The sequence below is a fragment of the Athene noctua genome, chromosome 2 (genome assembly GCF_965140245.1).
Source record: "Athene noctua chromosome 2, bAthNoc1.hap1.1, whole genome shotgun sequence".
Lineage (NCBI taxonomy): Eukaryota > Metazoa > Chordata > Aves > Strigiformes > Strigidae > Athene > Athene noctua.
Window position 1 is genome coordinate 91,780,294 of NC_134038.1, and position 70,597 is coordinate 91,850,890.

General features: G+C 40.8%; 5 protein-coding genes across 6 annotated transcripts in view; all 5 read left to right on the forward strand.

Moving 5' to 3' along the window:
• Positions 1 to 2,838: 2,838 nt before the first annotated feature.
• LOC141957676 (leukocyte elastase inhibitor-like) lies at positions 2,839 to 11,255 on the forward strand. 2 transcript variants are annotated; one of them, XM_074899580.1, is made up of 9 exons: positions 2,839 to 2,881; positions 4,659 to 4,791; positions 5,661 to 5,845; positions 6,103 to 6,165; positions 6,595 to 6,723; positions 7,777 to 7,894; positions 8,198 to 8,340; positions 8,862 to 9,029; positions 9,573 to 11,255. In XM_074899580.1, the coding sequence occupies exons 2-9, from the start codon at positions 4,734 to 4,736 to the stop codon at positions 9,975 to 9,977; spliced, it is 1,269 nt and encodes a 422-aa protein (XP_074755681.1). In that variant the 5' UTR covers positions 2,839 to 2,881; positions 4,659 to 4,733; the 3' UTR covers positions 9,978 to 11,255. The 2 variants fall into 2 exon arrangements, with proteins under 2 accessions (XP_074755681.1, XP_074755680.1); XM_074899579.1 differs by having other exon boundaries at positions 2,846 to 3,243.
• Positions 11,256 to 22,348: 11,093 nt separating this feature from the next.
• LOC141957677 (serpin B11-like) lies at positions 22,349 to 27,143 on the forward strand. The gene is made up of 7 exons (XM_074899581.1): positions 22,349 to 22,516; positions 23,020 to 23,082; positions 23,689 to 23,817; positions 25,063 to 25,180; positions 25,513 to 25,655; positions 26,404 to 26,571; positions 26,739 to 27,143. The coding sequence occupies exons 1-7, from the start codon at positions 22,349 to 22,351 to the stop codon at positions 27,141 to 27,143; spliced, it is 1,194 nt and encodes a 397-aa protein (XP_074755682.1).
• Positions 27,144 to 35,202: 8,059 nt separating this feature from the next.
• Positions 35,203 to 41,815, forward strand: LOC141957679 (ovalbumin-related protein X-like). Its single transcript, XM_074899582.1, has 7 exons — positions 35,203 to 35,370; positions 36,020 to 36,070; positions 37,342 to 37,470; positions 38,322 to 38,439; positions 39,199 to 39,338; positions 39,658 to 39,813; positions 41,414 to 41,815. Exons 1-7 carry the CDS (start codon positions 35,203 to 35,205, stop codon positions 41,813 to 41,815), a joined length of 1,164 nt encoding a protein of 387 aa, XP_074755683.1.
• A 9,862-nt stretch (positions 41,816 to 51,677) lies between these two features.
• LOC141957680 (ovalbumin-related protein Y-like) lies at positions 51,678 to 56,192 on the forward strand. Its single transcript, XM_074899583.1, has 7 exons — positions 51,678 to 51,845; positions 52,497 to 52,547; positions 53,152 to 53,280; positions 54,046 to 54,163; positions 54,399 to 54,541; positions 54,873 to 55,028; positions 55,791 to 56,192. The coding sequence occupies exons 1-7, from the start codon at positions 51,678 to 51,680 to the stop codon at positions 56,190 to 56,192; spliced, it is 1,167 nt and encodes a 388-aa protein (XP_074755684.1).
• Positions 56,193 to 66,802: 10,610 nt separating this feature from the next.
• LOC141957681 (ovalbumin-like) overlaps positions 66,803 to 70,597 on the forward strand; it is a 7,941-nt gene continuing 4,146 nt past the window's right edge. The window contains exons 1-4 of the mRNA XM_074899584.1: positions 66,803 to 66,984; positions 68,648 to 68,832; positions 69,441 to 69,491; positions 70,082 to 70,210. Coding sequence (XP_074755685.1) covers positions 68,665 to 68,832; positions 69,441 to 69,491; positions 70,082 to 70,210 — 348 coding nt within the window. The 5' untranslated portion in view covers positions 66,803 to 66,984; positions 68,648 to 68,664. The remainder of the gene's footprint in view (positions 66,985 to 68,647; positions 68,833 to 69,440; positions 69,492 to 70,081; positions 70,211 to 70,597) is intronic.

A 70,597-nucleotide genomic window follows, 5' to 3' on the forward strand; every position in this document is an offset into this window, starting at 1 on the left:
AGGTTTTGTGATTCCCTTGGGTTAAAATGAAACAACATCAAATGGCTGGTTAAAAAGTTTTACTGGCATAGAAACAACTTAAACTTGGAAAAGGATAGTAAAGGATGTTGCCTCTTATTGATGAATCTATAAAAAAGAAATTAAAAGAAGTTAAAGAAAAGGAAAGGAAAAAAAGAAAATCAAAGAATCTGGATCACCACCCTAGGTTCCAGCATTGTCTCAGGTCTGGTAATCTTGAGGGGTGGGTCTGCACCCAGCAACATTTTCTGTCACCTTTTAAGTTCGTCTTATCAGCTGATTTGCATACTAGATGAAGAGAGGTGGGTTTTCCACGAACTCATTAGCATGAGACATGAGAAAATGTGGAGCATGGGTTCTGCGCATGCACTGGGGTGGGATGGGGTGCATCAGCCTTTTCATCCGGTTGAGTTGGTGGTCGTGATCTTCCCCTGCTGCCTTTACCTTTTGCTCAGTTAACACCAGTTTTCGCTGCCTTCAGGCTTCTTGGGCAATCATCCAGCCTTTGGCTCCTTCTGGGGCAGGTGTTTCCCTCTTATCAGTCTTTTAGCTCTTCTTCAAGGGTTTAGTCACTAGCAAGGCCTTGTTTGTCAAAGTATCGAACTTACACAATAGAACCAATGTTTAGCGTCCTCCTTAGAAGATCTTCCCGGTTGGCTCAGTGGGATTTCTGGTGCAGTCAGGATCACTGCTGGGGGCGGGCTGTGTGCCAGTCAGTGAGCCACTGCACTATATATTACCCGTTTGGACTTACTATTGTTACTGTTGTTTTATTACTGTTACTATTTTTTTTTTTTTATTCAAGCTATGAATTTCAGGTTTTTTGTCCCTCCCCTATTTCACCGGGGAAGAGGGGCAGAAGTAAATGACTGGCCACGTCGTGACTGGCTACCAGCCGAGTTCAAACCACAACAGGTGGAAATCCTGGGGGAACATCTAGTGAATGCATTCAAAGCAGACGTTGTGCAAGCTATTCAAATAGTGCTCCCTGAAAATGCCATTAGAGTGACTTCATTTTTTTAAGTGAAAATGATACATAGCTTCTGCAGTGGAGGAATTCATGTGGCTCAGAAGGTGAAGGGCCTGTCTTCAGTGTATCTTATACCCTTGATGGGTTTCAAGCCTGTGTCTCCCAGGTGAATGCACCAAGCACGATAAGGCAGTAGGTTTTAGTATAGGCTGAGTGGGAAAAATGCCCACCCTCCTTTTGAAGCCCTTACTTGAATGAATGCAGCCAATGACACAAGAAGGGAACTCAAGGACTGATAACTTAGCAGTTCAATAACTGCACTGTAGATGACTTCTGTATAAGAGCACCGCCACGTACACAGCTCTAAGATTTTTTCGCATTACTCCCTCACTTGATTGCTACAGTTTGGAAATAGGGTCCGGCTTCTCCATACACTTACTGACAGTTTTAAACACACTGGAAAAGCACTACTGAAGGACCTCTATTGCATACCCTGATGGGTGTCTTTTCTTGTGCAACGCCTTGTGATGCAGCTAGCTTTTGGCACGGCACTTGTTGCAGCCTGCAACCTTGCAGCACCAGCCGTGCTTCTACCCCCACTCACAGGCCTGACAGCGCCTTTCCCAAGAGACCCCCACTGCAGCCTGCTCTACTACCCATCACTTCTCTCCCCCGAAATCTATCAGCACAAAGCAGCCCCAAACACAGGCCAGCAATGACCAGTCCTGACTTTTCCACAGCCTCAGCCTGCTGAGTGAGAAATTATCTTACTAAATGGTAGAGTGGTGACTACTGAGGGGAAAGGCTTTCTCAATCCAAAGTTTCATATGGGGCAAAGTCTTCCAAATAATATTTTCAGATTAATGCAATTATCATGGGATATCTATATGGGGGCTTAGCTGCATTTTGCTCAATGGGTTCAGCTGCTGGTCTTCTGTGAGAAATGCGATATACTGCCTGGAGCACTGCCAAGCACAGTGCCTGTTGGCCTAAAATAAACACAGTACTCAGACCACAACCAGGTTCAAGACCCCAGGGGGAAACATTGTGAAAAAGCTGGCTGCTGCTTGTCAGAACAGCTTCCAGGCTCAAAAGACGAGTAAGTGCATGCTTTGGCAAGGTGTTGCCCATTTCCTTGTTCATGAATGGTGATGAATATGAAGGATCTTGAAAGACATATCCAGGGGCATTTGGTGTATCTCCTGTGCCCCCAGATAGGAGCAATTCCACCTTGCTGCCTTTTTTGCTTGTTGTTTTGTGCAAGCCATCCAGAGATGCAGATTGACAGTGACTGTGGAGCTCAACAAAAGCCTCATGAGCCCCACATACATTTCAAGCCAAAACCATTGATGGCTCAAGTTCCCCAAACAGTTCTGCTGAAACATGTGGGCTAGACCTAGGGGATAGGAAACCAGGTCCATAGCTGGACTACAGAAATTTATATTCACAGCTGAGCATCTCAGCTGAAAGTGCCCTCATTGCAGTGTCTAACTCTCTGTGGTGGCGTGGGGAAAATCCATGTCCAGCCTTGCAGGGGCAAGAAGCACCAGTCTGAGTGAAGGAACTGCTCCAGCTCAATGGTCTTCCCTGCACATGACCAGCAGTGATGGCGGTACTCCTAAGTGGGGCCGATGGTGTTTTCACTTCACCTCCTCTTGCCTTTTTCCTGCGTAAGATCAATAGAAAACATCTTGTTCCCTAAAATTCTTGCCTGTCCTGGTTCAGCTAGGATAGGGTCAAGTTTTCCCCAGCAGAGAGAGAGGGGGAAGGGATCTCCAGCCGGGTTATTCATACCATGCTGACGTCAGGTCCAGGGGCGGAGCCTTTTTACTTTCGCTTTTGGCTTTGGGGGTTGCGACACACGCGGCGGGCTTGTTCACTGACCATTTTGCGGTATTTCTCTGTATATCTTTTGTCTTCTTCACTGTTATTGCTGTTTATTGTTGTTATCATTGCCACTGCTGCTGTTCAGATTGTTTTATCACCCCGTTGTATTAAATTTCTTCTTATTTTAGCCCGGGGTCTGTGCTTAACTTCCAGCCCGACCGGCTGCGGGTGGAGGAGGGGCAACAGCAACGTGCTCTCCGTTCCCGGCAGGGCTTAAACCTGCACATTGCCATATGGGAGAATCTTGGTGCGAGGATCTGTTTCCAAAGCTGTTTAACTGGGACTCCTGCCCTCTGGACCAGGTCCTGTAGCACGTGGTTAGGCCTGCCACCTCCTGATCCACAGGCTGGGAGATGCTCAAAACTCAGGTTGGGATGTGCTGCTGACGGCCACCGTGTGCTCCTTCCACTCTTTGGCTTTTGTTGTCACAGGAAGAAAAAACTTGCTGAGATCCCTGAGACAGACAAAGTGCCTGTGCTGAGACAGCCCCAGCTAAGCGTAGCCCTGTTCTGCTGATTAAGGATACCAATTAAACTCAGACACCAGAGTGAAAAGAGTAAACATATTTTACTAGTGATAACAGTGTAATACAAAAAACATGCAGTAAGAAAAAGCAGAATAGTGCACTTAAAGCAGCAAACAGCAAAAAAACAGGGTAATGCATTAAATCATTACTACACGAGAGAGAGAATGGAGATTAAGAAAAATACATCACCACTTGCATATATTATCATCATCCAGACCCGCAGTGGCTGGGGAGCCCCGGTTACAGCGAGGGCTTGGAGAGCCTGTCCTGGCAAGGGGGAAATCCTACGCGGTGCGTCCACCCACAGGTGGGGCACCCAAAGTCACTGTGAGCGGGTCCAGCCTTATACACCAGAGATCAACAAGCCAGAATAGCTGGCACCTTTGTTTTGAGCAGAAAATTTCTGGTTCCGTTCTCCTGTTGAATTCCACCCAAAGCCTGGCCAGGGCTCAGGGGGGGAAACCAAGGGAGTTTCTAACAAGGCCAGATACTTGGGTTCTCAGCCTTGAACAAGGCTAAACAAGGGAAGCTGGATACATTCTCTCCTCTCTACTGATTATATTTTGTCTAAGCTGCATCTTTCACTAGCGAGTTTACATACTTTGTTAATGATTACATAACAAGCTAGCAGCTTCGGCTTGGGGCCTGTTGTATAACTTAGTACAATACCTACTAGCACAATGGTTATCAGTTATAAAATATACAGGATTCATCTATAGGTCAACTCTGGCTTGGGCCAGTTGTCCAAGCCTTAGCTCTTCAAGCCCTCAGGCAGAGAAACTGCTGGGGCACAGTCTGGATCATTGCACCTTTCTGGAAAGGTGTGGGTTAAAGACAAAATAACATGTCATGTTTATGGGCTTAGCTCTATCATCTGCTGCAGGACTGTCAGGGCTCCCCACAAGACAGAGGTTATGAGATGCACATAAGTACTTCAGGGAGAGGGAGGGGTACCTCTCTGAACGCTGTGTATCAGACTCTTATTTCCTGATTTGGTTCTGTTTCACTCTTGCTGTTCCTGTATGTTTTCTGCAGCTGTTTATCACATCTGAGATGATTCACCAGAGCGAGCCAGTGAGATGCAGCATCATCATCAGGGTGCCTCCTCTCTGGGAGGGGAAAAAGATATTTCCTTCTGTCCCTACTTGTTTCAGAGAGTGAAAACCAGAAGAAACAGGACTTGTGTCTCCCACTTTACTGTGGGACCTTAAAAGCCATTTTCCTGGTACTCTCTCTGTTTCACTTTTATTTCCCCAGGCACGCTTCATCTTCAGAAATAAACTGGACAGGCAGCCAGAAAACACAGTGGTTGGTTTCCGTTTAAGACAAGGGATGACACTGCACTCCATCAGCAAAGAAGCTTGTCAGAGTCAGCTCTTCCCAGGAGAAGGTAACTTGCTCAGCTTTAGCTTTTCTCAGGGTAGTGATAGCACTGGAAACAGAAGCTAGGTGAGGGTAATGTGTGTTGCAGCCATACACAAAGGCAGGCTGCGGTGTTTCTGCTTACAGGGCTGACTTCTACATTTGATGGATGTGAAAGTCCCCGGATGGAGGAAGTATGTAGCCAAATTCTTTGCTCAAGTGAACAAGCTCGCTCAACAGCAGGAGGGAATTTTGTAATTCCCTTAAAAGGCAAAGGAGATAAATGGCAAGTCAGTTATCTTAGAAGTGCTACAACATGTATGAACTCGCCACCTCAAATTCAGGAGGCAGAGGAAGGCCTTTCCGTGTTGTTGTTTGGCTATGTCTTGGCAATCCAATTTGCTGGTCTCTCTGTTGGTTGTTTTCATGCAATGATGTTCTTCATATTTTACACAATATACAAACAAACAAAAAAAAGGTTTCATACAATATACTTCAGTGAAACACAGTGTCTGAAGGTTGGCCAGTTCTTCTGAACCATGTCGCAGTTCTTGCACAAAATATGATGTTGACCGTGTGACCGTATTTACACAGTGTACAGCCTTTAGAAAAAAAAATTGAGGGCATGAATGTGAGTGTGGAGCTAGCTGGAGCAGACCAGGGAAGAGCAAGAGTATGACTAAAGGGGTGATTGCCCGGAGGTGATTGTTTGGGTCAGGATATGGGGTGCACTTCACTATGAAGTGCTAAGCATGGTCTGAAACCTGCTTCTGGGCGTGAGTCAGTGCTTGTGGCGCTGTTTCCTGAGAAAGGGCCTGCATTTCCAACTCTCTCCACACTGTGTCCTCTGACCATGGCAATGTTTGTGAGATGGATTATGCAGTTGTCCTGTTGTAGGCATTGGCCACACCACGATGGGCTCCCTCAGTGCAGCAAATGCCAAGTTCTGCCTGGACTTCTTCAAAGAGCTGAGAAAAGTGAAAATAAATGAAAATATCTTCTTCTCCCCACTGAGCATCTCAGCTGCCCTGAGCATGGTCCAGCTGGGTGCCAGAGGCAACACAGCTGAAGAGATGGAAAAGGTGAGTTTCTTTCCTTTTCCTGGGAACTGCTATTAGAGGCTTATGTTTGGAAATGGAAAAGAGGCCTTCTGGCAGTCCGGGCCATGTTCTTCACAAGCAGCAAACTGAAAGAAGTGGCAGCTACAGGTCTCAAAGCTGTCCTTTCCAAACATGCTCATCTGACTTGCAGTGCCTGTGAGGATCTAGTGCAGCCTCAATGTGTTCTTTATATCTCAATTAATCTATTTACATAGATTTATATTGCATTTATATCGCAGGTGCTTCATATTCATGAGGTGCTGAGCATGACAAGTTTAGGAACCAAGAGCACCCCTGAAAAGGTGAGATAGTCTCTGAACTGTGTGATAACATTGAACTGTAGCATGAAGAAAAGCAGGGCAAGACAAACTTACCTGCTAAATGGCAGCACTCCATCCAAAAACCTGGTGAGAGCAGAGATCTGCCCTGTTCTCATCAAAGTCTGAAACCTATGTGCACATGCAGAAGAGACTCTGTTGCTTTGCTGTGTAAAGTGTTGCTAGATTTAAACAGGACGATCCTTTTTCAAAGTGGAAATTACAGGAGGGGAGGTAGGTAAGTGTGTGACTTTGGATGGTCAGGAAGCCCAGACATGTTTGTGGGTCTTTGCATGCCCCTTGGCCCCACAAATGTATGTGGGGAGAGTGACCACTGTTTGAGCCTGAGGGTATATGGATGGAGCTCCAGGGGAGAATGACTTCCTAAAGAAAACTTTCCCCTGCTGCCTGCAGTATGGAGAAGCCGGAGGAGCCCATTCTCAGTTCCAGGAGCTTCTGGTTGCCCTTGGCAAAGCTGGTGCTACATGTTCCCTCAGCATTGCCAATAGACTCTTTGGAGAAGCAACTTTTCAGTTCTTTCAGGTAAGTGAAAACTGTTTACAGGCTTTTTAATTTTGAAAAACTTCTGTACTACATTTGGAACTCTGCTAAGGACATTAGGTTGCATGTTTCTACATTGCTGCTGTTGTCACAGAAAAGCAAGTTCTCACGAAGGGATGAAACATAGAGTGAGCAGAGTATAAAGAAAGCAATTTATGAGATTTAATAGGCTTTGTACAAAGTCGAGGTCTTCATTTCCTGAGGAGGAGATAATAATTTTGAAAGGCATGGGTAGCAGTTTCCACCAAAATTATGTTTCTTCATGCTTTGATATAGATGGAATTGGCACCCTTCATCTACACTTTTTAAAATGCTGCAGCACATTTGCATCTTTGAGAAGCAGTGTAGTGCAGAGCATTTCCACAGCAATTATCATTCCATACAAGGGAAATACAAGGTCTGCCTGGGCTGCACACTGGGATCACAGGGAAAGAGTTTATGTTGTTTTTCTCTGCACGCACAGCTATATATGAGACCTGACTTCAATCGCTGGATCCCAGACCATTCTTTCTGCTCATTTGTGCTGTACAAAATGTGGGAGATGAAGTCCTTGCATGTTATTTTTCATTTGCTGGCACTTTGAAGTGAACGGGGCTCCACACACAGTGAGAGGGAGGGAGCAGTGCCAAGGAGCAGCAGTGGGGAGGCTGCTCTGCAAGGACAGGGGAGGAGAGACCATTGGTGATGACCAGGATGGCAGGGTTGAGCCCTGCCCTCCCCTACATCTATCTTGCTGAAATGGTTGTCGTGGTGAAAAAGCAAAACACTTTCTCACAAAGAACAGCAAGAGTAAAAGACAGTAGAGCTGGGACTCTCTTACATGAAAGATGTCCTAGGAAATAGTTGCTTGACCCCTCTCTGTGCCCAGAAAATCCCTCCTGAAGAGTCACAGGACATTAATGCTGTAATAAGTAGTTCCACACAGAGCTTTTGGCCTACAGGTTGGCAACATTTTCTTGGACTCCTGGTTTTCCCTCTGGTCAAGTATCTCTCCGATCATGATCATGAGAGCCAGCTCTCTTCCCTATTTTGCAGCAATACTTAGATTCCGCAAGGGATTTGTACCGTGCAGAGCTGGAAGCCATGGACTTTATTAATGCTGCTGAAGAGTCCAGAGGGAAGATGAATTCTTGGGTGGAAAAGCAAACTGGTGGTAAGGTCAAGGCCTGCAACAGGACCATGTGAGAAGTCAATACATGGTGTATGAGTTTATTCCTTTTCCTGAGTCTAGCAACATTGAGAAATGCTATGGAGTGATTCATTTTTGCTTGTGGCTGCTGTAAAAGCAGCTTGTGACATAAGATGGCCCGGAGCTCCTGGGAGTTTTGACTCTGCTAAACCTGTGGATCAGTTCTTGCCATGAAAGGACATTTCTTCCAAGTGAGGAAGCAATGGGATCATCCTTAGTCAATGGTCAAAATAAAAGCATAATTCACCTTTGTTTGTTGTTTTAAAGGGAAAATTAAAGATCTGTTCCCTCCTGGCTCTATTGATAGCACAACAGTGCTAGCTCTGGTCAACGCTATACACTTCAAAGGGCAATGGGCTATAAAATTTGAGGACAAAAACACCAGGAAAATGCCTTTCAGACTGAACAAGGTACAGTTGGGGCAAGAGCTGTGGGGAGCAGGGGAAAGCGGGGAAAGTCTGGGTAGCCTGTGCTTTGCTGTCTGCAGAGTAATTCTCTGCTTGGCTCAGGTGTGGGAGCCCAGTTTATCCAAGCCAAGAGCCTTCATCCTGAGAAATGGGAAAGCAACATCCTATTCCCAAGTGCCTCTGTGAAAGAGGTCATGTGAGGGCAAGCTTTGGTAGCTCCTTGGAGAGGCTGAGTTATAGAGGAGACTTTGCTGAGGACACATCAGCCTTTCCTGGGGGTTATAGTGGAAGTGGCATTAGAGGAGCAGTACAAACTACAGCGCAGAGGACAAGAATCCCTTAGAGCAACTGTTATGGCTTTCACTAAGCTTGAGCCTCTGCCAATGCCCTCAGCAAAAATATACAGTGGTTTGAGGAGTGTTCATGGAAAATCAGCAAGAAATTTCAAGCAGGATGATCCCGTGGTGTTTATCGCTTGCTTTATTTTGCCTGTTTTTTTCTGGCTATTGTTTTCTGTATTTTAGAGAGAGCACAGGAATGTACCAATGATGTGTCGGACAGGAAAATATAAATTAGCCAGGAGACAAGAAGAGCATGTGACAGTGCTGGAGCTCCCGTACAATGGAGAAGAGCTCAGCATGTTCATTCTTCTGCCAGAAAACATCTGTGATGAGTCTACTGGCCTTGAACAGGTAACACTCCTACCTCTGTTCCTGGGCAGAAAAACTATCTGTCCATCCAGTACATAAACAAGATGCTTCCCAGCCATGCAGGCCAAGCTTGTATGTTCTATTGTTAGGGGGTTTATCTTGCTTTCCATAGATGGAATGCTGTTGCCTGCATAAAAATTAGACAGATTCATGGTTATATAGATTGCTTCAGGAGAGCAGAGAAAGACTGAGAAAACTTACTCAAAAGCAACACTTTGTAGCCTTTCCAAGGAAGCTAATGCCTGTTTCAGTGAACAAAATGTAACACTAGCAAAGAGAACTTCTTCCTTGCAAAAGTATCAAGACATGATGCTGCATTGGTGTCTGGTAAAAATCTGAACAAGTGAGAATGATCCCTCTGAGAAGGCTGGATCTGAATTTGCCTGGTTTCACACTTGGCAGCTGTAGGGCACAGGTTCTGTCTTTATCACAAAAATCACAGGCTTTTCCTTAAAGGAAAGTGTTGCTGTGAGCATTTTGATCTAGTTTCTCATGACCTTGATACCCTGTGTTTTCTCCTTGCAGCTAGAGAGTGCTATCACCTATGAGAAATTAGCAGAATGGACCAACATGGAGAATGTGTACCTGCAAGAAATTACAGTATACTTGCCTCGGTTCAGAATGAAGGAGAGCTGTGAGCTCACACCAGTACTGAAGGCTCTGGGGATGAGGGATGCCTTCATCCTTGAACAAGCTGATTTCTCTGGGATTTCAACAGACCCTGGGCTGTTCCTCTCCAGGGTCATTCACAAGTCCTTTGTGGAAGTTAACGAAGAAGGCACTGAGGCAGCTGCTGCTACAGGGATGATTATATTTGGGTCGTCCTTCCACATTCCTTATGAGTTCAGAACTGACCACCCATTCCTCTTCTTAATCAAACACAATCCAAGCAAGAACATTCTCTTTTTTGGGCGATGTTGCTCCCCCTAAGGGTAGAGCAGGTTCTACTTCTTGTTTTCCCAAAGAGAGCACAATACTGTGTTAGAAAGGAGTAAGGCATAAACAACATATTGCAAGTATCACTGGCATTTCCTGATATCCATAATCTTGATCCCAAGAAAAAACACTAAGCTGCTTTGGCAAGACTACTGGCAAAAATTATAATGGGCCTTTCCTGTTTAGAACTCTTTCTCAAATGAGAGGACAACTCTAATGAAGCTTACTTCATTTTTATTTCATTCTTAACCATAAAAACTCTCATTGGAGTTGGGTTGTCTAAACAGTTGGGTGAAGTGCTATATAAATAAGAAGTCCAGAATGATGCTTCCCCTCTTTAGCTGTATGGCAAAGCTAGTGTTGGGGCCAGCCTTCAGAAGGTGTTGCAGACCTTCCTCCCCAGCTGCCAGGTCCCAAGCCAGAGATAGTTCTGTGCTGAACTCCCCACTTTCCTCCCACATATCTCCAGCAACCCCACCTCCAGCATCTTAACACAATCATGAGGGGAGGATCTTGGCTGCCACGATGGTAGTGAAACCCACAGGTCATGTTCATCTCCTGAAGCTCCACACAGATGTTGGGCATGGAGATATGTAGCTGCATTTGTCCCTCACTCTTCTCCTCAGGTACTCTCTCTAGCCCTTCCCTTTGGGAAGGACCTCTGAAGTGACAAGAGCCCTTCCCACAGGGATAGAGACACAAAAGCTATCCCTGGGCAGAGGTAAGCTGGTCTTCCTGTTCAGCACAGGGGATAGAAGTCCTCCTCTGGTGGGCTCTGGGGGGTTATGGTCTTTGCCTGACTGTGATCCAGCAGCAAGCTTTTGCAGTGTGATGCAGCAACTCCTGAGGGAGTGCAGGGTCATCAGTGCTGTGCCGTAAGGGGTCCCTAAGGCACCCTAAGGTCATCAGAGCAGTCCCATTTCTCTGCAGTGCAAATCCAAGCCACAAACACCTTCACAATGATGCTAGCCATCTGTCTGATAAAGCCTGGGCAGGTTTCAGGGGGAACCCAAAAGCCTTGCAGTGACGTGTTGTCTGACCACAAAAGTGGACTGCACCTCCTTTGACCTCAGCTGTGCCATGCCGGTGTGTTGTTTCTGGCAAAAGCTGAATATTGATTTCTTCCCTTTTTTCTCTCCTGCTGCAAGCATCATATGTATTGCATGCCATGAGTGCATGTGATTTTTCCAAAGCTTAGGACATTTACAACAATGAACTATAACTTAGAAGTAATTTTAACTATAGTAATCTGGTTAAACTGGTAGCAGTTTCCTGAACCATATAGTGTGGCAGCAATAAAGGTATTCAAAGCATTTAATTGGTTTGACTTTTTGAACCCTGATTTGAAAGATGCCTTAGGTACTCAATGCTTTTGAGCATCTTGCCCCGTCTCTTGTCTCTTGCTGGTTGTATTTTATCCATGAACTAAAAGCATAATGAGGTGTAATTTACCACCACCAGGAACTCAAATGTCCTCCACCTGTATTTGATTTGCCATTCTGAAAATAACAATGGATGCTAAAGGTGGTTTGTTGGGGTTCTTTTAGTATCACTGGGAAATGTTTCAAAGAAAACTCTTGCCCGAAACTCTGGTGTTTATCATGTGCCTGAAAAACCACACTCCTTCAAGACCATAAGATGTTTGTCCTTGGAGGAAAAGTGTTCTAAGTCTGTGATCTCTCATCCTGCCAGTACTACAGCCTTCTGTCTGATGAGTGTGAAGTTATCTTACTAAATGATAGAGGGGAGACCACTGAGGGGAAAAGCTGTCTCAGTCCAGAATTTCATAGTGGATGAAAATCCCTCTAAAGTACCTTATCCTTCAAATCATATTTTGAGAATATATCAATGCAATTGTCTCATATCTGTACTGGGGTGCACTGAGTGTGACTGGGATGGAGTTAACTTTCTTCATAGCAGCCTGTATGGTGGTCTCGGATTTTTGGCTGAAAGTGTTGGTAACACTAATATTTTGGCTGTTGCTGAACAATGCCTGCACAGCATTGAGGATTTCTCATTTTCCCACTCTGTCCCTGCCCCCAGCAAGTTGGGGGTGGACAAGAAGCTGAGAGGGAACACAGACAGGACAGTTGACCTGAACTGGCCAAAGTGGTATTCCGTAGCATTTAACATCATGTCAGCAATAAAAACTGGGATAGAGGAAGAAGGGGTGGTGGGATTTCTTTTTGCTTCCATGTTGTCTGTTGTTCAGAGATTGGTTGGACACCGGCCTGCTTGTGAGATGGTGAGTGACTGCTTTTGCATTGTTTATTTTTTTCCTCTTTCTTTTGTCTATTAAACTGCCTTTATCTCCACTCACATTTTTTTCCCCTTTTGTTCTTCCTATCCTCTCCCCACCCCTTTGGGGACAGAGGGGAGTAAACAAGTGGCTGTGTGGGCCTTTGACTGCTGGCTGGGGTCAGCCCACAACACAGGCTGAGTTGCAGTTTGCCAAATATGATAATATAAAGGGAAGTATTTTAAAACAGCAAATACATGGCAATCTCCTTTGTTTTATTTTTCTTACATGGTATTATTATTATTTAGTATCTATTTTATAATTGTCATGATTTGAACTCAGCCAGCAGCCAAACACCATGCAGCCACTCATCCACACTCCCTCTGCCCAGGGGATGGCGTAAACGGTTGGAGGGATAAAGGGAGGCTCATAGGTTGAGATAAAACCAGTTTAGTAATTGTGATAAAATAAAACCATAACAATAATAGAAAGTACAAATGAGTAATGCGCAATGCAATCGCTCACCACCCACCGACTGATACCCAGACTGTTCCCAGCTAGTGATCCTGAAAAAAACAAGATCCCACAGTTGCCATCCCAGAAGCAAGAAAGAACATCCATCCTTCCCAGCTGCCCCTCCTTTATATACTGAGCATGATGTTACATGATATGGAATATGCCACTGGCTAATTTGGGTCTGGTGCTCTGTGCCCCCTCCCAGCTTCTTGTACACTTGTGCATGGACAGGACATGGGGAGTTGGAGAGACCTTGATCTCTTAGCAACAACTGTAAACATCATTGTGTATTATCAGCACTCTTCTCACACCAAATCCCATACCGAATCCAAAATATATCACTCTTCTAGTTACTAAGAAGAAAAATTAACTGTCCCAACTGAAACCAGGACAATAATGTAGCATGAAATAGTGAGCTGAGTGTTGTTCTATGCCAAAACCCACTTCAGGTAAGACCTTGAATCATTAAATTTGTCCTTACTGATTTTCAGTTATAAGAATTGTTATCTAAGTGTATTTGTACAGTTTACTCAGTTTGCTTCTGCATAGCAAAGCTCATTTTATATCTGTACAAGAGTGAGTGAAGTACTGCAATACATGTAGGTTTTAGTGAATGTTAGTAACTCTAAAGTTTACAAACCTGCAGTCCTGATTGTTGAGATTCATGATGGCGACAGAGATAATTCAGGTGTACCATAAAATTAAATTGTGTCTAATTCTGGTCTCTTCTGTCTATACAATTTTCTGCACATACACGTATGCACTTATAGGCTATTAAAATATCAGTGAGCTGATATCAGGGGAGTTATGGTCTACTTTCACCCATGCCTGAGAACAGGATTCAGCTCCAAGTCTCCATCTGAGTTGCTCAGACATCTGTGCATACAAGGAAGAAAGAAGGGCCATCATGAAGTCCCATTTTACAAATGATCCCATGCTGTTGTGTCTCTCCATGTAGCACAAAGACTGACAAAGAATATATTTATGAGTACATCTGGTGGCTGGTTTCTAAATACAGGGGGAAAAAAATAAACCCCATCTTGACTACACAGTAAACTGCAGCTCTGTGAATGAAGATATGTAGTTGCACGTTTTCCTCACTCTCAAGTGAGAAAGTTTGCTGGCGGGATCAAAGCTTTGAAGTTACCCCAGAAGTATCTGATGGTGCTCCAGCTCCTGTTCACCTCCTGTGGCTCAGTGGTAAAGTTTAATTTGTACAAGATGAAGGCTTAGGAAAAGGGTCAAATGGTACTTTTCACCACCAGCAGCAGTGGTTGTATGTGTTGCTGTAGCACAGAGACACTGTTCCACTGGTCCAAAAATAGATATCTGTGTGGGAAACATTGTGCCATGATTTCCCAAACACCTTTAATGTCCTTTCATCAGTATTTTGTGTTTAGATACCTGCCTTCATCTGGAACAGTGTGAGACACTTCTGTGAGTTAATAGATTTTGCATGGGTGTCCCAGGTCAAATATCATAGCTCTTTGGCATCACGTTCTGTCAAGTCATTCTTGTTCACATCTAAAAGCATGCAAGACCAAAATAGCAGGGACTACTTTGAGTATACTGCATGAAATAATTGTTCGTGGAAATGTATTGCTTTAAAATCAGCTTTTCTCTAATATCTTTTTCTGTGTAGTAAAAGTATTTTGTTTTTTGAAGGTAGTTGGTAAGTGATACTGGTCACAAGTTCTGCATTAGATTATACATAAGTGTTTACAACCAGCTGGGATACAAGCATCTGTTTTTCACAAAGTGATGTATCTAAGTTACAGACAGGCCAGAAATGAAGAGTTTATTAAATGTTATCCAGGATAATATGAGAGCAACAACATTATTGTTGTTGACAAGGATTGTCACAGGAATGAGGAAGAACAATTACTTTTAACATCCAGTCTGATGGTCAAAAACAATACCTTTCTCCTCAGAACTGTGAAAATTATGTAATGCTCTACAGGGCTGAGCAGCTCTGAAGGGCGTTTCAGGTTTCCAAGTCCATAATTTGTTGAAGTAGCTCAGTAGATAACAATAACCACAGTGTTTTGGGTAGTGTGATTAGTGTAGTAATAAGTTCTTGGTCATGAAAACATCTACAATAATTACATTTTATGACCAGGGAGGCACTCCCAAATACTATGTCTTGTGCAAAGAATAAATTGACTAATAAATATTTGCATCACTTGGCCAGTAGCATATATCAAAGTTGAAAGATGCCTGGATGTAACTGCTCTAATTTACAGTCAGGACGATTTAGAACAGAGAGGAGTTAAAACTCCAGGGGTAAGGGAGCACTGAAGCAACAGTGGTTTGGAAACTCTTTGTCCAGAAGCTTCTAAAAGTCAATTCAACACCTATCAACTGTAATCTAGACACTTTTGATCCTGCCTTAGGGAAGCAGATGCACTAGGCAATCTCAAGGCTCCTTCCAGCCACACATTTCTGTCATTTCCAATCAAAGCTAATGAATGGCTACATGGAGTTGCAAAAGAACGACAGAGATTTGCTCAATGTATCTGTTCACAGCTATTACATGATCTGTTGGTGGGAATAGATTTTTCATTCCTTTTTCATACATGTTACTCTTGGAAACCTCATTTGCCCTATGGACAATAGATTTTATCATCAGCTTCATCTGTACTAAAACCATCACCCATCCATTGTATTTTCCATGGTTGGGCACCAGAGCCCCAGAGGAAGGAGTCTGCACACCATGTAGATTGTGGGCAATGGCTGAATGCAGATTTTGCAGTAAGTCTCTCCCATTTCTTCAGGTACAAAATATTTCCGAGCAGTCCTTTGTTCTTTACAACTCAGCTCCAGGAACAATGTGAAAATGAACACTGATCTGTGTTGAATGTGTTGTGTTCTTCAAAACGTTTAGGAATTCCTCACCAAATTTCATTTAAATTAGCACTGTATAAATTCTTGCAGTAATCCCCAATTCTCTGAAGATATACCTTGTCCTATGATATTACTTAAGCCTCTATAAGAGATGAAACAACAGATATTTGTGATGCGAGTTTATGGGTCACCATCTTCCTCAGTAACATTGTAAAAACTTTGAGGATTCTGAGGAGAAATGCTTAAGTGATAAAAGATGATGAATTTCCTTTTCACAAGTGCATAGACATGCCTAACTCCTCCTATCACTTGAAGCTCCCCAAAGTCCACCAGAATTATGGTAGGCAAGTTTCACTTTGAATTTGTGCTCTGAGTTTTCATCATCTTCTGGACTGCAGAATGACAGGTTTGGAGGATTATCAGGGCCTCAGCAATGAAATAATAAGAACTGATGCCCAGAGAGACCACTGCAATATCATCTATTGACTGTTGACTAGATCGAAATGACAAAATCCTGATGTTTCGCCTCAGCAGGATTTTCATTCATGTGTACATTTCATTGCTAAAAAAAATGTAATCAGTCATGACCTTTGTAGGAATGAACTTCAAAATGCAAATCAATATCTTTTGCACTTTCAAAAACCCCAAACAACAGCTCCATTGCATGAAGATATCTATTATCTTTTTCATGGTTAATTGATATAGAAAAGCAGCCCTTTTTTAAAAATGCAAAGGAAGTTTTCTACTAACTCCATCACTGCATCCCAGTGCTGGCTGACTAGAAGGGCCATGCATTGAGATGGATGGAAGTTTAACTACTTGAGGTAGAGCTAAGAGAGGAATGTTTATGGACATTCTGTATCTCTCAGCTTTAAAAAATGCTGCCTTTGTTAATTAGGTAAAAAGACCTGGCTTATAAACGATTTAAGTTGCCACAAAGAAATAATATCTTGAGATATTGGTAAATGACACCAAATGACACCAAAACCTGGATCATCTGGCATTATCAAATAGGCTCATCATGCAGAAATATTTATCTGTCTAGCCATAACCACTTACTCTGTGGAAGCCAGTTAAGAACACACATGCAGATGTCCTTGTTTACAAATGTAATTTTCTGTTGTTAGTCATGGCTTTTGATCAGGTGAGAAAGGGTGTGAGCAGAGAAGGTACAACAGGCAGAACTGGCTGCATTGCTAGAACTTTTTTTGGATGTCGATAAGGTAAGTGAATCAAAGATGAAGAATTTTTGGATGCTGTTTTTGTCATGTCTAAATTTTCCTGGAGAGTAAAGGGGTCCGTTGCAATCTTGGAAAGACATCTGGTGCAGAAAGAAGTTCAGGTGGAAGAAAACAGTGCTGGGCTTACCCAGAAAGTTGAATGACCAATATGAGGTGGCTCAAGTCTCTGTGAAGTTGACACTCATCAATTCCTGCACTCTGTTGACAATAAATTCAGTGTTGGAGAGTCAGCAGACAGCAGTGCAATTTAGAAGGTGATACTTTTCACTGGGTCCTTGACTCATACAGCCTGAAAATCACAGGAATTAATATCAGACTTTGCTCATGTGCTGCTTCTCAAATGGGTAACATCAGCAACATCTGAAATCTCTCCCACTTCTTCATCAACTTCAAGAGACATGTTTCTGTCTTGCTACAGTTGCTGTGGATCACCACAGATGCTTTATCATTCTAATTGCTCTGATATGATGTATAAAGTTTGTTATTTTTTGGTGACATTTACGTAGCAGGTGTCCGGCAAGTAGTGTGGGCCCTCTTGGTTCTTGGCCCAGTGAAAATGACAGGAGTCCTTGTTTTGTTCTTGATCTTCTACTTATCCAATGATACCTTTACTCACAGACAACCTCAGACACATCAGGTACTCTGTAATTACCACCTGAGCAGTCTCAAAGTGGTAGCAGAATGTGCAGTTTGTCAGATGAAAGGGACAAGAAGAGCCTTTGCTGTCAAGCTTGAGATCAGTCTCTGGTTCCTCAAGGAGAATCTGCTTCCCTGATGCATCCTGAGTAAGTTGTTGCTTCTTGATGTGAAATTGTGTTCTGCTAATTGACATCAGAGAGGATCTCTTGTTCCTCATTTTGGCCTTCCTATGCTTACCTCATCCATGTCATCCGAACTCTTCGTGATTTACAAATCATATGGAGAAGTCTTCATTCCCTTGGTCCTGGCAGCAAGGCTATCAGAAACAGTAATAGAAATGTACCTGGCAAGTGAAAAAAAGGTTTGAGACTTTCAGCCAAAATGACTGCAAACAGGTAAATGGTGCTGAACAAAACTTGTTCCTGAGGGTGTGGCACTATTTACAGTCTTACCTAAATGTGGGGAACTTTAGGGTTAAGAAAGCAGCTCTGTCTGTGATCCAGTCCTCTGCCTGAAAGCAGCTTTATCATGACAAGCATCTGACCACAAGCTAAAAGGGCTCTTTGAAATCTGCATTCTCTCCAGTGTAGTCTAACTACCTAAAACAAAATCTGTCACTTCTTTTGTACTTGCAGTGCTTTTACATCCTAATCTTCCTTTTCACACAAGGCATCTCAGCAACTACTTTTCTAACCTTCCAAAAAAATACTTCTGTTAGGAGGCTTATCCTTGGAAAGGAATAAAGAGTCTCCTGATTCTGAGACTTCTGACCATCTTCAATCTCTTAATTTTCCTCTGGCCAGCAATGAACCTTTCCATTATTCCAAGAGCAGGAAGGGAGTCACAGGGCTGATAGAGGTGTTGTGAGTCCTAGTCCAGCTTCATGTCCAAAGGCAGGATGAGCTATGGCTTTGCCTTTCCCAGCAGATGGTTGTGTAGTGAGTCTCCTCAGAACCTACAACTCAGGACATCTTTCAGTCTGCTTGAACAAAAACTCCTGTATTTCTCAGACATTCCCATTAGAGACCTATGCCTGTCTAAGACACTCTCTAAACTTCATTATACTAACCTAGAAGAGGAGAAAATATCAAAGGAAGAGACTAGAAGAGCAGCCGAAAATGTTCCTTTCTGGGAATTAATGCCAGTCCAACTACTTCATTAACTATAATTTGACCACTGACAGAAAATGATCCATGTGAAACAAGCCTCCACCAAATGGAGCAATGGAGCAACAGTTAATCTTCATGGTAACTCAAAATGTAATAAAAACAGAAGTACCTAAAGAAATAGAGAAATAACAGACTACAACAAAGAAACCTGTTCATTTAGGACAGTTAAGACAAGCTCAAAAGTATCAAAACTAAACAGGGCTAGGAGTATAGTGATTCACTCTGCTGGCATATCAACTAACCTGAACTTTGTCTTGACAGATTCATACACAGAAGAATGAATTTTAAGGGGATTTGTGGCTCTAGCACACAGCCCTGTGCCTAAAGGACACCATTTATTGTGCTCCAGGATTGTAATTTTTCATTCACTGTATTAATTTGGATTAAAAATGGACAGTATTCCTGGCAGATGAATATGTAGTTGTGTCTTGCTGCTTGAAAACCATCTCCCTGCTTCTGTTCTGGAAGATGACTGAATGCTACTCTGAGTTAGAGCTGTTGCATCTTGCTGCTTCTACTTGCTCTTATATTTCTACCTTTCTTATATTCCACAACATTTTCCCTCCAACTGTGCTATGCCTAGTGCCAAAAATAAGAATGCAGAGAACAGCCAACCACTGCAAGAAAGGGAACAGCATCTGCCTGCTTCTGCTTTGCAGTTTCCTTTAGGCAACAGCATGAAGAAAAGGCCCAGGGCCTGGGTTTTGAAGCGACTGTGTGGAGAGCAGCCACTTCCTCAGCAGAAACCAAGCAAAGCAGAGCAGACACTTCTTTGGGAAGTTTTCTTGCCCCAGCATTGAGCAAGTAAAAACAGACTCTATGGCTTTCTTCCCTTCATCCTGAATCTGTGCAGGTCTAACCCTCTTGTCCTCAGGGCTTGAATGAGCAACACGTTTTTAATTTCCATTTCGTCCAAAAAAAAGATATGAGAAAATTCAAACCAGAGAAGAAATAAACTCATGAGTATCTTATGACTGATATGAAACTGCCTTCTGAACTTCCTAAATCAACCTAGTATCTGATTGGGTTGATATGTACATATATGTTAGTAGCAATAACTAAGTTCTTCTTACAAAACAGTGTTATGAGTGTCTGTGCTTCCATACACTCATGCAAATACTTGCCCACCCACACACTATATCAACCTAAATGTGAAGGAAGAATTTTTTCCAGGAAAATAACTCCAGAAACATAATACTTATAATTATGTTACTCTGTCCCTAATGCCTATGCCTTGTTTAAGCAATATAAGGCAAGGACCAGATTTCCTCAGAGACACTGATAAAAATGAGGAGTAATGAGAAGCCTTGGGATAAGCTTAGCTGACACATCACTGTCTTTTGGAAAGCCTGTCTGAACAAAACTCATCCAGCTTTCATGTAAATACATCTGCAAAATGCAAGGTTTTGAAAGAAGACTATGTGGACAGGGATAGCTTCTCTATGTTTTGCTCCCTGTGCCACAGATGTCTTCCCCACTTACAGTAGGAATATCAGGAATCCCCAGGAGAGGAACAGGGCCCTCGTATTTCCGCCAGGAATACCTAAGGAAATGCATATGATGCATGGGGAGCTCCTAACTGCAGTGTTTCTGCAGGAAGCAAAGCATCCCAGTGTACCAGAGTTAGCCTGGATGTGCAGTGTGGCTGATACAGATGCACACAATCTGTGCCACATCAGTGCAACAACTGCAGAGTGCTTAGCTGCAGCGTAGCCAACGTACACACCTGGTGTGTGCACCGTGCCTGCTCTTCCAGGTTGTCATGAAAATGAAAGCAAGCTACTGTTTGTCCAAGCTGTTGGACATTCAAGAAAGGCTGGAACAAATGGCTGCATTTATCTTCTTCACTAAGGACAAAATTTCTGATTGAGGAAGAAAACAGGTGGGGAAATCTCCCTGGAAAGGATTTTTAAAGGGAGAAGTCTTCAGAGGCTCAGAACTGGAGCAGGCAAAGGGAACTGCCCTACGTCCACTCTGGAACCACGGCCTTATGTCACAATTTACCAAATAGGTACTTTTATATTTTATATTTTTCTTTTCTATACTACTGTGCCACCTGCAGAGCTTTTAATTTTTAATTTCTATTACAAAATCATATGTGTTTGCATTTGATAGTACCACTTCTGACAACACCACACATCAAATTTTATAGAATTTATTTTTTTACAGGTAAAACCCCTGAAATAATTGTTTCTAGGAGTCTGCTTTCATTTTTATAACTAGGTAGACTTTTTTAATATCTTTTTTAATATCTAAGTATGCATTTAAAATTGTGGCTTCTTTCTGAACTCCTAGTGATAAGGAAAAATTCACGATTCCATAGAAGGTCCCCTAATTAGACTGATTGCAACAGACAGAAATGTGATTCATCATGAATGAAAATTATGCTGCCACTGGGAGTGGCAATGACTTTATATCCCATTGCTCCAGAAGGCCTGTCATCAAGCTCAACAGTCAAGTTGACACCATCAGTCCTGAGGAGAAGGTAAATATCTCCCTGACCTTTAATTCTAACCTCTACATTAGAATGACCTAACTATGAAATGTCTAAAGTTTGATACGTGCATTAGCGATGTACATATCTGCTTAGCACATAAATACTGTACATAGCATACTTTGAAGAAGTGAGAATATTTTCAAGATGCTGTGCAGTGTTTTGGATTACATTAAAATGTATGGGCTGTGTGATGAAGCTGTGCTTAACTTCTACAATGGCTTTACCAGGTGTGTTTCCAAAGATTAAAACTAAACCTTTTCCTACCTCTACTGCATGTCTCAGATTGGTAATTTATGAGAGTATAATCTTTCTATACCATTTCATCTTTTAAATATTTATAGGAATAATTTAATTCTTCTTGTGTAATGGGGGAAAGTAATCTTCCATATCCATGGAGAAAGTTATTCAGACTCAGTAAGAATCAAACCAAAAGTGGCTTAGAATGCTGGAAACTCTAAAATACTAAACTGACTTTCTAAAGGATCAGATGCCTCTACATCACTTTACTGGATGAAAACATCAGGAAAAGGCTTTCATAAGAAAGGAATTCTGTGCTAGGTGTAAGATGTGAAGAGTTTTGCAGGACATTCAAGATCACCTGCTAGTAATAATTAAATTAAATTAAATTAAATTAATTTTAGATGTAGATAAAACAAAAAACATGGCAGAAAAAAAATTCACTAATATACAGTGTGCCTTTGTTGAAAATCTTGCTAAGCGAGCCTATCTGTAGTTCAATTTTCTGTCAAATGTTTGTTCAACAACCAGCTGTAGAGGGACACAGTATGTGAGGCATAGCTGATTAATACACACAAAGTTTTTAGAGACACAGAGAGTGAGGTATGATCAAGAGGTGTAATTAATAAGTGCTATGCCTAGAGGACTTGAAGCAAGAAAGATTGTGACATAAAGTGAGCTGGGACTGTGGTTAGGATAAAGTTAAGGCCAAGTGACAAAGCCATAGCTATTGCTTGAGCTGGAGAAACAGCTGAACTCAGAATACTGTTTCAGAAAATATGTCTCACCTGCCATTCAGGGTACTGGTTTTCAGGTGTAAAATCCCAGACATGGAGAATCAGAAATCTGGGAAATGCTGTACAATTCAGACATGCTACTGGAGGAAACATTACCATGCTCTACCAAGGCATCTAAGCTTAGCAGGCATGAGGATGAGAAGCCTAAATCTTTGTTTCTTTGTTGCAGGCGATAGCAGTGCCACAATGTGCTCGCTCAGTGCAGCCAATGCCAAGTTCTGTCTTGACTTTTTTAGAGAGCTGAGCAAAAGAAACAGAAATGAAAATATTTTCTTTTCCCCACTAAGTCTCTCAGCTGCATTTGGGATGGTTGTCCTCGGAGCCAGGGGCAACACACTCAAACAAATTGAGAAGGTGGGTTTCCTTTGCTCTGAAAAGGGGATGGTGGCAAGATATGAGCTGAGCGCCTGATTGTAACATCTGATATAGTTCCTAAGCATCCAAAGGAGTGATGCACACAAAGGGCCCTTTAAAAATACCCTGTCTTTTGCTACTCCTAGTACCAAACTTTTTCAAACTAAACACTGTTACAGTAATTGATTACTCAATGAATACATCAGTGCTAAAGTGTTTTGGAGGTATCCCTCCACACTGCAGGGCTCAGTAGTGGTGATTCCCTTTGATATGGTCTTCTGCCTTCTCTGGATACCAAAAGTCTTCTTTCTTAAGAGGAAAGATTTCAAAGACTTCATGAGCTCTCTACAAAAACTTGTTCACTTGAAAGGGTCTCATGATAAAGGACAAACAGGACTTTACCCATTGTCTGTGTCTGGTTGCTTTTTGGGATAGGCTTGCAACACTGCTTTAGCTTTAAGGTACTGTCACTCAGCTGCATTCACCCAACATTTATATTGCAGGTATTTCATTTCAGTGAAGTTTTGAACAGTACAAGTCAGGCAAACAGATACCCTTCGGAGAAGGTAAGATGCAGTTGCAGCTCCGAGATGAAGCAACAGGTGCCGGTTTGTCAGCCCTTCCTGCAAATGATCACTTAATCAGAAAGCACGGCAGCGCTGAGCAACCTCTCTGTCTAGATATGCAGACCTGATTATTACTGTTCTTTTATTAGCTATTTAAGGGGCCTTGTGAGATCACACATTTCAACAGCTAAGCCTTCTCATTACAGGTTTCTAACCAAAACAGTAGTACTAGTCTAAAATGTGATAAGTGCTTAGATTGCCACCTGCAAAGGCTTGTCTACAGGGCATACCAAAAGCACCTTGGAGCTTGCTTCTCCCAGGCTTTAAGCCAGCAGACTTTTTGCTCAATGTGAACAGAACCATCACTGTTGGATACAAAGTGACTTGGAGGTGGAGTAGTGTGGGCCAAAGGGGAATAATTGTCATTCTGTATGTCTGGTAGAGGGGGGAGTTGGACATGGTGTCATGATGCATTTATTCCGATGCCTGTATCAACTGGGTGGATTCAGGCTTCTCATACAGAGAGAGGCTGCAATTCACCCTCAGGTTCAGTTTTGCATAGGAAAGCCCAAGCCTAACATGAAATGTCTCTTTTCCTGTCTGAAGTGTGAGGAAGCTGGAGGAGTCCATTCCCAGTTCCAGGAGCTGTTGGCTGCAGTCAGTGAACCCAGACCAGGCTGCTCCCTCACCATTGCCAATAGGCTCTTTGGAGAAATTACTTACCCATTCTTTCAGGTAAGTAGCTGTGGTGTCCCTCTCAACAGCTTCTGAGAGTTATGAGCTCAGCAGAATTTCTTCAATCATAAAGTACAAAGGGAAATGAAATACAATGGTGCTGTCAGGGTGTGCTGCCAAATGCCTGCATTCCACAGGTCTTGCAGTCAGGGAGCCTTTCCATCTCAGCTGCCCAGTGGTTAGATGTGGGAAACAGCAGAGCACTGGGAAGCTGTGACTTAGAAGCTTTTATACAAAGAAAGAGATCTACAGTAACAGCTCTCCCTGGGCATTCCAGAAAATGTGATAGCATTAATCACTGTCAATATATCCTTATGCTGGCTACGCATACCCAGTGTCCAACAGAGCTGGGGCTTGCTGCCTCATTTCTATGCAAGGAACAAAGCTCTGTGACTAGCAGAAGACTTTTTCTTTCCCAGTGTCTTCTCTGTTTCTAATAAAATGATTGTACTCACTCTTCCACCTTTCCTTCAGAGTCTATGCAAATATGGGACTCTGATTCCTGCTGCCTTTTCAAACAAGGCTTAGAAGAAAGTAACAACTCTGAAATTTTTGTCAATTAGTCTAATTTAAGTGGAACTGACCATCTCAGAACATTCCTGTGGAACACCAACAGCTCAGACAATGCAAGTTCATACAAAAAGTTTCCTCAAGAAACTAGACTTTAGGTGTTTATAAAAGTATTGCTAGAAACAGTGCTGGTTTATCTCTGTAACCACCTTTCTCTTTTCAAGTCAAGATTTCACCTTGCTTCCAAAATTTTGCACTCCAGGTAAACAGAGATTTTCAGAGCCAGAAAAAGGTGACCAGCAGCCTGGAAAAGTTTTATGTTTAATACAAGTTAAAAGTTTCACAGTGTATGTATCTACACAGAGTAATACGCATACGCACACACACACACAAACACACACACACTGGGGGAAGACATGCAGCATAACAATGATATATAAGCCTAAAGAAAGGTACCATGTTTTGATCTTAGAATTTTTTTACTGTGCTGAGACATTTTTGCTGCTCAGTACAGCTTGAAAATACAAAAAAAAAAATTTGCAAATATGTTTTTTCTAAATAATCTCTCTCTAAAAACTGAATGCTTGAGTTATTTCAATGAATTTCTTATATATGCCTTTTTTACTCATTCCTTTCTTGCTGATCTACTACAAGGAATTATCCTGAAGCCATGAAATTATCTGTCTTATAACAATCGCCATGTTATGATAAACTTCTGTTATTTGTACTTTCCAGCAATACTTGGATTCCACTAAGAAATTCTATCGAGCAGAGCTGGAACCAGTCAATTTTAAATACCCCGAAGAAGAAGCCAGAGAGAAGATTAACCTCTGGGTGGAAAATGAGACAAAAGGTAAAGATGAAAATGTGCAGATTGTTTGGTTTGCAATTGAACCAGTTAGGAATATCATGTCTGAATTTCAGTTTCCACTTTTTTAACCAAAGGTAGCAAGATTTTTATATATTAAACACTCACTGAATTTTTTTTGCTCAGTAGGAAATAAATGTAGAGAAAGGCACAAAAATGCTTTGAGTTCCTGGCTTCAAAAGCTGTACATAAACATTTTGTTATTTGTCTGACAGCATTATACTACCTTTTATATTTATAGAAATAGTTATTAATAGTCAAATGCAGCTGATTGCCCAAACAAAGTAATAATTATTCTCAATTCGTTATTTCTAAAGGTAAAATCAAAGACCTATTTGCTGCTGGGTTTATTGATCCCTCTACTGTACTTGTCCTGGTCAATGCTATATATTTTAAAGGAAAGTGGGCAGTAGGATTTAAGAAAGAAGACACTAAGGAAACATATTTCCAACTGAACAAGGTACAGTATGAGCAGGAACTGAAACAGCTGGGGGATGGAAATCAGATGTCTGTCTCCTATAACAATAGATGGGAGCTTTCCTCTTCTCTGCTATCCCAAGACAAAACACGGGTCTTCAGCTAGAAAAATAGAAAGCTACATCTTCTCTCTAGTTTGATAACCAAATATGTAACTGTTTCTATCAGTTCACATCAGAAGTGAGTCTTGTGCAGCTGAGATCCTCATTGGTTCAAAGTCACTGAGCACATATGCTGACTTTGTTGGGGCTTACACAGCTAAGGATGCTGTTTCAAAAATAGTCTGCTTTTGGGACCGCATTTGAGGATTCTGTTCCTCTTTTACTATTTACCAATAGAACAGTGTTTGTTTTCAGGAAAAAATGAGCTAAAGACATATTATCTCAGGATAATGTATACATTATTCATGAACAATTTAGATTTATGGTTGCATCAGATGCATCAGTTTCCTCATCTGACATGCCAGAAGAAAGAAGGATGTAATGAGGGAGTTGTGAGTAAAGTAATCTGGCACCAATAGTAATGGAAAAGTACATTTTATGCTTCTAAAATGGATAACTTCACTGGAGTTACAGTTAAGAGAGAGGAACACATCAATGCCACAAGTACATTAAACCCATGACCAGCATAAATAATATTTCTGGACTGAACTCCAGTCTCAATACTGAAACCAATTAAAACCAGGGTGATCATTTCTGTATTTTCTGTTTAATATGTTTCGTGTGTTCCAGAATGAGAGAAGGACAGTGCAGATGATGTTTCAAGAAGGTTATTTTAACATGGCCATCATAGAGGAAATGAAAATGAAAGTGATAGAGCTCCCATACTTTGATAATGAACTGAGCATGTTCATTCTTCTTCCTGAAGTTGTCTCTGAGGACTTAACTGGCCTAGAGCAGGTAATACTTCTTGTTCTCTCTAGTAGTGTATGTAAGGGGTTGCAAGCAGAGCAATTGTTTAACATTGCTCCAGTGTGGTCAGAAGACAAGCAGGAAAAAACTGACCTTCTCATCTTTTCCTTCTGTTCATTATGGTGTCAATCGTTATTATCAATACTGCCTTACAGCTTGAATGCACCCTCACGTATGAAAAACTAGCAGGATGGACCAGCTCAGCTAGGATGCAACAGCTGAAAGTGAAGGTGTATCTGCCTCAGTTCAAGATGGAGGAAAGTTACGTCCTCAACAAAACTCTCGAGGGTATGGGAGTGATGAATGTTTTTGACTGGGGAAAAGCTGATTTGTCAGGAATCTCCAGGAAAGATGGTTTGGTTGTGTCCAAGGCCATCCAGAAGTCATCTGTGGAAGTCAATGAAGAGGGGACTGAAGCAGTTGGTGCCATGGGGCTTGTTGCAGTGCCTCTGTGTCGCCCAATTTCTTATGAATTCAAAGCTGACCATCCATTCCTCTTCTTCATCAGACACAACCCGACCAACACTATTCTCTTCTTTGGAAGATATTCGTCCCCTTAAATGGAGTTTATTTTGGAAATTAGATCTTTCTCTCCACTAACATCCCTACTGGCAAGAACTGAGGACAAAAAAAGGATCACGTTTTCCACTAGGCTTTATCCTAAGGTATTAATTTGCTGTAAAAAGACTATCCAATAGGAGCCAAATTAGAGATAAAAATCTAAAAAACATTAACTGTTTCCCTTCTAACATTAACTTCAGGCATGTTTTACTTTTAGGAGGCCTCACTAAAATACACTATGTGATATTTGCCAAAGAGCTGTAGGCCTCTAGAGACATCTGCATAGCAAATCTTATTCTGAGACTTTCCTAATGTAGTATGTCTCCAATAAACCCATTATTTTAGAGCCCTAGAGATGAGTGATACATTCTCCCACATGAAGGAGACAGGAGGATAGGGATCTGCATTAAAAGGATAAACTCAGGTACTCAGTCTCTTTAAGGTTCCCTACCCCTTTTTATAAAGGTTTCAAGGAAAATGCCACTTTGTATGGGAGTACCAAAGTATTCCTGTGGGACCCCTCATTTAATTGACTGGGTGTAATGGTTCAATCTGGAACTCTTGGGGTTTGTTCTCAGAGAGCAGAGAAAGCAGAAGACTTTTCTGGTGTAATTTTGATTGTTCTCAAGCAGGGCAGACTCATTTCTTACTTTTTTCTGTGCTAGACAGTTCTCCAACTTCTTCATAAACTTCCACATAACAAAAACAGGGTTTCAGAATCATGGAAGACCTTTTCTGACAAGGTCTGATCTGTGACGGCTGTGAATTAGACACTTAATTCCCACATAAAACTTTAAGCAGTGATCAGCCATTCTCACATTCTCACTTCTAAAAATCAGCTCTCTTTGTGCCTCAGATACCATAAGTTTCTTGTTCCATCTGTTTTATTCCTCATTAGCACAAAAAATTAATTAAAAAATCTATCGTAATGGTATTTAAGTGGGTAGCCTGTATTTGTTCCATTTATCTTAATAAAACCACTGCAAACAAAATATTAAATGTAGTAGTCTGCAGAATTAAGTGGACAGAGGAATAGTCTAACATAACATGTAAAAATAATGGTAATCCTTTCAAAAATGTAAGTGACAGTGAAGTCTACCTCTCATTTTTAAGTATTCATCATGCTAAATTTAGGTGCTGGACAACTTGACATTAGGATACATAAACCCTGAACCTCACCTACTGCTTCTCTCTTGCATTTGATTTTACCAGCTAATTAAGAATGCAGTTTTAGGACATGGCTGAGCCACTCTAATGCCATTGCGGAGGATGCTGCTGCTCCCCTTGTCTCTTTCCTTCCATGTGTTTCTGCTCCCTCCCTTACGCTACTGCTACTGCTTGCCTGACTTGGTGGTGAACAGTTCTCTGGGATGTAAATCAGGAGGAAATTTTTTGGTAAAGTTGATTTGCTTGCTGATGACCTAGTTCCTTAAACCACCTCCTGGATGTTGTGGAGTAGGTTGGTGGAAAGGCATAATGAGGGATTACAGAGAAGAGAGCAGCCTGCCCAGTTTGATATGAGGCAATGTCCAAAATCCACAGGTACAAGAAAAATACTTGCTTTTAAAGGAAAAATATTCCACCCCTTTGATGACTCAGTCTCCTTTTCCTGTTGCTTGCTGATGGGAAGAAAGCAAATGCTGGGAGCATACTAGTGCCATTTCAGAAATGCAGATTCAAAGGGCTCTTCCAAATGCTGAGATATACAAGAAAAATTACAGTAAATTACAGTACTCAACACAAATTTAATTGCTAAATAAAGCACATTCATGATAGTCTGTGGAGCTATCTCACATGGCTCCAATTTCAGTATGAAATACAGACTGAAATAGTAAAATTACTAGTAGAGGCACAGTTTTTATATCAATTAGCTGGTAAGAGAACAGAAAACACAGGCTGTGGGCTCTTCTGATGAATAGGGTATGCAATAAATAGCCATGTGTGTTGTGCAATGACTGCCATTAGTATTTTGTGTATATCTGATGTGTCTCAAATGTGAAATACTTATGTTAAAAAAATGAGTGAAATGAACAGTATTAGAATGCATTAGCACACATAATCAGACCTATATATTTTCAGATAAAATGTAAAACAAAAACAATTAATGGCATACGTGATAAAGTGCTGTAAAATATTATCCAGAAGAGCACGATTCTTACAACAGGAAAAGGAATTCTGTGTGTGAGCAAGGAGAATGTGTGGCTGAAACAAGGACTGTCAGTTTACTACAGCAGAATTAGTCACTTAACGATCTTTGTAGTATTTTTTTTGAAACTTGTTCTACAGATATCTAGATAATTTCAAAACCGGGAACAAAATACAGTATAAATAAATAAAAATAATCTATTTTCTCTTCACATAGTCTATTTTCTAATTCCTTCTTAATTTGTAAAACATCTAAAAAATGTAGTAAAAACAACCAGGAGCTGGAAAGTAGCCCTGGCTGCTAGTGTAGTAGAAGCAGCTCCTAGTTTAGAGGGCAGTGCTCCCACAAAATCAGAGACATTTACCTAAAAATAAAAGGCAAACCCTCTACTCTGGCAGAAAGTGGTGAACAGCAGCTTGTAAATCTGCAATGCCAAACAACAGAGCTTTCAGAGCAAAGAAAAACCAGAGACTGAATGGTGCCTGGAGCAGACACGATCCTGAAGGGGATACCACTGCCTTTTTCCCAGGGACAGGCTTCATGCTGAGTGTTGCTGCACAGCCTGTTGAACTATGCCAGCATACCTCACAGCCTACAAATATGTACGCTGCCAAAAAGCAAAGCAAAAGAAAACAAATATTATTTTCATGAAAATCCATGGAAAGATAATGCACATTTGTTCCACACTAGACAGACCTGTGTCTTTCCACAGTCTGATTGCTGAATAACTCTCAATTTGCATATTAATCTTTCCACTGGACTCTAATATCTCTGATGGTTGCAGTCCTCCTCAGTTTTCTCTGGTATTCTGCTTTCCTTTAAACTGTTTCTTAGTACCTATGTATAACATTATTATTATTATATCTTCAAAAGATTGACAATGAATGGACAAGAAGGGCAAAGGAAGATTTTTGCATTGTCACCGAAAAAGCCAATTTTGAGTAATACTTTTTTTCCCCCATGTGAAGACCAGAGCTTATTTCCTTCAAACTGTAACTGGTAGAAAGTTTTATACCAGGAAGTCCTGGTATCTTATGATCCCATTAAGAAAGGCGCTCAGACCCTGTAAGGTATTGCTTCAAATGCCATTTGCTAGAGCTAATATTATAAAGAAGAAGAAGAAAGCAGAGGCTGCAGAGATGATCTGCTCAGCAGCTGTATGCACCAGGCAAAGAGCAGCACCATTTACCAGAGAGCACCACATGCATGAAAGTGTTGCAGTGAGTGGGATTCAGCTGCCTGAAAAGTGGCACTTGGGCAAGCCTCTTCCTTTTCTTTGGTAAGTGTGTGTTGCAGAAAAAACCTCACTGTTTTACTGATGTTTTATTATAACAAATTGAGTTATTGCTAGAGCTAACTAGCAATCAAGGGGCATAGAGGAGTGGTGGATGTGCTTGGCCTCCTTTCACCTTGGGTTGCTGTATAAACACAGTACATGTTGACACACCAGCCACTATGAGCTCTGAAGGGGAAGGGACACGTTAGGCATTAACTTTACCCCGGGCTTGACACATTGACCCTCTGAGAGGTTTAATACAAGGTGTTGGCTGTCTTAAAAATGCTAGCACCGATACCAAGAGCAGTTTGCCTCAGACTGTGTGTGCACCACACTGAGCTGATCATCACCAGCACAATGAATACCATGACTGAATAAAACCAATCTGAAAACCTGTAAGTGGGACGTCTTTAGCCACATCACAGTTCATTTAAGGTCATTGAGAAATGCCAGTATAGCCTCTGCTAAGTGTGATGCAGATGGATGGGCCATCCAAAGCATAATCAAATATTACCCCCAAACACTGCAGTAGTTGCTGAGTAACCATAAGAAAATAAATGTGAAAATCTGAGCAGAGAAGTGGTGGAAAGAGCTGGTTGTTCTGCTGCTTAATATCTCCTCAATTATGCCAACATGGGGTAATAGGCGCAAACACCATGAACTGGTTTAGGCACAAAGGGCAGCAGAGTTCTTGCTGACCTCTTTCTTGGGACAAACACAGATATGGAACAGATTTTAACCTCTTTGTCTTGTTTTACAGTACTAGACTCTTAGCTTTTGAATTTCAGGAGAAGCATTTGGTTTCCCCAGGTCCAATGCCCTAACTAGGAAAAGTTACAAAAGAGCACTTGTCTGCTGATGACTCTATATGGTAGCTCATTCTGATCAGAATTTTCAGCTACTCACAAGCTGCTTCTGCAACCACTTGTGCACTAACATTCAGTGTAGAAAATAATACAAAACCCCACCAAACCCAAGGGTGTATAGTGACAGAGTATTCTCTGGAAAAGTTGGACTGCCCCATCCATGAGTCCTGTCAGAACCAAACTTTCTCTTCCATGAGCTCACTTACTTTGGGTGTTTTAAACTATCTTGCCTGCCTTGTAGTTTTTCAGATTAGAGTAGCTGGCATAATTCAGAAACAGAGCAGTTACCAGATGTTCAATCAGATCACCTGTGTGAAGAACTGTTGGGGTGATCATGCTGCTGCAAAGGTATGAAATGTAGAGTATACAAAGGCAAATATATTGGCTGGGAGAACACACCAGAAATACCTACGTGCCCTCTTCTAGAGAATCTTGTGCAACGAGATGTTTCTTGAGAAAATCTTGGACATTTAGGCAAAGAGCTGGCTGGTTATGTCCTTCAGGTGCATGCTACACAGGACAAACACTTTGAACCAGAGCACACAAAGGAGTGTGGGTGCCCAGGAAAGCTCTCTGTGGAAGTTCCAAAGGCATGTTCGGGCAACTGTTGACTGCTTTAATGTGGATATGTGAAAATGGGAGAATAAGAGAAGACATACTACAGCTCTTTCCACATAAAACCTGTGCCCTCAGGCAGTAACGGTTTGGTAGGATAAAGTAAAAACTACCGCAGCCCATCTTACAGAATAAGGAACATTGAACAAGGTGAGAGGAAAGCTGCTTATTGTCCTCAGTTTTTCCCATCCTTATCACTGCTATAACATCCTCAGATGAAGAGCTCATTTTGAGTTGGGAAAGTGAAAGCCACTCCAGTTATCAGGCTCTGCATGTACATGTCTACATTTCAGCAAAACAAAACACACTCTTACGGGTAAAGTAGCTCCCTTTCTGTTTCACAGAAAGCGCACCTACTGCTGTATGCTCTGTGAGTTAATATGTAAAAATTTGGGATTTCTATTATCGACCTCTATGGCTTTTACAGATGCCAGATTTGTTTCTTTACTGCTCATCAAGTCTATTATTCAATAAAGAGTAATAGCTTTTTACAACGAATTATATTCAATATTGTGCATTATGTTTGTCTAACAGACCATGAATGTTCCTGCAGACAGATTCTGTAGTTTATTCACCTGCCATAGTAAAAAGGTAGCTATGGAAGATCTATGAGAATGGCCTGTGCACATACCATGAGCCTTGTTGCCATGACCTGTGGAGAATGAAATTTAAAAGCTGATCTGTTTAAAATACATTTCTGAATATATGAATACTCTGCTGTCTGACTTACAGCTCAACAAACATGTAAATCCTGACTGTTTCTCAAATCTCTTCCTCTGCTATGCCCACCCTCAGACCTCAACACTGCTGCTCTGAATGTTTTAATCAAAATTAAGTTTTATCTGTGCTTGTTCTTACATGGACAAAATAATTTTAAAACTCTTTGAATAGAATGACCATCCTGCAGCTGGCTCTGCTTAGAATTGCATTATTTTGGCAACATCAGGTGGTCACTGTTCATGAGGAACTTCCCTCTGTTCCACTGCATGGACACTGTAGTGAGTTATTGCACCTATATTAGTCCTTTGGCAGTTAGCCCAGTCTCCACTTCTTTCACACTTGGTGGGAGTACTGTGTTACTTTGCTTTCTGTACTTACAGTGCCTCATAGGTAAGAAGAGAAACAGCTAATTTTTCAGGGACCGATGCACTTTTTTGCACTCCCTGGTAATACAAGACCCTTTCCTCAGCTATACCTGTGGATGGTCACAAATGATGGACTGTGGTGGAAACTGTTTGATCGCTCCCAGATCTATGACTAGGTCTTATTTTCCTGTAATATTTTGGGATATTTAGCTTCACTTGACTGTGAGAATCACCTGATCTGATGTTACAACTTGGTTTATTGAAAATGTATTATGTTTTGCAGGATATATTTGTAACACTGTTTTCCCTTAGTTTTTTGCATTTCTTTTTCATTTGACTCTAGTTACTTAGTATAGCTCAATCCCATTAATGTGTAAATTCAAAAGAACTTTATGAAATATAGTTATAGGCTTGAACTCCAATTTCTTTGGTACAATCCTACAAGTTACAGCAAAAGCTTAAATAATTAATTTTTTTTAATTGGGCTTTACTTCAATAAATAAAGGTTGACTTGCTGCAGATAGAGTACCAGTCTAACATTGGTCTACTCAATGTTTCAAAGTGCAATGAATGAAAAGGTCATGACGAAAGGTAGTGACTTAAAAGATGACTCCTTGAAGGCTAACAGTGGGAGTGTCTCAATGGTACAATATATATCACCAAGACCTCAGAGAATCTGTTTAGGTTGAGCTGGCAAGCTGGTTTATTACGTGCCTCTGAAGTCTGTGGGGTAAGTATTTCTCCAAGTAAAATATAATTTCTAGTTTGTATTCTTTATTATGGAAAAAAAAAAAGTGATATTATGTTTAAGAACTTTAAGGTAAGTATAAGACAAATATGTAAAAAGACAGTATATACAGTATGCTTTACCTTGCCTTATCAATTTACATTTTATTGTTTGACTGTCAAATACTTTGAAGTGTGCAAAATATGAGTGTACACCATAGCTTTGAGTAGAAATACCTCCTTTTCACTGAAAATATGGCATCCAATTAAAATTGTTCTTTTATAATTTTAATAATTATTTGGGGAATAAAGGAGTTTTTCTTTTCTCAGTCTCACTCTCTGGAGAACACGGGTGAGGTATGGAATGACGATTCACAGAGTTTGTGGTTCCATAGTCATTAGTGCTAGATGCCTCTCATCACATAATCAACCACATCTGCTTCAAACTATGGATAAGCTGCTATTCCTCCTATTTTAACTGTCTTAGAGATACAAGAACAGTATGCAACTTCTTTGGTCTCAGATTCAAAAGAGAGAATGACTGCAGGTTTCAATGAATATCCTTAACATGTCACATTCATTTGCAGGCACAGGACTTGCACCTGACTGAATGAATGCAGGTCTACACTGTTTCAAGCTGTACTGCCAAAACCTGTATTTATGATATATATGCTTGTACTTTTTCCCTATGAAAAAGCATCAGCAGAGATTAAATCTCGAAAATGGGACTCTACCGAAAAGAACCCCCCCTAAATCTGTAGTTCAGTATCTAAGAATCTGGCTATATTTAAGGAGCAACTTACTCTCATTATTCCTATAAATTACAAGAAAGCAACATCCAAATTTGTGTCTGGTTGTACTAAGCAACAATAAAAAGAACAATAAGTTGTAGTGAGTTGACTACATTTCATATAAAGATACAGATCATTGTGCAGAGGAGCCACAGGAAAAATGAAATATGAAGTCTGCATTGTTTCAAACATCATTCACATTTCTCCGGATCGCCATAGGGAAACTCATCCATTCAGTGTTACATTTTTCATATTGAAGCATGAATGATACTATTTATTTCTGAAAAGGCAAGTACAAGATACTGTCTTGATGATGAGCTAGTATCTTTCTGAAAGAAAGCAAACATGAGTTCAGAGAAAAACAGGTCAAGAGTTACAGTATTTCTAATCATCACAGAACTTGCAGGCTCTACATCATTCATTGGTTCAGCATCTCAAAACCAGAAATGAACTAGCAGTTTTTGGGTTATTGACAGTACTTTTTAAAACAAGTGTTACGTGTCACCACTATACAGTCATATTTCTGTTTACTTCAGACAACACTGATTTCACAATGGGCTCCATCACTGCAGCAAATGCAGAATTTTCTTTTGATGTATTCAAAGAGCTGAAAGTCTACCATGCCAACGACAACATCTTCTATTCCCCCCTGAGCATCATTGCAGCCTTAGCCATGGTTTATCTGGGAGCAAGAGGTAACACTGAGTATCAGATGGAGAAGGTAAGGTACATAAATTGATACTAACTCCTTTTGACCCAGTTTAACACAGCAACAGAGTATCCATTTACAACTTTGGGACTTACTCCAGTCGTGGGGAGAAAGTCACATGGTCACATTTGGCACTGGATTCAAACCTGCTGAGAAAAAGAATGGCATTCCAAACCGTGAGGTTTGGATCTGTAGCTGAGTTTTCACTTACCATCGCTTTTCCCCATGAAGGGCATGAATGGTCTTTGGTTTCCATTAAGAAAGAGCAGTCTTGAAGAATGGCTAAGGCAGGTCTACTTGCTTCAGCTTATATTATCTCACAGACCTGATTCCTTCCAGGTGGAAAGGACAACTTGTAATATACAAAAGATGAAACATTCAGAAAACAAGCGTCACAATTATAAATACAATAGAGCAAGGTTGTAGCTGGTTTATAGACTGAATACCATTAACTGGAAATGAAGGGATCTAAGCTAAGGATCGTAATCACAAATTTTCACATGTAGTAAAAAAAATTATTTAAAGCTCACATGAAATTTCTCAGTTCATCTATGTGCTGATCAGACCTATTTAGTTGAAACATATAGTTTCAACACCAGCATCAGTGACTCCCAGTGGACTTCATGCATGTAATTTCTTCTATTGCTACTCTCAATTGCAGGTTCTTCACTTTGACAAAATTGCAGGACTTGGAGGAAATATTCAGACCAAGGTACAGAAATCTAAGGTATATTTATTTATCTTTTTCTCTCTCTGATTTTTCCCCTGAGAATAGAATGTTCTGACTGCTTCAAGGAGGTTCAACACCTTCCCAAGCCTTTGATAATGCTCTTAATTTAAGAGATATAAGGTGTTTTTTTAAAAAAAAAGACAACAGGCTGCACATGTTGCACCAGAATGAGTGACAGGACAGAATAGGATGCTTTGGGTGCCAGGGTACCTTCTTGTGTAGACAAGCATCTGCACACCTGCAAGTGCTGCTAGGAGACAGCATGTGAAAGGAGCTCAGCACCCCTAACCAGGGCACAGCAGTCAGACCTGCAGCTGAGAGACTCCAAAGTGGGGCAGGAAGATGCTTTAGCAGAAAAGACCCTAGAAGCCTCAAAGGCTGGAAAGTAACCACACTCTTACAAAAGCTACAGGGATTTTTCCAGACTCTGATTCCCACTGCTACCCCAAGAGCACCATGAGGGGTTCCAGTGCCTTGATACCACCTGTGTGCTTTCCTCCATGTTAACCTGCTGCCTCTCTCTGGCCTGTCCTCATCCTCATCCACTTGGGATCAAGCACAATATGAGTCTTGCAAAGGACAAGAATATTTTTTTTTAAAGAAAGAGAAATAAAGGTAATAAAAAAAAAAGCTAGAGAATTTAGTAGCTGGTTAAGCATTTAGAAAGCAGTAGTTCAACACATTTCTCCTTCTCATAAAGTGAAGTACCAGCCACTGTTTACCACTGTGCATTTTTCTTACATGCTCTTATCTTGTGTCACCTGGAACACTATTATTGGGAAATTTGACAGTTGATCCATTTTTTCACTATATTATGAAACATTTCCTGACTCCTTTGTCATCTAGCACTCTTATCCCATCTGCAGCTTCAGCAGAAAGCTGCCATGAAAATGCAAGCAGAACCTGGGAGCTAGAGGCTCTGTAACTATGACAACTTGCTAATTGCAGTAATTGACATCTGAATTTTCCTTTGGTCATCTCACTCCCGAGCCAGAGGTTTCAGATTTATCACTGAGGTTTTCTGCTTGTTGTCACCTAGAATGAGTGTCATCATATGCTGTGAATTAATTGTACATCATTAGTTGCTTGTATTGAACATCCCTCCCACGGAGCTTTTAGACTATAGTATATGTTCATTTGCAAATGTCAGAACACTCTATGTTTTCCCATGTTGTTTGTACCTTACAAATAATTCTCTTCCTAGTAAAATAAGATAACAGCTATATCTTTTTATCTTTTTATCAACAACTCAGTGTGGCAAGTCTATGAATATCCACATACTGTTTAAAGAACTTCTCTCTGATATCACTGCACCAAAAGCCAATTTTTCACTCTACATTGCCAACAGACTCTATGCTGAAAAGACATATCCAGTCCTACCGGTGAGTTGTACATTAGAGTGATTTCTTGCTAAACCCTGTAGCCAGGAGGATTGACCAGAGTAGGTGATCTGTTAATCTAGTCGTCCCCATGGAAGACTTCCATGTCTTTCCCTTTACCACAGCCCTGACAATAGTCTGAATGGAAAGCAATTCCAGGCAAAAAGATGGCCCTATTCAAAAATGGATCAAGTAATAAACAAAACTATTTGGTAATAGCCTTTTCATTTTAACAGATTGTTCCTTTTTTTTTTTTTTTTTCAGAAAGTAATTTGACTTCAGCACATTTCTCCACTTGAAAGCCTCACCTCAAAAGCAACTTTTGAAAGTGTCAAAATATTTCATCTGACATTTCCAAAACAAAAGATACAAAAATTCTGAATCAAAGGACCTTTTTATCTCTCAAAATAAGGAAAAATGCTTAAAAAAAAAAAAAAAAAGGAGTGGACATAATGATAATAAAACTCTAAAATGAACCTGAAACAGTGTTTTTGGATCAAGCTTTCTTCAAGAAAATATTTAATATTTTTAATATATACTCTTAACTGGTTAAGTAATAAAAATGTCAGATCTGAAAACGTAATGAATCAGAATAATTTTTATGGCCCAGTTTTAGCAGGTTCTTCCAGGAAGTAAGCAATGACCGTGGCATGACTATAAAAATCCTTTTAGCCATATTTTATTTCACCTTCATACTGTTTTTAAAAAATTAGTAGTTTGGTGGCTACAGAATCACAGAATCAACTAGGTTGGAAAGGACCTTGAAGATCATCTAGTCCAACCATTAACCTCACACTGACAGTTCCCAACTACACCACATCCCTCAGTGCTATGTTGAATTGCTGTCTTTACAGATCTACTTAAAATGCGTGAAGAAACTGTACAGAGCAGGTCTGGAAATGGTCAACTTCAAAACAACACCAGATCAAGCCAGACAGCTCATTAATTCCTGGGTGGAAAGTCAGACAGATGGTAAGGTCAGACAAGATTTTGAAATATACTTCCTCTCACAACTATATTTGAACAACTTCTGGAAAGACTAAATAATAGAGGAGAAACTTCTTCCACCCATCCCCATTAGTGTATATTTCACATGGAAAGGGATGACTCTATTGCACCTGTGTGGCAGTAACAGTGTGTTTTAAACATATCTGGCAAAAGCAGAAGTACCAGGATATGCACACTTTATATTCACGCTTTTTGTGTCTGGAGAGCTTGACTCATAAAAGGTTAGTGCTGACTTCTCTAGAATATTGGCATAATTTTACAAGGATGTGCTGGCTGGGTAAGAAGTGGTCTTCCAGGGGAAAAAGTAACGTGCGCACTAGGCGGATGGTGGGGAGGAAATGCTTCGGGAGCTTGTGTGCATTTATTGTGCTGAGGTGGGAGGAAAAACAAGACTGGAGTGTAAGAAAGAAGCACACTGAGAAACAGAAAATCTGTATCACTGCTTCCCTCTCCTGTTCCTTCTTTTCTATACAAATCTTTTTCCAAGCACTGGTTAGAAATATTGCTGGGGATGTATACCACTCTTGAACCTATCTGTCTTCTTGCAGAAATGTCTGGCTAGGTGCCAGTTGTTCTGTGTTAAATCATCCTCATGAACCTGAATTACACATGAAGACCTTTGAAGAAGAGGGTGTCAAGTCAGGCAGCAGCATGTCAATTGACCTCTAAAATGCAGGACTACTGTTGTGAAACTTACCACTCTGCCCTGATTCTTCCTTAAAGGACAGATCCAAGATTTCCTTGAACCAGGCTCCATTGATCTCGATACTGCACTGGTCCTTGTGAATGCCATTTACTTCAAAGGGATATGGAAGACAGCATTTAAAGAACACTCTCAGAAATTTCCCTTCAGTGTGACAAAGGTAGGAGGGCACAGACATGGCTTCTGGCCAGGAAGCCATTCTGTTGGCTTGCACAGCCAGAAGGGTGGGTGTTACGCATACAATATGCTGTGGTCAGTGGTCTGTTGATTTAGATGGGCCCCTCACTGTCAGGTTTGCAAGAGCTGTGTCTGACCAGGCTTTCAGGGCACATCAGCAGGTAAGAGACACAGCTCTTCTCCAAAGGCAATATGCTTGAAGATTGAGTCCCATCCCTTTCAAAGGACTTGTACATTTGCCTGCTTAAAAAAAAAAAAAAATTGCTCCCCAGTCACATCATCTCACATTTCTGTTTTTGCAGCAAGAAAGCAGACCTGTGCAAATGATGTGTCAGAACAGTACCTTCAAAGTGGCAGTGGTGGCTGCAGAAGAAATGAAGATCCTGGAGCTTCCGTATGCCAGCGGAGAGCTGAGCATGTTGGTGCTGCTGCCTGATGATGTCTCTGGCCTGGAGCAGGTATGGCCCTGGCAGGGGAAGCAGAAGAGTTACCACTTCAGTGGGACATGGCTGCCGACACACCTTTACGTACCAGCTGCCCACGCCATGACTGTGCTGGGCAGGCAGGGGACCACAAAAGCCCCCCAGGGGCTAAAGAGTGCTCAGGCAGGCACTGGCTTCTTAGGAGAGCCCTGTACTCAGTCCAATAAAACAAAGGTAAAGGAGGAAGGAGGGTAGTGCTGCTGTAGCCCTGCAGAATAAGATGTATGTATGGACAGATTTTTTTTTCATTGAAAGGTAATGTCACTCCCCCTCCCGCCATATAAACTGTTGAGGAAATGTTGCTAAAACTGATGATAATTAGGCATTCTTTCCAGGAATCACTAATGATTTTTTTTAAAGAAAATCCTCATTAAACATTATAAACGATTTGCTTTCGAAAATGTCTCTGATTATGTTACCATAGAATGCGAAAAAAAGTTAGATAAAGCATGTTCTTAATAAAATATTCTTGCTTTTAAAATGGTGAAACCAATTAAGCTAAGCTAACTCATCAGTAATACTTCATCATTTAAGTCTCGAGAGAGTCTTAAATATAGAGATGAAAAGGAAATGCATGTAAGATATTTGGAAATTACACATCAAAGAAAACAGAAGAGAGTTGGGTGTAATGGTATCAACATTAACAGCAGAAAGAATCCCTGAACATACAAGGACAGAAAATGAGAACAGCATAGAAAGTAAAAGAAAACATCAAAACTGCTTTAAGTGAGGTTGAGTAAGTTTTTGCCAGATGTATGAAAACTAGTAATAAAAACGGTTTTGTCCTTTGAAGAAAAAGAAAGAGAAAAGTGACAACAGTATGCATTGAGGCAAGAATACAAATCTAATCTACTGACTGTGCAAAATTAAATTAAACTTTTGTCTTGGCCTTGAAAGAAAACAAAACTAAACAACTGAGTGAATGCAGGACACTAACAGCAAAGGGAAATAAAAACAGACAGATGCAAGGGAGAAACAAAACTCGAAGACTTAATTTGCCTCAGTCAGGTGGGCTGTACTATCTTCATGCAGGAGTTCTGAAAGAAGTAGCAAAAAAATTGGAATTCCAATGTAAATCATTTAAAGTTATCAAGGTGTTATCAAATTACCAATATGTACTCAGGAAAGGGGAAAAGTGATGCAGCCTCCCTTATATAACCCATTATTCTTATTTAAGCAATTTTTCTGGATTATGTTATAGAGTTATTAAAGATGTAGAAGAGTGGACATTTGTTAGGTACTATCAACAGTAGGTAAACGTTCATGGCCTTGTTTTGCAATCTCTTTCACAAGCTGGCTAATTTGCTAGGCTGTGAAATCATTGGGTTGTGCCTCATGAGACACAAGATTAGTTGGACAGAAAAGGGATGTGTCAGGTGGGTAAGGAACTGAATAAAAAGAGAGTGAGACAGGCAGTACTGAAGAGGCAAATTATAAACTACAAGAAAGACGTTGATAGGATGCTCTTCAGGAACCATTATGGTTTGCTTTTTTTATGATAATCTTGATTAAAATTAATTGTAGGAAGAAGTTGTATTTGCATCCCACACATTTCATTCCCTGCCTCTCTTTGCAGCTTGAGAACAAAATCAGCTTTGAAAAACTTGCAGCGTGGACCAGTCCCAATGTGATGGAAAAGAAGAGAGTGAAAGTGTACCTCCCGCGCATGAAGATTGAGGGAAAATATAACCTCACATCTGTCCTAATGGCCTTGGGTATGACCGACCTGTTCAGCCCTTCAGCCAATCTATCTGGCATCTCTTCAGCAGAGAGCATCAAGATATCTGAGGCCATCCATGAGGCATACATGGAAGTCAGGGAAGAGGGCACTGAGATATCTGGCTCAGTGGATGTGATGGGAGACATCCAACATTCCTCTGAGTCTGAAGAGTTTAGGGCTGACCACCCATTCCTTTTCTTGATCAAACACAATCCAACCAATAGCATCCTCTTCTTTGGTAGATATTGTTCCCCCTGAAGAAAGAAAGAGCTGGAAATAATGCTTGTGTTCCCCTCAGAAACAGACCCCCTTTACTGTAGTATTGTAGTGTAATCTCATCTCTTCATTATTTTCTCCAAGTGGAAAGCCTAATCTAAGAAATGCCCATTATTGAAGCTTCCATAGCAAAGACATACCTGCAGATGAGGAAACAGCAGCAAGCATGTTTAATCCTTTTCCTTCTCATACTGGTTTCAGGATTGTTTTAGCTGAGGAAAGACTGAACCAACCGAGACTAGAGGTACTCACCAGCCAGGAAGGGGCCAAGTGATTTTCTCTCAAGGAACAACTTGCAGGCATGACTCCAAGTCTTTGGGAGTCCATTACGTAGAAAGCCATGGGCTGTGCTCATCCCATTCCCTGGCAGCAACCTGCTGACAAACCCATGTCATTGTTCCTGAAACATGGGCTTTGAGACCTCCAATCTGAAGGAGATGTTTATGGATAAGGTTCTGCTATGCAGGTTATTGACTGGTCCCTATGAAAATTTTAACCTTTTTTACTTAGCTGTTGGGAAATGGTGTTGTCCTCTCACCACGAGTTCCTCACCTGAGTCTGAATTTCTTGCAGAGGTTCTCCAAAGTCATGGAGAGTCTCCCTTCCACTTCAGAGAATGCAAAGACATCTAACTTTGTGTAGGTGCAGTTATGCCTCTCAGGCAGTGTAGATTCAAAGCCCAAAACATGGATAAACAGATGATCCAGAACTCAGTGAGAACTGCCAGGCAAAAGAGCTGTCTGAATTCTTGTTTAAAACATTGGAAGACTTCAAATTTGAGAACATTTTGATTTTTGTGAAAAATCCTGCAAGTGGTTATAAAAAAAAATCTCACTTCTCAATGGGAGTTTTGTGAAAAACCACAGCTTTCAGAATAATCTCTGTCTCGAGCTTGCTTAGCAAGTAAACTTCAATTAGTCCCTGGAAAGCTCTCAGGTGAAGTTCAAAACTCAATCACATTATTTTTCCATGAATGCAGCTGGGCTTCTTTGTTCCTATGATAGTTCAAGGCTACATGTCTTGTTTTAAGAAGTACATGAGAATCCTAATATTCTCTGTCTTTTTCTTCTTATGTGTCCATTGTCATCTGCAGATATGGATATACTGGCTCAATACTATGTCCTGTTTTCATTCTAATCCTACAATATTGATTTTGATGCATACAATTGATTTCTTTTTTTGTTAACATAATAAAAGAAAATCACAAATGCTTGTCACAAGAATTATATTAGTTTTCTGGACCCCACACCCTTAAAAATAACATTATTTTGTAACTGTTGTGAGTAAAATAGGGTTTAGTACAAAATCCTATTTTTAGAATGAATAAAGCATGTAGATATGTTTTCTAGGCATTTATATGAAATGCATAAATGCACACATCTAGAGTTTGATTCCTCTCTGTACTACAGATTACCAAGAAATAGCCCAACCAAATACTAATTTATTCTTATGTATTTTTCAATACAATTCTAATGGGTATTAAAGATGCAATGACAGTTAGTCTGGTATTTCAGGGAATAACTCTTCCAGCAGCTTTGTCATTTTATGTGATTAAAAAATCTGAAAATCATATAACTCAAAAGACAGAAGAAAATAATAAGTACATTGACAACTATTAGTCAAAGCATTTCTCCACTGAGAGTCTTGAGACGAGGAACTCTGTAATTAATGTTGGCTGTTTCCACACCGGCACATAGTGTGGTATGATAAAAGCAAATATGCACAGGAAAGCAGCTGGTGTTACGAGTCTGACATCCACATTATTTGAATATCATCAGGATATTTGTGATATAGACTCAGCTATTTTTCAGTAACAAACCCAGCTATTTTACCAAGGTGTCCAAGTTTAATTGGTATCCCTGATCAGCAAAACAATACTTTAATTTTTGTTCTTTAGAAATGAAAGCAGTGATATAAACAGTTCCAAGAAATGCAAAATTTCAACATCTCAAGGTTTATCATAAGCAGTTTATTCACCTTTTGCATCTCTTGTAGCCAGAAGCAGTCGATTCAGTCTCATAAATTTAAAAGCCCATATACTTCAACAATAAGACTTGAAAAGGGTTACATTTGCAAACTAGCCTTCCTATGATTATTAAACCAGAAAGTGCTTGAAGTTCAAAGATATGCCTCAGTGACCAGTCTTGTTTCTTGGATGACAACAAAGGTCAAAATGAAGGAATGAGAAAAAAACAAAGGAGCCATGAGGTTACAAGCAAGTACAAAGCTTCCCCTTTCCCAAAACAGATAACAGGAGGCAGCAAAAAGCACAAATTCAGCAATACTGAAACAAACCTGCAACAAAACACCAATGACTAGGTGGTCCTGGCCACCACAGAGAGGGTAGGAGGCATGATATTTAAAGGGCAGTGGAAAAGCATTTCCCGTGAAGGGGGTGGCAGGCCTCACCAGTGGGATGAAGAAAGCCTGCTGTGGAGTCTGATCTCTCCAACACCCTGGGTTGATTTGGGAGAAGCCACCCTTCCTGTGCCCCAGAAAGACAGGGTCTGTGGTTCAGCCTTGCTCTGCTCTCACCCACCAAGCAAGCATGCAGTGGAAAGGTGCAGGTGCTCCGGGAGCACAGCTGCACCCCATGCACTGCCTGAGCACCTCTGCGCTTTCACCTGGCAGGTTTCATTGCCTGGGCATAGTTCTGGTTCTCATGCCAATAGGCAGCTGAGCATATTTGCTTTAAAAATACAAAACAGCCAAAATTTGAATAATATTGAAGTGCTCCAAAAGTTTTTATTTTAAAAGAGACAAAAATAAATAAACCTTGAAAACCTCCTTGTTGCTACTGGCATTTTTGTCATAGCCTTCCAAAGGCTTCTGGCATTTGTTTTCTGAAGCACTGAGACCCTGTTTCTCTGGCAGACTGCTGTGCAGCACCAGACAGAAGGCTTGGCAAGTACATGTGGGGCAAGACAAAGCCTGAAACCTTCTGCACCCCTTAGTGCAACACACCTCCAGAAAGCATAAAGACGGGTCCAAGGGCCTGCCAGTGAGAAGCAACGTTGTTCCCTGTACAACTTGGAAACAGTAGTCCTCCGTGGGACTTGCCATACATTCCCATTCCAAGTGCCTCATCCACACCACAGAACTTTTTTTTGCATCTTAATATGCAATAACCCTGCTGTCTCCATGTCCCTTAAGGTTTTCCTCTACATATAGCACAAAATCACAGAGCGGCTGAAATTGGAGGTGATCTCTGCCAATTGTCTATTCCAAGTCCCCCCTCCCCCAGCCCCTTCGAGCAGGGTCGAGCAGGTTGCTTGAGACCATGTTCTACTGGGTTTTGAATATTTCCAAGGATGGACACTCTACAGCCTCTATGGGCAACCTGGCTTTACGTCCCTCCCTGTAAACAAATGTATTCTGTTTAAATGGAATTTATGCTATTTCAAGTTGTGTTCATTCTCTCCTGTTCACTGGAGAAAGTCTGGCTCCATCTTCTTTTCACCCTCCCATCAAGTAAGTTATGCACATGGATAAGACCCCCCTGCACTTTATCCTTTCCAGGGTAACAAGTCCCATCTCTCTGAGCCTCTCCTCTCATGACAGATGCATTAATCACTTCATCATCTTTGTGGCTCTTCTCTGGTCCTGCTCCAGTACATCCACACCTCTTTTGTACTGGAAAGCCCAGATCTGGATGCAGTGCTCCAGCTGTGGTGCCCCCAGCTCTGAGCAGAAGGGCAGGATAACCTCCCTTTACCTGCTGGGGATGTTTTTTCTAATGCAGCCCATGATGCTGTTGACTTTAACACAAGGACACACTGCTGGTTCACAGTCAACTTGGTGTCTGCCAGGACACCCAGTTCTTTTCTGAAAAGCCAACATGATACTATGGAGTTTTGTGCAGCGACATTTCTCCTTCTCTCCTTTTCTGCAGCAGTCTTCTGCAGGGGAGGCAGGAAACATGCCAGGAATATTATTAAGAATCTTAGTAAGTTACTAGTCAGAGAAGTGGAAGGATGGATTAGAATGGAAGGATGTCTGTGTTGAAACAATCCAAGAGATTAGTTTATCCTATTTTGTGCAAAAGAAAAATGCTAGTTATCTTGTGCCAAGATAACTGGAATGCTGGGGAGCCTTCCAGTGAGCAGTGGGAAGTAATGTGACAGTCATGGTGCCATGAACAATGCCAGTCACAGGCTGCCATGAACAGTTTTCTCTGTGGGGAGAGAACCTGCTAACTAAGCTCCTGTATGGCACAGCCAGTCAACTAGTTGTGCCAGTGCCAGTAGCCACCTATGCTGGGTGTAAGGTCCTGGCTGCCATGCTGCCTCCTTAGGACCCAGTGAGGTACGACCATCCACAGTCTCACCCTGGCTGTTGGCTGTTCCAGGGACTTGAGGGATGAATAAGGGGCTTCGCATGTGTTGTGGTGACTGATAAAGGGACTGCTGTGTGTGCTGGTCCAGAATCTGTATAGCACCAGACCCTAGATGCTCTGTGAGCTGCTAATCAAATGCAGTAAGTTGTGAGAGACTGGTGAGAAAGGCCACCATAGGATCCTTCTGAAGATGCCTTCGCTGGAGAAATCCCCTCTGCCAACACTCACGTACGCACATCCCTGACACAGTCTGTGAATGATCAAAGCAGCACTGCAGGCAACAATGTTAATCTCTTCAGAACGACACAGCGCTACTGCAGAAAGGTGCCAGCTGGGTTACGAGCTTCTGTCTGAACATTTTTGACACCTCATTTTCTTCAGACTGGGGAAAGAGCACAGTCCTACAGGATGACTGAGACAGAAACCATCATTGACAGCTACAACACCAAGGTCTGCAATGGCAGCTAACTAAACAATCGCTGGCAGTCACTCCGAGCAAGACAAACATAAAAAAATCAACATGCTCCTTCCTGCTGGTAAATGAGTAGCAGCATGGAAGAGAACAAAATCTTGAGTTCTGTGTGGGTTACTGTGACTGGATGAGAGGCTTTGGTCTGTGAGCTGACCTGGACTTCATATCCTTTTGGAAAGACTCGAATGTCCAAGAGTCTGTTGGTTTAGGGACAGCTCCACAATGAAATGCCCGGCAGAGTAAAGGACAGCAGAGCCTTAGCTGACCTCTTTCTTGGGACAAGCATTGTCAGACAAGGGCATGTGGCAAAACACATCCTTTTGTGTTTGTGCTGCATTGCACAGCTGTGCTGGAGAGGGCAATCCATTATCTTTTATTCCAGGAAGCGTTTCAACTACAGGAAGATTTGCTTAATCTTATCATACTAGACTCAATGACAGATCTAAAGTTGCCAAGTAGACTATGCAGAAGCCCTTATATTATTATCATTCTGCACTAAGGGCTGATCATGATCAAGATTTTTACTTACTTGTGGAATGATTTTGTTGCTGCTACAATTTGCTTTACATTAATCATTCATTTGACCAATAAAAAATAGAAATGCTAACAAAACCAGTAATGTGGGTTGTGTATTAACATGCTTCTGCAAAAGTGTACTCTCCTTCTCAACTGCAAAACAAAAAATTCCTTGAATTAACAAATACATTCAACTCAGAAGTGTGTTGAAAACCATGCCGTTGCTAACACCATTAGTGCTACGAATTGGTTGTTGTGAAACAACTGTACCAACTCACTGGACATCTTTGTAGCTACTAAGTTACAGACTGTCTATAATCATCCAAATGTGACTCAGGTAGATGGTGCACAAAAGCCAAGGTGGCTCACATACAGTTAGCTGGAGTGTGCTACTAGACAATCTGATTGTCAAGGAAAAAGATTCAAGTAATACTCAAAAGTAAGAAACAACAGGGTAAACCATATTGGATAATCCTTTGACTTCTGATCTGTAAAGTATACAACAACGGACCCTGACTGTTGGTGTTAAAGCCTGTTTGAACAGAAACAAAGCAGTCTTAATCAGGAAAGGCAGAAGGGGCAGCAGCTGCAGGAACAGCTTGCAGTTTAGGGAGCACTCCCAATGGGGTGATTAGAGGTATTCACCATGTATAGACACATTCCCCCATTTGACTTGTCTTTCCACCAGCGTGGTGATACCATTTTCAGTTAAACAGGACTCACAACAGTGGTGACCAATTTACATACCGTTCCTGTGAGAGAATAGTGTGATCTCTTTACAATAGATTTGTGGCGATGGGCCACCAACATATGGCAAGGCCTAAAGATCTTTCCTCAAAAGCACTGTTGCTGCATAGCAATGGCTGTAGCAGACTGGCCTGGGCTACACACTGTGCCATGTAAAGCACTAGTGGTATGTTAAGTGCACCAGTCCAGACTGAGCTCTTCAGAGTTATTGCTCTAGCATCTTCAGGTGAATGGGACTAATAAGAACTGCATAAGGAAGAAAGGTATGGATGATTCAGAGGCTTTCCATTTGCATAGACAACTAAGGGTTAAAGAGTCCACCTCTTCTCTGTGAGAAAAAGCATAATTTGTTCTAGATAATTTCAGAGCCATTTTGCGTATTGACTTTGGATTTCTATTTTAAAATCACATGGTGTTTAGAGAGGTCAAAGCAGTTTCTTTTATTGTCTGTTCATTCTTTTATTTCAAAGGAGTTATGCGACTGCTTTCTGCTTGCTATTGTACATTATAACTGTCCTGCAGACCATGAATGTTTCTTCAGCTGTTTTGTTTACCTGATGTGCCATGAAGTTACTTGTGCAAGATCTGTAAGAATGGTCTCTGTATGTACAAAAAGCACATTTTGAACCTAGCATGTGGTGCTGTGACCTATGGAAAAAACAACTCACCTTAAACTACACTTCAAAATTTTAGCAGTGAGTTCAAATCCTTTTCTGGTAGCATCTGACTGGGATCTAAATATCCCGTTGCCAGAATTTAAAAAGCAACAGAAACCTTGCCTTCTTTGCTCAACTCTTTTTCCCCCCCCACATCTTTCTTCAGCTCTGTAATTCTTCTCTATACAGATGATCTGAATATTGCCTTTTAAATTAATTTGTATTCCCACAATATGCTCACTGAAGGTTTTGTTCCACTGATGTGCTGCGCAGACTGTGACTATGTCTCAGTTCTCCGAGCTAGATGAAAAACTGTGCTCTGTGAAACACTATATGTGTTGTCTTTTACGATGCAGGATGTAAATGACACTAGGCAATTACATACAAGTTTTTGCAGAATATTTCAATATTATTAAATTTGGCAACTAACATTTTAAAGGTGTGGTCTTTCTCAAGTTCCTTGGTAGCAGAACTTTCTCCATTCCTCAGTAGGAGCTATGGATTATGATGGGAAGAAAGACTAGTGATATTGGTAGTCCAGCCAACAATGGGAGAGAGGAAGGTTGCAATAAGTATAGTGTGAGCATATCATAGCAAGTAGTCCTGCATGTGCTGATCTTACCAAATTTTTGAGGTCACAGAATGGTGACTCTGAGAGGGTTCTGGCCTACGAGCACTCATTACAGGACTAACATGGAAATTAACTCAAAATTCCTTGGAGACATTCTGTAAGACTGAATTTCTCACTTATTTTTTTGTTTGATTTTCATGAACAAAATTTATTTTCATGAACCACACTATTTGGTGCCATAATCTAGTTATACTTACTATTCAAGTTCTAATGAATAGATTTTAACATTACTTTTGCTTCAGCCATTTCAATAGGTTCCTTCCTTCTCTGCAAGGTTTCACATGCTATGATGAATGAATCATTTTAGGGTAAAATCCTTTCATTTGGGCAATTTTATTTTTATTTTTTTAAAAAAGAATGGACTTATTCCAAGTAAGTGCATGTCTGACATTGAGTTCCATCCATCACTTTATCTGGTAAACACAGAACAGACAGTGTGGGGCGTGTCACAAAATTACACAAGATATATTTCAAGGAGTTCGGCAAGTCTGCCCCAAGTACAGCTGAGAAGCTGTACTGTTACCTTCACAGGTGAAGCTGATAAGGTAAGGATTTCTTTCAATTATGATTTAAGTTCTAATCTGCTATTTTAAAATAATAATCTGTTACAAAACTTACAAAAAGATTGATGTAACCTCATGTTTATGATATTCAATATCAGTTACAGACACAAATGATTAAAGGATGCCTTCTGCAGGAACTTCATCTCACCTTCATATGTGTGTTCTGCATTATTTTATTGTTTCACATTCTGACATGCTAAAGTCAAAGTATTTGTTTGTATGAATTAAAGCTTTGTTTACTACCTCTTCCACATTGAAAAACTGGTTATATGACAGCCTTTATTCCTTCTTCCTCTATCCCTTAATTTTGCATTCAGAATTAAAAGACAAAATTGAATTTGTTTAAATTCCGGAGGATGCAATTAAACTTCAGTTTCAGGGTTCATGGAAGACATTCTCTGAATAAAATGCATCATATTCAGGTGACCCTAGCATACTGCAGCTCTGTTATCTTTAATATTTACATTTTGTAAGTTTTTTGGTTTTTTTTTTAAAAAGCACTTGCATCATGTGTATATTTCTTCACCAAGAAAATAAATGGAGCTTAAAGTCTAAAATATAATAGCTAGCAGAACTGGTAAATAATAATAAAAAATTGCCTTACAGCAGCTATGTAAGTGATTCAATTTAGAGAGAGATTGAGCATCCATTCTAGCAGGGGAACAGCTGGATGCACTAGTCAAATTATCCCACCTTATGAGATGACTGTCACATGAATGAATTGATTTCATAGGGACTCTGATACATATGGCAGACTATATTGGATTTTTTTCTCTAGAAGCCAGAGAGGGAAACAAATTAAAGTTTGCACTGATTGAATATCCCCACTCCAGCCTAGCAAGGTTCTCTCTGCTTGCATCAACATGTGGGAAGTTATAAGTGGTAAAAACACTATATTGTTGCATTAGACTTTACAGTACTGTATTTTCCACTCTTTGTTGCTGTCTTTACTAAAATATCCTTCTCTTCAGTGTTAGATGAAATGCTGAGTACTGAAACTACAGGGAAAACTTTACAAGAATATCAGAAAAAGGGCAGAAAAAATATTTAATTATTGAAGATGTGCACATCTCTGCAAATTAAACACAAGGCTAAATAAGCACTGTCTTATTAAAAGGTGGATTTTAGGGAAAATGTGATAATAAAAATTTTAGAACACTTTTTAAAAACAGAGTGAGATATAATTTAGTCAACAATGAACGGAATATACTAGTTATAGCTGTTTGTCATAAACGAGATGAATTTGGTAAATCATTTGCAGTCTCCATTGCTGTGCCTTCAGTATTGTATTTTAAAAAAATGTATGTAATGTTCCTAACATTCTACACCTCTGATAAAGTATGTGGGGTAAGAACCTAGCTTCCACTTTCACTAAGCCGAAGTTAGCATAATTTAGCAAAACTTATGCTGTTACTTCAGACTTGCACACTGTGTACTGGAATTAACTGTAGTTTGGATCATAGAGGGCTGATCCACTAACTGATCTTAAAAGTGATGTTAAAAACTATAGTGAAGAACCTGGTTTGGAGTCTCAAAAAAATGAAGATTCTGAGAACAAATCTATGTGTGGTTTTTTCCTTAAGAGATGAGAAAAGACTGTTGTTGAGCTTCCTTCAAGGTAACCAATATTCTTCACAACATTTTCAACAACATGGTATACATGTACAGGGAAGGAGATCTCAAGTTTCAAATAAAAGAATCATCTGCCTACAGATGATACAAACTAGTAGCTATCCAGCATTTTGATTGCTCATGAATCCAAAAGCCTGTCTGCCTTTTAATCCACACCCCTGGATTCTGTTTGCTGAAAAAAACCCTGTGCACCAAGTTCAGGGGTTCAAGTGTCCTGACTTTGCATTACAATTAATATATTTCATCGTAATAAGTCTCTTTCTGTTTGCTTTAGAAAACACCGATTTCATGATGGGCTCCATCACTGCAGCAAATGCAGAATTTTGTTTTGATGTATTCAAAGAGGTGAAGGTCCACCATGCCAACGACAACATCTTTTATTCCCCTCTGAGCATCATTTCAGCCCTGGCCATGGTCTATATCGGAGCAAGAGGTAATACTCAATCTCAGATTGAGAAGGTAAGTTACTTACACGGATGTAAAGTGACCTCTACTTGTTGTTCCTTCTAAGTAACATCACTGAAGTATATTATCCACTGGTAAGGTTCTCACCTGTTTTAATGGGCAAGAAATAAGCCAAAGTCACAAAATGGAGAACTGGATTGAGAGGGATTTAGAGAAAATACTAAAACCCCCCATATATTCTTTTCACTATAAGGGGCAGCTAGTTTTGATTTAGGAGAAAAAAAAAATCTCAAGGAGAATAATAAAATGGATTACCAATCAGCAAATTTTGTATATGATTTTTTTTTTTCTGAATTCTGACATCTTCCAGGTAATGTGATCAGATTTTTCTTTTTAAAAAAGATAAATCACAGGAAGAGAGGAAGATGGGATATTATTAGCAGTACATAATACGTAACTCAGTTAGTTTCTAGACATTCATTAGAAAAAATATCATCTAAGCAGAGTGGTATTTACAGTTTCCAAGAAGGCCACAGAAGGTATAAATCAGTTGCAAGCTTACTTGTAAATTTTTAGTTCAGCTGTTTTCTCAGTTAGCATTTTGTCTGAGCCAACAGCTTTACCTCAAGCACCATATGTAAATCTCAAATTCACATCATTTTTGGTCATGCTCGTCATTTCTACAATTGGCATTTTCTCTTGCAGGTTCTTCACTTTGATAATGTTACAGGAGTTGAAGACACTACTGATTCCCAGGTAGAGAAATAACTCGCTCTTCCTTTCTGTCTTATTTTCTCCTCAGAACAAATCTAGAAACTGGCAGTTTCAAACTCTGTCAAAAACTAGGTAATGTTCTCAAACCAAGGAGACCTGTGGAGGGAGGGAAGGAGGGTGTAACTCACCTATTTGTTAAAAAACAGGGAAAGAAGTCAGGTTGCATATCTTGCACCAGAACAAGTGACGATGTGGGGCAGGATGCTTTGGGCATCAGGGTGCCTTCCTGGGCAAGGGCTGCTGGGGGACAGCATGTGAATGGGGCTCGGCACCTGGAACCAGGGTACAGCAGTCAGACTTGTAACTGAGACACTCCAAAGAAGGGCAGAGAAGAGCCCAGAAGTCTCAGTGACAGAAACACAACTGCACTTTAACAAAAAGAACATTTCAGGGCACTTTTCTTCAGGGTCAGTTGAATGTACCATCACTGTAACACCCGTTGTCCCAAAGGTGACAGCCCTATGTCTGTGGAGGAGGATTCCACTGTAGCATGACTTAACTGATAGGGACAATCTTTAGGGTCTTATTTCCTAGACAAGAGGAAGCTAATGCAACGTATCTTCTTATTTTCATGTCATCACCTCAGTGTGGCACTTCTGAATACATCCACGATTCATTCAAGGATATTCTCTCAGACATCACCACGCCAAATGCTACATACTCCCTCAAGATTGCTGACAGACTCTATATTGAAGAAACATACCCCGTTCTTCCAGTGAGTTGAACTGTGACCTGACTAGATCAATATTTCCCATAAAGGCCCCTGTGACTCTACCCTAGGGAAGTACCACCACCAATAGCCCACTGTCTGTTGATGAAGGAATAGTTGTGACCCATGAGGGAAACTGGTTCAGAAGAAGTTTGAACCTTCCTGTGGCTCTTGGGTGGAGGTCAGGCAGGAGTATAATGGCATAAAATATTGCAACACAACACAGGGAGTAATAAAGATTGCTGTTCGTTTGATAGAAAATGGCTTTTAATGAAAAAGTAAACTTTTAAGGGAAATTAAATACATTTTATGACTTGAAAGCATGAAGACCGAAATTGTTGAATTTGGATTTTTTCAAAGCCAAATATCTAATCTTCCCAGTGAAAGGAAACTTTGTTTCTGAAACTTAAGAATGTCAGAACACAGTATTCAAAATAAAAAGTGGGCAGAAAGAGAAGAAAACAAACATTATCTGTCCTTAAAAATGTTTGTTATACTGAAATTGTTTTGGTAAAACAAAGAAAATATTTCATAATTTTACCTTAGAATCCCATCTGAAAAAAAAGTGCCAGACCTAAATATGTGAAATAGTCTTTCTTGTACAGCTTTAAGATTCAGTTACAGGAACACGGCTGTGACTGACAAGTTCAAACATGGGGGTAAATGTTCACTGTTCTTTTAATCATTCTGTTTCATTTCACAACCTTGCATTTCACATTCATACATTTCCAAGTTCTCATCAGTCTGACAACTGCATCCTTCTGCTTACAGGAGTACTTAAAGTGTGCAAAAAAATTCTACAAAGCAGAGCTGGAAGAAGTTAACTTCAAAACAGCTACAGAGGAAGCAAGACAGCTCATTAATTCCTGGGTGGATAAAGAGACAAATGGTAAGGACAGAAAAATAGGTAGCAGATATTTTCCCTTGCCTACCATAATCTATACCCTTGTCTTACTCACCTTGTATCGTCTAGAAAAAGTGGGTCAAGCAAGATCAGGTTGCTTACTGCTATGAAAACAAAACACAAAGCAGCACCCCCCAATCTCCATGCCCCTCAGTGCAGGCATTTGTGCGCACCAGAGGACTTGTATCTTACCACTCTCTGCCCTGATTCTTCCTTAAAGGACAGATCCAAGATTTCCTTGAACCAGGCTCCATTGATCTCGATACTGCACTGGTCCTTGTGAATGCCATTTACTTCAAAGGGATATGGAAGACAGCATTTAAAGAAGAACATACTCGGGAGGTGCCCTTCAATGTGACAGAGGTAGGAGGGCACAGACACAGCTTGTAGCCAGGACAGCCGTTGGCTTGCAGAGCCAGCAAGCTGGGTGTTACACATACAACTTGTTGCTGTCACAGGTCGGGCATTTAGACTGTTCCCTCACTGTCAAGATCCGAACCTAAGGCCAAGTAGTGTTCACAAGAGCTGTGTCTGACCAGGCTTTCAGGGCACACCAGCAGGCAAGAGACACAGCTCTTCTCCAAAGGCAATATGCTTGAAGATTGAGTCCCATCCCTTTCAAAGACCTTGTACATTTGCCTGCTTAATAAAAATTGCTCCCCAGTCACATCATCTCACATTTCTGTTTTTGCAGCAAGAAAGCAGACCTGTGCAAATGATGTGTCAGAACAGTACCTTCAAAGTGGCAGTGGTGGCAGCAGAGGAAATGAAGATCCTGGAGCTTCCGTATGCCAGCGGGAAGCTGAGCATGTTGGTGCTGCTGCCTGATGATGTCTCTGGCCTGGAGCAGGTATGGCCCTGGCAGGAGAAGAGAAAGAGTTACCACTTCAGTGGGACTTGGCTGTCATCAGACCTTTTGCTGTCCAGGGGAGCACAAAAGCCCCGCAGGGGCTATGAGGTGCTCAGGCAGGGACTGGTTTCTTAGGAGAGCCCTGTACTTCGTCCAATAAAACAAAGGTAAAGGAGGGTAGTGCTGCTGTAGCTCTGCAGAATAAGATATTTCTATATACACCAATATCGCTCAGGTACCAGAAACAGATATGCTAGCAGTATTTTTTTTCATTTGAAGTGATTTCAGTCTTCCAAGGGAGTACTAAATGGTTTGTTAAACAAGAGTTTATCCAAGGGGAAATAAACAGCAGAAGTGATGGCGAAAGCATTCCAGGAGCTGGCTAAAAGGAAAATGGGAAAATTAGCATTAGAAATGAACTAAGATGAGGGAAGAGATGATTAAAACACATTCTAGGAAGAACAATTTTGGGGCCAATTTGATCTGAAGCTTTTGATAACTACATTTTCACCAATAAAGCCTTGATCTGATGAATAAATTTTCAGATGCCAAAGTTTTAGACAACTTCATCAAGATAAATGAGATATAGGCCGTAGTCAGAAACAAGTATGTAAGATAAACAAATACGTTTAAGATTAAGTATCTGTTCTATTGTTTACACAAAGTAAATGGAAAAAAAATTAGTAAAAAGTGGTATAAAGACAGCTGTTAAGGCCATTACCCTCTTGTCTCAAACATTTCATTCCCTGCCTCTCTTTGCAGCTTGAGAACAAAATCAGCTTTGAAAAACTCATGGAGTGGACCAGTCCCAATGTGATGGAAACGAAGAGAGTGAAAGTGTACCTCCCGCGCATGAAGATTGAGGGAAAATATAACCTCACATCTGTCCTAATGGCCTTGGGTATGACTGACCTGTTCAGCCCTTCAGCCAATCTATCTGGCATCTCTTCAGCAGAGAGCATCAAGATATCTGAGGCCATCCATGAGGCATACATGGAAGTCAGGGAAGAGGGCACTGAGATGTCTGGCTCAGTGGATGTGATGGGAGACATCCAACATTCCTCTGAGTCTGAAGAGTTTAGGGCTGACCACCCATTCCTTTTCTTGATCAAACACAATCCAACCAATAGCATCCTCTTCTTTGGTAGATATTGTTCCCCCTGAAGAAAGAAAGAGCTGGAAATAATGCTTGTGTTCCCCTCAGAAACAGACCCCCTTTACTGTAGTATTGTAGTGTAATCTCATCTCTTCATTATTTTCTCCAAGTGGAAAGCCTTCAATATCTAGGGAGATATTCTTGATGAAGTGTGTGACTTTTTTTATCTTTAGGTGCAGGTATTTATGCTCACACAGCTTGTATTCAGGATTTATTGCCAGGATTGAAGGAGAATTTCGGGACGTAGCTTAGGATCCCCATTGTCATTGAATAACTTGAGAGACAGGGCCAGTGTTTAGATTTTTGTGAGAAATCCTGACACTGTTAATGAGATTCTGTCTTCTCCGTAGGAGTTCTGTGAAATAAACACAGCTTTCAGAATAATCCTGTTGCTTTATTTTGAATTTGCTGGGCAACCATGCCTGAACTGGTGCCTGGACAATTTACAGATGAAATTCTAAACTTCAGCAAAGCATTCTTCTTCCAGGAATGCATTTGGTCTTCTTTGTGCTGCACGTACTATAAGGCTGTCCTCTTGTTCTGAGTAGCATACAGAAAGTCTACCTTTATTTCATAAATCATCATCTCCAAATACAACATCTTCCTGACTGATATAATTTCCCGTCTTCTTTCCAGTGATGTATCATTGATTTTGTGAGTGTTAATTGTTGGTCCTTCTATTTATTCTAATAAAAGCATTGCAAACTAAACATTCCATTACCTATTCTGGGTTACTGTACCATGCAACCTGAAACATGTGATATAGTGGGTAGGGATTATTGACAGAAGTGGTTTAGATTAGGATTTAGATCCTATTTTTAAAACCAGAATGTACCCATATATGAATTCACTAAACAGCTTAAGAATTTTTTTTTTTTTTAATTTTTGAGCTTAAGCAAGGTAAATGCTACAGCTCCTATTCTTACCTTGAGCTTATCTCCACATGGCTTATCAAATAACTAAATTTTTTGAATTTGCTATTATATCTCCACATAGTCTAAGTGTCTTCAGTAAATATATCAAGATGATGCCTAAGGGGTATAACTTCACAAACATGAGAAGAGTGTTTGTCTTAAAAGATGGACTGCTTTGGCTCTCTAATACTCATATGAATCATATGTGGAAATCTTTTTTATTGCCTCTTGATGTAATAATTCTCTAGACATGTTATTTTCTATTTCAGAGTCTTTAGAGGAAAGGTTCTTTAAGTTACAGTTTATCCAATTAAAAAGATTATAAAGTCTTCCAAAAGCTTATTAGTGTTAATTGCTGAATTAAGCAATCTTCATTCTGCTGGAATGCTCATGCAGGACTGTCAATTACAGAATCAGTACTTTAAAAGTGCTTAAAAAAGGAGACACATGGTGGTATCTGGAGCTGCCTCAACCATTTGCAATGTCAGCAGGGAAACACATTTTCATGGCTCCTGTGAAGTCTATGGGAGAACTGTAAATACTGGTCTTCCCAAGACAGCCATAAAGGATTAGCTACAGTTAACACAAGTGTTCAAGCAAGAAAGTATTTCAAGAGATATGACATTTCAAGGTTTACTGTGTATATTACGTTTTGCTTCTCTTATAGCCAAAAGCAGTCAACAGAGTTTTGCTGCAACTAAAAAAAAAAAACCCCAAAGGCAGGATTTGTAAAATATTGTCCTAAGAAGCAAGTATGTAAGGTTCTTAAACAATTATAAAACAGTTATTAGTTAACAATTATAATGATTTTTAATAATTATAATTAGGTAACATTTAATTATTAATTTTATTTAAGTATTAATTTTTTAATAATTAAATTTAAGTATTAATTTTAATAATTAAATTTAAATTTAATTATTTATTTTTATTTAATTATTAATTTTAAAATAATTTTAATTAGTTAACAATTATAATTAAAATAATTATACAATTTATAATTAGCAATTATAAGACTAAAATAAGCACTTCTGTCGCTCTGCATTTTCTAGGTACAATGACTAAAACTATCAACATTTATTAAGGAAGTATTTATTACCTAACCTAAAGAAAAAAAAGAGCTATTATCTTGTTAAATTGTTCTTTTGCTTGATGATCACTTTAAAACAAAGAAATAGAGAAAATCAAGACTGAAATGGTGTTTTCCTAAAACTACACACAAGAGAGGTTTTTGAGACACAGAGCTCACCTCATGTCCTCACTATGAAACAGAACTATTTGACTTGTTTGAATTTGGCCATTAGGTGTCACTAGGGATATGAAGTGACGTCTATCAGTCTTCTGAAAGACATCTGTTGAAAACTAGGTTTGGGAGCTTAATGTAGGTGCCGATTTTGTTCTAAATTTAATTTTTGTGCTAGCAGATGATTTGCATCAATATACTGAAGATGTAGACCAGTGGCACTGTGCTTGGAGGCCTGTAATTTTTTAAGAAAAAGACAGAAATATTATTTGGTGAAAGTCCAGAGGTATTTTAAGACGTCTGTGTCCTGAATGAAAAAATATCACAGTCAAATACTGTAGAAGAGATAGATCTCTGTTGTTTATGAAGGAGAAAATGTCCTCCATAGAGGCTAAAACGAGAGATAAAAGTGCAGATTCAGCGAAGTTGAATAAAATCTATATCTCCATATCAACATCTGTGCTCAGAACTGTGTCTGTGCATGGCTGGGCTGGGCCAGCAGGACCTGCTGTATAGGTGTTGCCATGCTGAATGTGGCTGCTGCAGCCCCTGTGGGAAGGAATTCTCTGAAGAGCAGCATGCAGGGTGGTAACAGCCATGAAGGGATCAAACACTGACTGCTCCTTCTGAGCTCTGAAGTCCAGCAAGAGTTTAAAAACACGAATTCCAGTTACTGTGAAATCTGGGTATTGTCTGATAATCCTTTCTGTTCCCTGGCAGCATGATTGAAGTTGGTATGTCAATAAATTGCCATCTGTCCATCCGCTATACTCCGTTTTCACTACGTGCTGTGTTGTTTGAGATACACAGTACTGCTAGGGTCTGTGGAATAGAAACAGTCACATGCAATCACATTCTTTTTAATGCTGCATAGGACAGCATTAGAAGTACTCTGCTGTCTAAGTGTGCCTTTCCTTCTCATATCATTTGGGAAGAGTTGGAGCTCAAATATATTCTCTGCCCTTTGGGGAATATAATTGTCTGAGACCATTCCACAGTTCTCTGTACATTTCACTTGCAAGAAAAACCCACCTTCTCCTAAGCAAACCAAATCCAAGGCTGAAGGCACAAGGCTTTGCAGGCTGTATGCTCTAATCATAATCACCAGAGGACAAGCGCTCAGACAACCTCCTGGACTCCAGGAGAAAAGCTGTCCTGGGCTCCCAAATGATATTTGAGAAAGCACAGCATGCTGGATAAACCCAAAACTTCATATCTGATGGGAAGGCTTTGACATGGAGCAGTGGTTCAGTTTTCTGTTTCCTGTGGCTAGTGAGCTAAGATTCTTCAATCTGGAAAAGGGAGAGAGGAATGTCAAGGATGGCAAGGGTGAGGTTGCTCAGCAAGGGAAGGGGACCCAGGACAGCAGATAACAGCAAGGCCAGCAGGGCAGGGGCCTCCCTGATAAGGTGTTCAATGCTATAGTTCCTAACACTTCTGCTACAAACCAGTGATGCTCAAACAAGTCTGTAGCAATGAGGTAGGTCAAATATCAAGCCTGGAGGTTATGTCCACATGTCAGGGTCTGCAATGGTCCTAGCCTGAAGACTGTTGTGAATCAAAGAGTTAAGGACCCACATAAAAATTGACCTGATCAGGCACAGGAGTGTGCTGTGCTGTGCTATTTATGCTGCACATATTGCTTGGCCTCCAGGCCTATACTGTGCTGAATATATCACATGGCTGAGGGATAAACTTTGCCTGCTAATCATAATGGAGGGGCTTGTAGATGGTCCTGAACTGGCACCTGGTGATGATGCTGCTGGTACAGCTTTGTCTTTATCTTGAAGTGAAGCAGCATGTTTCTATATAAATATACTTCTATTTGGCAGTAAAAATGCTAAGCAGTTTTACTTCTAAGAATATACCTATAAAAGTTGTAAAGGTCACACCACCAGTGAACCTCTTCATGCATGGGATATGCAGTGTGCTGTGCCCTGAATAGAGATCCATCCAATGCTGCACAGCTTGGAGTTCCCACCATCTGAAGGGACATGAAATTATCTATGATATCTCCTTTTCCCCTCTCATGTTATCTCCAATAAATTGCATTTTAATCAGTTTCTTACTAATGTCCAAAACAAACACTTTCAGTGGTGTGTTACAGGATCCATCTTGGTGAGGTTCATAACCAGATACAGGCATGCAAGGTAGCAAAGACCACAAATCAAAGACCACAATCAAGAGACTCAGTTTAAATTCTTCTCTCAAGTGAGGGGGATGTCAACCCCCATGGAGGCATATCACAGCTCTATCACAAACAGCACTCTGATTCAAGGCTGGGCAGTTGCTTCAGATGTGCCTAAGCCCAGGCAGCCAGATCTCTAGAAGAGGGATGATGTTCTCAGGAGCAGTGGTTTCTGGTGATATCCTGGGTGATATGGAGACAATGACAGAGATTGACTGTTCAGTATCTCTTCTGACACAGGAACTTAAGAGTATTAAAGTAAGTGGGTAGAAACCAGTTAAAAAACTCCACAGAGGTAGATGACAACAAGTAGCTGAATGATGGACCTCATGGTCAAAGGATGCTGGAGATGATAAAATTTTACATAGTTTTAAAGGGGGTCTGGACAAAACCATGGAAGAGAAACCCAATGAGAGGTAATAAATATATAGAAAATATTATTAGCCAGTGAAGTTCCAGGACTGAAAACAGCCAATGTTAAGACCCTGACAGCATGACCAGCCTCAGCAAGCACTTTCCGCCACACCCTCTGTGCATGGGCCCAGTAGCCTGTATTGGACAATAGCACTATTTTGGTACTGGGGGTGGTCTTTGTGAGAGGAGGACATGAACTGTCCTCAGCCAGTCACAGACAGTTGCAGCTGGCCCTGTAATGAATTAACTCATTGTACGCCAAATCCTCAGACAGTCAGAGGTGCATATGGGATCTCTGCTCAAATGTAATTAAGAAAGGGTGGCAGAAATGTGAGATATGTTTGGAGAAACAAAACAGAGGAGACATATGGAAGGAGGTGTTATTGAGACCACAGCTGAAGGCACACTCTTGGGAGGAGTTACTCCATGCCAGAGGAAGGACCTCTGAGGGACTGCAACTACCGGCAATCCATGCCAGGGCAGTGACACTCCAGAGGGAGTGCAGCTCACAGGTGACCAACACTGGAGCAAGGATTGCTGTGGAACTTCAGCCCATGGTGCAGACTAGAGCACAGGAAAAAAGTGAGCAGCAACAACTGGCTGAAACAGTTATACACCAACCCCAACCTCTTGCATTGCCTGCTGCTTCACTAAAGGGACTGGGAAGCACCGAGTGCAACAAGAAACTTGGAAGTGGAAGTGAAGAAGGACACTGTTTGGACTGAAGTTGAGTGTGGGGTAGTGGGATGAAAGGTCTAAATTTCATAGTTTGTTACATTGTTTTTTGTCGATACCTGAATCAACCACAAAATTTTATCTTAAACATCAAGAAATTATGTGAAATGCCCCAAGTCAAGACTGTTGCCCACAACAGAAGCCCATTTCAGCTGAGCCTTGGCATTTCAGTCCCTGCCTGAAGTACACTGAAGGTGCCTGTCTCTAGGTGTGCCTCCTGATGGACGTCAGACATAAGCCTTGAAGTATTGTCTCCAGGCCCATCTCTTTTGCTTATAAGTGGCTGACAGGGCTCTGAGTGCACTAATAAGTCTTTAATGGTCCTGACCAGCCAGCCACACATGGAGCCTCTACACACACCTATGGGAACAGGAGCTCTAAGATATGCCCTGGACCTTCAGTCCCTCTCTCTGCCACATCAGAGGTGCGTCAGTCTCCAGCTCAAACACAGCTGTGCCCGTGCCTGGCCAAGGACTCCTAGTGTGACCTTGGTCCTACTTTGTGATCACTGGACCTGAGCCTAGCTCTGACTAGAATTGACTTTGTGGTTTGTCTTTGGACCTGCCTCATAGCCACGACATTGTTTTATGATCTGGACTCTTGGTTGGAGCTGTCTGTGATCTCTGGGCCTGCTCTGCTCAGGTCCCGTGGGACTGAGCCCTGGCTGGTGAGGCTCCTTCCCTGCTGGCTGTGGGATCCCCCTTGCCTCCTGGTTTGTCTTTCCTTGGGGAGAAGCTGGCCCTTGCTGCTCCCTGACAGTGAGCTCAGGCTTCCTGGAGCCCTCTGCTGAGCACTGAGGAGCCTGGCCTCTGGTCATGCAGGGCCTTGTCCTTACAAAACTTCCTGATCTCCCCAGAGCACTTGCCCATTACTCAGAGCCAGGCTCCTGACTGAACCCCCTTCCACCCAGCCAGACCCTCCTTCCCCCCAGGCTTGTCTCCAACCAGCCTCTGGGGACTGTTGTGATGGTCTGACCCTCTGACTCAGCCCCCAATCTCTCATGCCATGTCCCTTTCCAATCCACTGTCCCTGCCCTGGCTCTGTGCCTCCTGAAACAGCACGCTAACATCCCGCAGCCACAGAGTCACTCTAATGCAAGTTGCTCCTGAGCCCAGGTCTCTGTAAGGAGCAAGGACACACCTTCCTCAGAGGAGTGGCTGCAATAAATGGTATTTAAAGCAATATCTTACAGAGTCTGAGTGCCTTTCCTAAGACAGACCATAAGGAACACTAGCCCTAGTGCCATGCAGTATTGCGCTACACCTTTCAGTGACTGCAAAGATGTGTAGTCTCCTGAATTTTTGTCCTTTCCCATTCTGAACATTAGTCATTTTTTCAAATCATCAGGAACCTTCCCTGACCACCCTGACTTTTCCTTAGACTTCTTCTTGCTGTTCTACCTAAAGAAGCTTTTCTTACTGCCCTTCACATTCCTTGTCAGTTTTCCCTACAGCAGGATTTTTGCTTTTTGAATTACATACCTGCATGCACAGGGAAAGCTTCTACACTCCTGCCTGGTGGATTCTCCTTGCTTCCAGGTCTCATACACTTTATTTTTGCATTTGAGCTCAGTCAGAATGAAAGCACCTTCATCATCAGAGGCAGCCTGTATATTGATTCAGCAGCAACATAGGTGGCATGTATGGGAGCGAGTAAAAGGCAGTGCATGTAGGTGGATGATCCTCAGGTTCTGTGTCAAATACTCTCATCCAACCTGTTGCTGGTTGTGGAATGTGATCATTGAAGATTATGCCATGAAGGCCACATCAAACTATGTCAGATCAAATATCCATGGGGGAACATTAAGAAATCATCAGCTGTACAATGAACGCTGAGTCTATGTCAGGTTAAAATGAATGTAGGACCTAATATGGGATATCACAATGACAATTAAGAGCAATGACAAGTGCCCCTGTCGCAGTCTGTGAACAATCAAGGCAGCACTGCAGTCAACAATGTCCCTCTCTTCAGAATGGCACAGCACTGCTGTCAGGTGGACTACAAGCTCCTGTCTGAAGGAGCTTGACCAGAGACCTCATTTTCTTTGTACTGGGGAAAAAACACAGTCCCACAGAAAAACTGAGAGAAACCAACATTGATAGCTACAGCACCAAGGTCTGCAACGACAATCAGAGAGTCAGCTGCCACCACTCCGGGCAAAATGATTTCTCTCTCTGTGAATGGCTGCTCTGTCCTTCATCAGAAGACAGCTTCCAGATTCACAATGTGGAATGAAGACAAACACAAAACAATTAACATGCTCCTTCCTACTTGCAAAAGAGCAGCAGCATGGATGAGAACAAAATCTTGAGTTCTGTGTGGGTTGCTGTGATTGGATGAGAGGTTTTGGTCTGTGAGCTGACCTGGACTTCATATCCTTTTGGATAAAAAGTGCCTTTTATAATCTCAGGTGTCCAAGGCTCAGGTACTCAAGAGTCTGTTGGTTTAGGGACAGCTCCACAATGAAATGCCTGGCAGAGGAAAGGGCAGCAGAGCCTTAGCTGACCTCTTTCTTGGGACAAGCATTGTCAAACAAGGATGTGTGACAGAACTGTTTGTACTGCTTTCCACAGCTGTGTTGGACAAGGCACTCCATTGCCAGTTGTCCCAGGTAGCCTTCCAACTGCTGGAAGGTTTGCTTACTCTCTATAGACCCTATGTCAAGCAGACTATACAAGACCTTTGTGTGTTGATGCTATGCTGATGGCCTGTTCTGATCCGGTTCTCCACTGCTCATGGGTAGATTCTATTGCTTAAAAATAGCTTTGCATTATCAATTTAAGCAGAGAAAACCCAAACAGGCCTCTTAAGAAAGAGCACAGCATGTCTTTCTCATACACTATCAAAGCAGAGCTTCTTATCCTCCATGTCACATTGTGGGTATGTTCTGAACCCAAAATTCCAGTTCTTGGAGAGAAAACATGGCTTTTGAATAACTCATGAAACAAAGCTCTGCATCAAACACAAAACTGTTGTGCAGGTCTGGAACTAGGACATGACACAGAAGTCAGATTCATCAGGTATAAAAAACACCTCTGGGAACAGAGAAAAAATTAAAAGCTTAATCATATATGCCAGAGTTACTTTGGAAACACCTTGCCTTTACTGATCTGACCTGGTGTCTGCTCAGACAAAATAACTGACAATTTTGGCCATAGTGGATAACTCATCCCTTTTCTGTAGTGGAGAAGACAGAATTATTCAGGTTACTCCAGGTGACAGCTCAGCCAAGGATAGAGATTCTCCCAGAGAGTTTCCATTATAAAAGCACCATATTCTCCTAGTTTCACAATGCTTGCTCACCCTCACAGCTGCTCTCCCTCTGAGTGCAGGGGAGGGTGAGCTAGGAGTTGAGGCACCAGCTGAAGTGCTCAGTCCCCTGGCTGTATTCATGTGACATGCTCTCAAACCAGGCTTCTAAAAAGAAAGAAATTTTCCTACTAAAACTGCCTCCCTATTGCCTCCCACTCAAGAAGATCTTCAGCCATTCTCCTCAGCTATGCTAGTACTGTCTTAATGCTTTAAAATATCTCGAAGCATCCCTTTGAGGCTGGATGTCTTCTCCAGCATCTGGCTGGCTGGTAAACTGTTCCTTGACTCAGTGAGAGGCAAAACTTCTTCTCCTTGTTATTTCACCAGGATGTTTCAGTGTGGCAGGACCACCTGGTATACATTAATCTATATATTAACAAATGGCTATGAAGAGCTAAGTAGAATACAGGTACACAACTCGTTCCTGGTGTTTGATTGACCAGATAGTGGAGGATTTTTGGTTAACATCACACATGGGAGTCTCATTCTCCATTTCCTTTTTCCATCAACATACTAATTAATATTCTATAGGTAGGGGTAATGTTTTTTGAGAAGCACTTCTATCATCAGAAAAAGCAGACAAGCTTTTCAGGCTTTCTTAAAGGCTGAAACAGAAGCAGCAGACCTGACTTAAAATAAGAATTAGTCTGTGCATAAGTATAGATATGTAAATGTCAGACAATTTGTGGGAAAACAAAAAACCCAACCCAACCCAAAACACTTGGCTGATAGCTGTGGAGTAGAGATCTAACAAAAAATAACACTTCCACTACAATCTTGTCTTGCTTAAGTCCTCAGACTGTCCTGGTGACAACAATTCGTCAAGGAGAATGTAGATTTGTATGGCACGTTTATTTTCACAAAAGGAAGCAGACTGAGGCAAAGAAAACTGCACTGGCTAAACTTTTGACAGAAGTACTGGAGCCTACCTCTTCTCCTTAACATAGATCACAGTCATGTCCATATATGTTCTAAAGTATTATGTCATACCGACTTTGAGATTTCCCCCCTCCCTTTTTTTTTTAAAAAATCACATAGTGCTTTACAGAGGTCAGAATGGTTTCTTTACTGTTTGTCTATTCTATTATTATACAGAACAATAGCTTTTATGACTGAAATATATATGCTATTGTATATTATGATTGTCCCACAGACCATGAACACTCCTTCAGCTGCATTTCACAGTTCCTCTGTCATCTGCCAGGCCACCCATGGAAGACCTGAGAGATACGTTGCAAGTGCATACCACAAACACATTTGGAAATCACTACTTTTTACTTTGTCTGGGGCTATGTTTTGCTATTACTCCCTGAGAATAAAATAGTTTGCTATAAAACCTGTACACTCATCAAAAGATCTTTTTTAAATAACCCAACTTTTCAAAGAAAATGTGCCTGCTTTTGACTTTCATCCCAGCTGGTTTTCTCACACACCCGTTTCTTTATTTCCCCAGTTTTGTTAGTAGAATAATAGACCAGGTCCTGTTCTCACTTATCTTCTGTTTAGTATGGCTCAGCTGCATTTTGTACATTCAAAAAGGGTTGAAAGAAGAGTCTGTTACTACAACAATAATAACAGATTGACTAATTATTGACAGATCGACTAATTACTGCTGATTATGTTTTCCATCACTAAGGTTTTCACATTTTTTGTTTTTAATAACATCCCAGTATCTAGTTGCAAATGAGGCTTAAAGGAATGTGAGCATTATTTTCCAGTCTTTTCTCCAATCAAGCAGTCCTGATGTACTGGTGGAAAACACTTTGTTACACGGAATAAAAAACTAATATTTGCTCTTCCTTCAATCAAAACCGGATCCGCTGAAACTAAAATCTGACCTAATCTCATTAAATTATTTTTATGGTGTCAAAGGTCAGACTTCTGAAGGGCAGCAGTGGGTAGTTCACAATTCAGACTGTATAAATTCCCAAGGGCTGAGCCAGTCTGTCTACATACAGCTGGAAAGCTGTATTGCCCTTGGTGCTGAAGCTCGAAAGGTAAGCATTTCTCCATGAAAATTTACCTTCTCACTATATTATTTCTTGTTTATGCCTAATCTTAGAGCAATTACTGTGTTGTGTTTGATGTCTTTAAGGACAAAATATTTACATGATATTCCCTACAAATCTTCTCACCTGTGTGTATGCATTCTACACTATTTTATTATGTGTAAAACCTGAGTATTTGTTTTCAGGAGACTTTTAAAAAGTTTATTCTTTGTGCTTAAAATATTATTTTATTCCAGAGCAGCTTATCTTCTCACTTGGCACCTTATAAGTTTGATTTTGGCAGCCAAAGAATAAATCTGCTTGATTGACCTCCGGTCCAGCAGAGTGCACTGAGGGCAAAACTGTGGCATTCAGTGAATTTGCTAAGTTTACTTCAGTGTGAAATTTCCCTAACAGTTGCATTCCTGGAAAATACAGCTGGTGAACACTACACAAGATAAAATGTGTGTGGGTGTACAGACATATTTTTACAATAATTTATAAATGTGAACTCATAAAGGAAAGTGGGAGAAATGTGTATGTGAGTGTATGTGTATACTCATGAGCATGGACATTAAATACCTTGGCTGAGTTTAATACTCCAAGACAAACTTGAGATCCCAGCATTAAGTGCCTGTATAAGGGCATGGATTTTGAAAGACAATGAACTTTTACAATTTCTATATACCACAGAAAGGAAACTAGATTCATGGTGATCTCAAAAGTTGTGCTTTATATAAGCACAAAGACTTACACAAGGACTTACACTGTCCAGCACTTTATAGCAGCCTCAGACAGAAAAAAATATAAAGCTTCTACTGGTCTATGCCACAAAGGAATATTCATATAACAGTGCTGTATTATGGTAGATGTTGCTATTTTATCATGTCTGCATTTCTATTCTATCTGAATGTCACTAACAAAATTCAATTTGTCAGAAAGGTTATAGTGTAGCATATATAGATATATTTAAGCAAATTAAGCTATATCTGAGAGCACAGAAGGGTGGAATATGAATGTTGTGCATCAGTCTCTCTCCTAGACTGAGTGACCTTAGACATATTATATTGCCTATCCATGCTTCCTTACTAAAACAAGGGTAAAGATATAAGCATTTGAAGATCTACTGACAGTAAGTACTATGCAACAAATAGACATTTTACTGCATTTATTTATTTTTACAGAATAAAAATAGTCAGCCAGCCTCTGCTTTTACTTATATCTGTTCAAACGTAGAGCAAGACTACCAAAATTTACACTTTAAATTTCAACTTTTTCCAAGTACATCAAAGACAGATTATATTTTATTGTTTTCATCAAAGGTACTACAAAGTACCAAGTAATTCTAGCCTCCACTGAATGAAAATAAGTGCAGGCAATTCTTGTTCGACTGCTTTGAAGAGGTAAACAGAAATCACATACACATTTAAGACCTCTGAGGAACTGTACTGCCAAAAAGGAAAATGAATACAAATGCAGAAATAAAAAGATGTACGAATACAGAATAACATGCATGATAGGTGAGCATAGCAATAGGCATGTTACTATAGAATGGCTTCAAAGCTACTTGCTTATTTTTCATTGCCTAAAAACTACTATTAAAATGTATTGCACTGTGTTTGTACGGTATTCTATCATTACATTGTTGTTGTACTTCTACTGTTTGCTCTAGACAATACTGGTTTCACAATGGGCTCCATCAGTACAGCAAGCACGGAGTTTTGTTTTGATGTATTCAAGGAGCTGAAAGTCCAGCATGTCAACGAGAACATCTTTTACTCCCCATTGAGCATCATTTCAGCTCTGTCCATGGTCTACCTAGGTGCAAGAGAAAACACCAGGGCTCAGATAGAAAAGGTGAGGCTACAGTTAAGGATTTAAACCTTCCTGCTGCTCAATAGAATCAGAGGCTAAAAAATCTGGATCCAAAGTTATCAAAAGCTGTAGCCACCTCAAACTCCCATAGTGCTAAATAAATGCATCAGCCAGGAATCTTGAAACTGGATTTAAATTTGAATCTTAGCATTGTTAGCGGTAGGATTCTCAAAAGAGAATTATTGCAGTGGTCCATACATTTCAGTGGCCCATTGTTTAGAGTAAGGAAAGTAGATAAAATCTCCAGGGAAAGAGCCAAAACATGTCTACAGACTGTAAACTGTTTCACATGAGTTTCCTACAGCTCTCTCTTCCTTCACAGAGAGTGGCTGGCTTCTTACCTGGAAGAAAGTTATTACTAATAACACACATGGGAGCTGATTTCTAGATGCTCAATAGAAAAAGAGATCATCGAAGCCACCAACAGTAGGCACCGCTATTCACAGATGGTACAGATGGATTGCACCTTTTGAGTCATGCAGCTTCTCAATTAGCCAATAGGTTTACTTCAAACATCATGTGATTACCTTAGTTGTATAACCTTTCTTTGTCATACCTGCTATTTCAACTACTGTTATTTCTAATTACAGGTTGTCCACTTTGATAAAATCACAGGATTTGGAGAGTCTATTGAATCTCAGGTACGGCAATAATTTAATCTCCTTCTCTGTCACTTTCTCCTGGGAGCAAAATCTAGAAGATAAAGCAGTCTCTTAGCAGTTCCAACCCCTCCTCAATGAGCAGCTAGTGCTCTGCATCCAGCAGTTGGGGGAACACTTCATTCATAAGAAGAGAGAGAGAAGGAGGTAACAGAGAACTCAGAAAAAGCGTAAGATGAAACTCAGCACCATAACATTGGGAAAATAGGGGTAATTATAGTTATTTGTATGCTTAGGCAAGGTAGCTGGATGTTGCTGGTTAAATGGGACTGGTTGGGAATGGAGGAAAGCCTACCTGATGTGCTGGAGCTAGATTACTGTAGTGGGTAATTAAGTCTTCCAGAGAGAGGTATGAGGAAATTACAGTAGAAAAACAGCATAGAACTGTATATATTAGAAAATTACTACATCGGTGTAGTTATAGCAACGAGACATACAGGATGAACCACAGTTTTGTAAGCAGAAGCGTCTTAACTACTCTACTCTTCTTATGTAGTATGAAAAACCTATCAAGTACTAAAACTAGAATAACATCATCTATCTTTTTATTTGTATTTATGCTAACAATTCAGTGCGGCACATCTGTAAGCGTCCACACCTCACTTAAAGACATGCTCATCCAAATCAGCAAACCAAGTGACAATTACTCACTCAGCTTTGCCAGTAAACTTTATGCTGAAGAGACATACCCAATCCTACCGGTGAGTTGCTCTAAGATCTGATTAGAGTGTATTCCCATGTCAAAGTTGCACCATTCTGTAATGCAAAATCATTGTCAGAAGTCTAGGTTCTGCTGAAGAAATTTTCTTCCATATGGAAGACAGGATTCACAACTCTCTATCACAGCCCTAACCCTTTATTTACAGTCTTGAGAAAAATGTGCCTAGCCAAAAAGCTGTGCAAAGTACAATCATGATCCAATCATGTCAAGGTATAATTGATAAGGGTAACTTTTGGCAGAAAGAGTTAACTCCAACTGTTGTCTCAACTTGTAAAATCTGAAAAAAGACTTCAGGTTCTCAGAAGTATTCCAAGTTTTCCTATTGAAAGGCATATTCAGTTTGAAATTAAAGGAAAATACCATTGCA

Excerpts from the sequence above, each read along its gene's own strand:
- LOC141957680 (XM_074899583.1), top strand. The coding sequence starts at position 51,678 with ATGGGCTCCATCACTGCAGCAAATGCAGAATTTTGTTTTGATGTATTC. Across the intron at positions 53,281-54,045 it reads AAACATACCCCGTTCTTCCA|GAGTACTTAAAGTGTGCAAA; the intron begins GTGAGTTGAACT and ends TTCTGCTTACAG. Across the intron at positions 54,164-54,398 it reads GGTGGATAAAGAGACAAATG|GACAGATCCAAGATTTCCTT; the intron begins GTAAGGACAGAA and ends TCTTCCTTAAAG.
- LOC141957676 (XM_074899579.1), top strand. Across the intron at positions 6,724-7,776 it reads CAACTTTTCAGTTCTTTCAG|CAATACTTAGATTCCGCAAG; the intron begins GTAAGTGAAAAC and ends CCTATTTTGCAG. Across the intron at positions 7,895-8,197 it reads GGTGGAAAAGCAAACTGGTG|GGAAAATTAAAGATCTGTTC; the intron begins GTAAGGTCAAGG and ends GTTGTTTTAAAG.
- LOC141957677 (XM_074899581.1), top strand. The coding sequence starts at position 22,349 with ATGTGCTCGCTCAGTGCAGCCAATGCCAAGTTCTGTCTTGACTTTTTT. Across the intron at positions 22,517-23,019 it reads CACTCAAACAAATTGAGAAG|GTATTTCATTTCAGTGAAGT; the intron begins GTGGGTTTCCTT and ends TTTATATTGCAG. Across the intron at positions 23,818-25,062 it reads TTACTTACCCATTCTTTCAG|CAATACTTGGATTCCACTAA; the intron begins GTAAGTAGCTGT and ends TGTACTTTCCAG.
- LOC141957679 (XM_074899582.1), top strand. The coding sequence starts at position 35,203 with ATGGGCTCCATCACTGCAGCAAATGCAGAATTTTCTTTTGATGTATTC. Across the intron at positions 36,071-37,341 it reads GAGGAAATATTCAGACCAAG|TGTGGCAAGTCTATGAATAT; the intron begins GTACAGAAATCT and ends TCAACAACTCAG. Across the intron at positions 39,814-41,413 it reads ATGTCTCTGGCCTGGAGCAG|CTTGAGAACAAAATCAGCTT; the intron begins GTATGGCCCTGG and ends CTCTCTTTGCAG.